The sequence below is a fragment of the Nuphar pumila genome, chromosome 7 (assembly GCF_984573655.1).
Source record: "Nuphar pumila chromosome 7, dmNupPumi1.hap1.1, whole genome shotgun sequence".
NCBI classification, from domain to species: domain Eukaryota; kingdom Viridiplantae; phylum Streptophyta; class Magnoliopsida; order Nymphaeales; family Nymphaeaceae; genus Nuphar; species Nuphar pumila.
This window is the reverse complement of record NC_143255.1, coordinates 31,236,866-31,308,954: the sequence shown is the minus strand read 5'-3', so window position 1 is coordinate 31,308,954 and position 72,089 is coordinate 31,236,866. Positions and strand designations below refer to the sequence as shown.

General features: G+C 36.3%; 2 protein-coding genes across 3 annotated transcripts in view; both read right to left on the bottom strand.

Moving 5' to 3' along the window:
* LOC149831765 (sucrose-phosphatase 1-like) overlaps nucleotides 1-4,832 on the bottom strand; it is a 12,020-nt gene extending 7,188 nt beyond the window's left edge. The window contains exons 1-6 of the mRNA XM_090012221.1: nucleotides 4,734-4,832; nucleotides 4,313-4,612; nucleotides 4,041-4,142; nucleotides 3,618-3,812; nucleotides 2,992-3,276; nucleotides 2,628-2,814 (exon numbers count right to left, since the gene is read on the bottom strand). Coding sequence (XP_089868347.1) covers nucleotides 2,628-2,814; nucleotides 2,992-3,276; nucleotides 3,618-3,812; nucleotides 4,041-4,142; nucleotides 4,313-4,612; nucleotides 4,734-4,793 — 1,129 coding nt within the window. The 5' untranslated portion in view covers nucleotides 4,794-4,832. The remainder of the gene's footprint in view (nucleotides 1-2,627; nucleotides 2,815-2,991; nucleotides 3,277-3,617; nucleotides 3,813-4,040; nucleotides 4,143-4,312; nucleotides 4,613-4,733) is intronic.
* Nucleotides 4,833-32,592: 27,760 nt separating this feature from the next.
* On the bottom strand, nucleotides 32,593-48,991 carry LOC149831764 (ABC transporter G family member 22-like). 2 transcript variants are annotated; one of them, XM_090012219.1, is made up of 10 exons: nucleotides 48,721-48,991; nucleotides 46,763-46,836; nucleotides 46,283-46,521; nucleotides 41,381-41,536; nucleotides 40,863-41,046; nucleotides 38,551-38,868; nucleotides 37,098-37,385; nucleotides 34,665-34,949; nucleotides 33,815-33,922; nucleotides 32,593-32,843 (listed from the first exon to the last, which is right to left on the bottom strand). In XM_090012219.1, exons 1-10 carry the CDS (start codon nucleotides 48,983-48,985, stop codon nucleotides 32,622-32,624), a joined length of 2,139 nt encoding a protein of 712 aa, XP_089868345.1. In that variant the 5' UTR covers nucleotides 48,986-48,991; the 3' UTR covers nucleotides 32,593-32,621. The 2 variants fall into 2 exon arrangements, with proteins under 2 accessions (XP_089868345.1, XP_089868346.1); XM_090012220.1 differs by lacking the exon at nucleotides 33,815-33,922.
* Between the last annotated feature and the right edge of the window lie 23,098 nt (nucleotides 48,992-72,089).

Here is a 72,089-nt window from a genome sequence, read left to right as displayed (position 1 = left end):
TCCAAAATTTGCTCTTTTCTACGACGAGCATCATCAGAAGTATCCCAAATGGGTTCAAACTTGGCCATTTGGTCCCACAGTTTCTTTAGAGAGCTATACTATTCATATACATTTTTATCATTTTGTTTGCAAATATGGACCTTGTTGTGAATCTCCCATTGTGAGCACCATCCTTTTGGGTGTAAGTTTGTTTGATATACCCAAGCTAGGTCCGCTCTCTCAAATTCTAGAATGTTTTCACATTGATCGGTATTCATACTTTCAATAAATAGGGAAAGAACTTTGGCATGACCTACTTCCCATTCTTTTTGCTCCTTCTTGTATTTAAGAAGAGCCTTGTCTTTTTCAAGGCTTTTAAAATTTCTTCTTTAGGCCCACCATCTTCAATAATAATTTGGCAAGAGATGGTTGAGGTTCCAGAGTGGAACCATCAATCAAATGCCATAGCTCCTTTCTCACTAGTGGCCCATACATTATAGTTGGTCCCATCAAATTTGATGGAAACAACGGTTACAACTTCTTTATTGACCAAAGAGGTAAGAAGAAATAGCTAGAAAGAAGGAGGAAACAAAGGTAGAGAGAAGAAGAAAATGGAGAATGTTGATGGCATGTTTTCCAAGGTAAGAAACTAAGTCTCCGTCGTCTTTGAGGTTCTACTATGCACTCTTTCAATGCAACTTCCAATGATGGAGTCTCAAGGCTCAGATACCATATAATGAAATATCCAATACACAAGCAGAAGCATCTTATGGGAAAAAACAATACACATGAACAAGGACCACTTATGGGTCTAAATACAAAACTCAATCACAAATGCCTCTTATGGGCAATAACAACACACAAAAAAATATAGGAATTTATTGGATAATTGCTCGAGAACAAGCATACAACAAGGGGATTTTATATAGAAAAGAGAGGTCATATAGAGTTCTTGGAACCACCCCAACAACTATAAATATAGCCGTTGGGACCTTGGGAACCACACCAACAGCTCTAATGGCTAAGGACCATTATGTCCTTAGCTAAAAATAAAAAGACAAAAACAGAAAATAAAAAGAAAAAAAGTAAAAATACTAAAGTGCCCCTAATGGGCACAACCTATTACATAATGTGAAGTGACAACAATATCCCTAATGGGTATTACCTATTACAAGCACAAGAAAAATATATATACATATTTATATGTATATATATGCATATACAATCGTATTATACACCTATATATGTACAATTTAACAATAAATTGCCCTAGACTCCATGTATTTAAAGAGAGCAATCCACCTTTTGTAAGGTGTGCTGTATCGCAATCTAAATAGAAGATCTCAGTGCAGCCGTGAACGTAACCACATAAAATCCTTGTTCTTCATGTGGTTGATTTCTTTCTCTTCCATTTTTTGTTTGTTTGATTTATTGATAATGCATTGAGTTGTTCCCAACACATGGCAACCCATCTTCAGATCATTCAGCATGCTAAATGAATAGTTTATCATCTTCATGTTCTCCAATTATGTATCTATCAAGCAACTTAGTAGTACATTCTTTTAGACACTGGTTGACCCAATGATTCAAACTGTAACACACACAATGACACAGAGAGGGATATGACAATATAAGTGATATGAGCATGTTAATTTTGTCAAAAGTAGGATAGAGGGATAAGTTTATATATTCAAATTATTTATGCCCACCTCCATAGATGGCATAAGGCATGATGATTATGATTTTACAGACACTATTGATCAAGTCCGACACAAGCTGAACAATGTGTTCTCCTGTGTTCTGAACCTTCTGGTGTTTATGTTTTTTTTTATATTTTACTCAGAGAAACCGCCCCAAGTGCAGAGACCTAGTCGTGCTGGCTCAGCCAGACATACTTACGGTCGCTGTCCTGTCAGCGTAAAACTCCGAAGGTTTAACCCTCGACCCCAGGGAGTCGCCAAGCTTCGGCTTATTCAGGTGTTTATGTTGAATGAAGCATCCATGTGACATAGGAATCGAGCATCATAACAAGACTGTTCACCAGAAAAAAGAAATTAGCCAACTTTCATGCACATCGATTAACTAAACTAACCATTTATATCCTATCCCCCCTTTATGTTCAGATCTTCTTGAATCCATGAAGTAGCTACCCTCAGATAAAAAAAAGAATCCAGTGGCAGACTGTTAGATGGATATGTCACTTAAATAGGACTCTTATGAGGGTCCAATGTGATAGTTAGAAGATTCATTCAGACTATCTTTAACCAAGAGATCTCCAGTTTGAATGCCACAAACAGCCTACATTTCCAAGCAAAGAAAAAGTAGAATCTTTCACCTACATTATGGAAGTCACACAAGTCATTTTCAGCTAAAGGGATATAATAACAGAAAACTCATACTAAATTACAACTTGCTGGTAAAATGCTGGAGACATAATTTTGGGCAAATATATACTGTAACAGTTTGCAAAAGAATGAAAAGTATATACAACATTGAATTTTGTGAATCTCATCATAGTTTGCAAGCTTCATTTTTAAGATACCTTTTTAATGCTTTCTAAATGAACAAAACATACAAGAGATTGCATGTTGCCAACAGTTTCTAAATGGCATAGTAGATTGAGATTTCTTAAGTCTAGTATCACTCACCAAACAACTCCCACTTATTAAACTTCACAAGCCAAGAATCAGACCCAAGTTGTGCAGTTGAAACCCTGTCGATCCATATTCTGAACTGTTTTCCCTGCTTATCGCCATAATGCTGCCTCAATGCGTCTGCAGCTTCATAGAGTGACTGTTCAACACCCCATGGGCAGACGATAATTCCACTTGGATACTGCCAAATAAAAAAAGAATTAGAAACCTATGACTAGAAAAGAAATCAGAAAAACATAAACTTGCATCTTCTTTACAGTTATAGATGGTTAAAACTTAATGACAGTCCTATTCTAAGGGGAAGATATACTTGAAAACAAAAGAAAACAAGTTTAAGAATTAAGAAGGCATGACACACAAAGTTTCTTTTAATATCTTGGAGATGATTCTCTGAATTTCCAATGTCCGCTCGACGCCATCTTTCATACAGTCCATAGAGCTTCACCACTGCATGCCCAAGAGTGAATTCTTCTGTCATGCACTGGGAATAGTCAACAATGTCCCTTGGAGAGGTGTTGGGCCCTAGCTTAAAATGACCAATAGCTTGTATAATTCCTGCTGCACATCGCTCACTTGCATGAATTATTTGAGGATTGTTTTTGGCATTTATTGCATTCACTAGTTCCTGTTGAGCATTGCTGACCTGTACATTGACAGACAAAATAAATTGGAAAAATGCATTCCAAGTAGTGTACCAAGTAAAGATGCATGCAGTGAGCAGGGGCAGTTTCCCTTTATTCTCAATCACTTCAAACAAGTTGGTGCCTTCCATTGTGCTAAATTTTCATTTGTTCGTCACAGGGGCAGTTTCCATTTGGCATCCCTAGGGTCAATAGTAACTCAATGCCTCGTTGGAGACTCCCATAAAAGTAAGATGGGTGTACATATTATTGTAGCTGGTAACATGAGCATATGCCTTATGCCTAATCCACAAGTTCCACCAGACATACAAAGAAAAATACCATCAGATTGCAGGCTACCTACCATAACACCATACACATCTGGAACACTGAACAATTCTTCATCATTACGAGAATCACCACACACAAGAGTCTTCATGGGAAGTCTTCCATCAGCGTTAAACTTTTTCATCAAATATTCTAAAGCTTGACCTTTGCCAGCCCCTTGCGGTAAGATGTCCAGAGCAATGTTGAGACTATAAATGAATTTCACGTCCAGCTGAAAAGGTGAACAAGAATGAAAGTTAGTTATCAAGGTTGGGGTAGCTTCCAATATAACAAACAAATAAGCCAGTCACATTAAGCCAAAAGACACAACATACATGTGGTGGCTGGGAAGAGAAGGGGGGCAGGGGTTGTAGTGCGAGGAGGGATGGTGTCTAAATACATAGAGAGTTTGTTCCTCAGGATTTTAGCATAGGCTTGAGTGTCAGGATTGATATATTACCCCATGATTCTTTAGCTTTGTTGAAAGGGTGGTGATTGCGTCCTGGGAATATTCCTCGTCAACATAGAAACTAACCTTGTAAGGTCGTTGCTCAGATTCTGGCTGTGGTCATCTCATGAAGTCACGAAAGAAGTCAGATTGGGACATCATTAAGAAAACACTTTTACTAAACCTCCATACTTCTTGATCAAATGCAATAGAAAACAAATGTTACTATGATCCTTCACATCATGCCATCTTTACCAAAGTCTAGAAAAGAACAAAACTCATACCTGGAACTGGAGATAGGGAAGGTTGGATGCTTCCGCAACAACTATATTCCTATCCCAATTCTGGTTCAGAAGATGTTCCCACCCATCATCTGGCAACATAGCCTCGCCATAACTTATCTCAGTCCCCACAGACATTACAGTTATATCAGGAGTCAGCAATGGTTTAGTCTCCCTCAATTGTTTGTAAAGTATGGGTGATCTTCCACTAGAAAAAACTAACAGAGAGTCATGCCGGTAATGTGCTTCCCATAAGGCATTAAACCTAAGCAATGACAAATTCTCTGGATCATCATGATCAACCTGCAGATAAAAAAAAAGAGATTGTCTACACTTTAGAAAGCTAAATGACTCTGAATCTAATCTAGATTTAGCACACCCATCTAGACAATATGATAAAAAAGAAAAACGATGAAAGCCATACCATCGTATCATCAAGATCTGAAACCATCATGACACGAGCAGGACCATTCAATCTTTCCATTCTTTTAAATGCAACAACCTCGTATACTGTGAAATGACAGATGAAAGTTCTCCAAATAGAAAACATTATTTAGAGAAGAAACACAAAAATGTATATGCCAAGAATTTTGGTCCTGGTGAAGAATCAAAGAAAACATTGCCACCAATTGTGCAAACATGCAAACAAGTTCATCAAAATATATAAATATAAATATATATTTATACAATAAATATACACACATGAGCACACACACACATATATAGAGAGAGAGGTTACTCCTACCTGGCATAAAGGAATGGACAGTCCTTATTTTAAAATTTTTCTTTTTGGTTCTTTTTTTGGAATCTGACCTTACAGATGTGGTCTACATGGTTTGTTCAATAGGAATCAGCTTTTGGATTATCCCAATATAACATGTGTGTAGGTTTTCGTAAGACTTCAAAAATCAACAATCCAGAATTTTCATCGATTTTAACTCATAAAATCATATTTTTTCATTGAAAAGGCACAATCCAATAACTAATTCTTAGCAAATGGATCATATATATATATATATATATAGGAAAACTGAAATATGTAAACCAACAAAATATGTAAACTAATATGAATCGAGATTTTCAGTGTTTTTTGCAAATCTAACCCTTCAGATGCATTCGGCATGGTCAATGCTTGGATTCGACTATTGGATCATCCTAATCGGATCAAGAAATGTGATCAAGCCTTAAAAGATCATTTTTATACATTGTAATCAGATGATCTAAGAGTCTATTTCTATAAAAATCAAGCATCTAGATCGCACCCGCATGGTAAAATTTTAGAAAAAGTTAAAAAAAAAACTTATGAAAAACTCGGTGTATACCGGTCTACATATTTTCTGGTTTACATATTCCAGTTACCCTATATATAGTAAACCATTTATCTTGCGGATTGTCCCAGACCCTTTTGAAAAATGCACTAACATGTGTTTTTTTGTTTAATCCAAACCTATAGATGTGTTTATCATTACTTATTCACTAAGAACCATGCTTCAGACCCAATCAATTTAACATGAATTCTTGATTTTTAGTTAATTAAGTTTTTGGTGTAATATAAATCATTGATTTTTTTTTGGTAAGCTAAAAGCCCATGAAAACATGAAAAATCTTTAAACTAATACATGTTTTCTACTAAATAAAGCATAGGGATCACATTTATGGGTCTAGATTAAGTAAAAAGGACATGCAAATATGTTTTTTAGGAGAATCTGAGATGGTCTGGAAGATAAATGATTTGGAACTTATACATTACATATATATATGCCCATAGTTACCAGAAGGCTCTTGCTACATGGGGAAGCTTTCTTCGAAAGTGGGAAACTCATTGCTTCCTTGAAAGAAATGAAAGCTTTGGGAAACCTGCCATTGAAATATGGGAAACTCGATACCCTTTAGTGGGAAGATTGCTTCCTCCTTCCCAAATCGATTCTCTTTCAGTTCCTTAATGTTTCCCTCTTTCTTCTTATCACTTTTCAGTTGTCACTCGCTTCCCCCTCACTTATAATTTTCATATTAGAAAAATAAACCTTTTATAACAAGCTTGTGTGTTGGTTTTTGTAACTTTCTATACTTGTGTTCATGTAATTTCTCATTTACTTGCATTTTTTTTTATATTTACACTGAGAAACTGCCTCCAAGAATAGAGACCTAGCCGCGCTGGCTCTGCCTGCCGTAATTACTCACTGTCTTGGCAGCGTAAAACTCTGTGGGCTGACCCCTTGTTCCCAGGGAGTTGCCACGCTTCAGAAAAGTTTAAGAGGCACTATTTTTTTTACTCGGAGAAACCGCCCCAGGTGCAGAGACCTAGCAACGTTGGCTCAGCCTGCCGTACTTACATTTGCTTGTGTTTCCTCTTCAATGTTATACTACTTTTTAACACTAGTTTCACTGCTCCTGCCTCACACATTGCTTCTCGTATTCATTTTGCTTCCTGGTAACTATGACTTTGCCTATTAACAGGAGGTAACCTCAATCTTGAAAGATATTATGTTGGAATTATGCGTGACGAGAAAAAAAAAATGCAGAATTCTTGAGAAATCAGCGTACGATTTACTGAAATTCCGGAACCTAAAGAACTCAACAACTAAATAACCACAGAAACACCTACATCTCAAAATATGGCACGTGCACTTGAAGTATATAATAACCACGCTTAACAGATTGAAGGATGCAAATCACACTGTTCTGATCAGAGAAAACTATAGAAAAAGCAAAAAGAAGAAACACCCACAATACGAATCATGGTGAATCAGCAAACTACGACCCAGAAATCCCGTAATACGAATAAATAAGCGATCAGAACCACCAATCATGGAATTCACCAATCAACAAACTAAAAAACATAGCAAAATATAAAGCCATAATGACAAATTTCAGGATGGAGAAAGCATACCCAGAAGAGAAATCACTCCAAGAGCCTAAAATGATTTCTGAATTCACCCTTAAGCTTTGAGGCAAAATGCTCAAATTTCAGTGGGGAGCAAGGGAACCAACGAAGAGAAAAAAGGGAAAAATATGAAAAGAAGAGAGACAATAGCAACGGAAGGAGACATATATATATATATATACATACAGAGAGAGAGAGAGAGAGAGAGGAATATTACTACGAATGAGAATATAAATGAATAATATCCCTTTCTAGTTTGGTTCCATTCCCACCATTTCTCTCGTTGTCCGTTGGCTTTCGATGTAACGTGAAAGAGGTGTTCTTTCTGTTCTACTATTTTAAAAGGCATTAAATATTTTTCCTTCTTTGATGACGAACAAATATAAAACTGTCGGCGCTTTCAGGTGGGTTTGGTACAATGTTGTCAGAATCGGTTTGGGGTCTGAAACGATTTGGAAAATGATTTAAAATCGAACTGAATCAATCAGAATCAAGAATACCATTTCATGGGGCCATGTTTGCTGCTTTTTTGACAGCGAATTTGGCTATCTTAGGATAGTTAAGAGTTACTGCCGCTGCTTACCGAGGCTTCCATTAAAAACTTATAATCTTCTTTCTAACACAGGGTTGGTGTCAAGCTCACTTTTTTGTGAGTGTAAATTAAAAAGTAAGAAACATTAACAGTCATAAAAAACACTATAAAAGCTCTTAAAAATATTAAACTGAATCGGCCCTTTGTAGAATTGATTTGAGTCGATTCAGTACAATTAGGCAGATTTGGGCCGATCGCACCAATTCTTACAATGGTTTGGTACCCACTTTGGACATGCCCCTTGTTTTGGGAGTAAATCTCCCACCATTAGCTTCCTTGCCCATTTTGGTTCCATCCGGATCCCCTGTTTGGCAGTCAAACCTGCAGTTTTAGCTTCCTTGCCTCTTAGGAAGATGCTTCATTTGACCTCACCATGCTGATACTTACACAAAGAATCCTAGGAGAGATGTTCACTAATTTTCATTTTTTTTAAGGTGCTGGGTGTTGAGTTCTGTACAAAAGTTTAGTCTGACATTGAAAGTTTATGTGAAACCTCTTATCCTTATACAGAAGGGTGGTGCCTTAAAAGGGGAAGGCCCGGAAGGGTATTAAATTTTGAGCTTAGATTTGACCAAGTCCAGCTTGATTTTGACTTCTTTTTTAGTACTTGGGATGAATTTAATCTCTAAGTCTAAAATCAACTTTGACCGACCTATTTATTGACTTTGACTTTGCATTAATCATATTTGGATCTTTTTTTGATATTATTCAGATCTGTTTGGACCAAACACAATGTATTTGGATGAGCATCTATAGTTCAAAACGGTCCAATAGTCGCTCCCTTGTTTGACTGTCGACCTGTTGACTTGATCAAGGTCTGTCCTCAACCTATGAGGATTGTTTCTGTCCATTTTTAACACCCTTCTTCGGCTAGTCGTTTGAGCATTCATGGTTATCCATTATGGGTGGCCGTTTGAACCCATTAAATGCTTCTTTATGGGCTGGGGCTATATAAACCCCAACCATCTCTCTCTCTCTCTCTCTCTCTCTCTCTCTCTCTCTCTCCTTTTTAAGAGCTTTGCTCTTTCACCCTCTCCTCTTTGGGGTTTTCAAGGTTGGTGTTTGAATCCATTTTAAACCCAGATACTATTTGATTCAGATCTAATTGACATCTAGATCTGGTTGTTGTTTGGATCCATTACTAAGATTCAGATTCAGATTCATACCCACTTGTAGTTTGGATCCATACTCATATCTAAACCCAAAATTTATACCCAATTTGAGCCTTCATAATCCCATCCTAGTTAAGAGGTTGTTCAAGGTGGCTCATGTTAAGGTTATCGATCTCACCTAGTGCAGGGTGTAGACTAAATTTTTTGCGAGTAGGTGAAAGCTCAGTTGTATCCTGGGAGCATAGTTGCACAAGTACTCATTGCATCGAGGACTTGATCCTAAGCGGGGGCAACTATCGCTTGAAAGATAGTACATGTATATGTGTGTCTTCGAGCATACCTGGTTTAAGCTCAGTTGCATGCCCCACTAAGTTAAGCAAAATTTTTAAGACATAATTCTGCAAATGACAATTGTGAATGTTGAAAACCAGGAGCTGCCCAAGTTGTCCCAGTTTGATGACACCAATTTCAAACGATGATAACACAAGATGTTCATCTTCCAAACAATTATAAATGTGGTGCATATGCTCATGGAGGACTGTCTTGAAAAACAAGAGGACAAAACAATTGTTGAAAACTTTAAGAGATGAAAGTGGAAGCAGAATGACTTCGTGTGTTGTGGTATTATATTGAATGCACTCTCCAACATTCTGTTTGATCTCTACTATAAAGTCACTATGACAAAGAAGTTGTGGAAAACCCTTGAAAGTAAGTACAAAATAAAAGATGCAGAATATCGTAAGGTTTTAGTTAATAAGTATATGGATTTCAAATTCTTTGATGATAAGTCACTGCTACCTGAAGTCCATAAGATGTAGATCTTGACTAATCAGATTAAGTTTGAGTGCATGAACCTTGATGAATTATTCTAAGTGACTACAATCATTGATATATTCCCCTCATCTTGAAAAGATTATTGAAATAAATTAAAATATAAGAATAAAGAGTCTACCTTAGAACTTCTTCAATATCTTAGAATCAAGGAGAAAGCATGATCTCAAGATAAGAAAAATAAAATTAAATAAGTTCATGCTAAGGTAAACATGGTTGAACGAAAACCAACGTTCAAACAAGGACTTAGGAATAAGAACAAGAAATCCAAATTCATAGCTAAAAAGAGAAATTATGTTTCCCATTATACTTATGAAAAATTGGATCATTATGCGAGAGAATGTTGACACAGAAAGAAATTCCAAAGCAATAAAGCTAATAAAACCGATGATAATATACTGATTGTAGTTAGTGAGATATTTATGATTAATTCAGATAAAGGGTGATACATGGATTTATGCAATTATAGAAGTATGTTTAAAACATACGAAACTATAGAGAAAACCATAAGATCTTTATTGGAGATAAACATAAAGCTAAAATTCATGAAAAATGGAGTGTGAAACTTTATTTCACCTTCAAAAAAAATTTAACTCTCCAAAATGTGTATCACTTACCTACCATCACGAAAAATCTTGTATCTACAACTCATGTTTTCAAAGTTATAATTGAATCTGACAATATTATCTTGTCGAAGAACCACAAGTTTGTAGGCAAAGGCTATGTCGCTAATGGGTTGTTTAAGCTCAATTTGATTAATAAAGTTGATTTTGCTTTTGTTTATATGCTTGACTCATATGATTTATAGCATGCTAGATTAGGACATGTTAATTATAAGTCTTTGAGAAGCATCAGCAACTTAGGTCTTATTCCTAAATACGAAGCCGTACATGTTAGAAAATATGGTGTTTGTATTCAAGCAAAATTAGCAAAAAACCTTTTCTAAGTGTTGAAAGAACTTTCAAACTACTAGACTTAATTCATAGTGATATATGTGATTTAAAAATACTCTAACTCATAGAGGTAACAATTATTTTATAACCTTTATTAATGATTTCTCAAAATTTGCTTATATCTATCTCATGAAAACAAAAGATGAATAATTTAAAAAATTTAAGAATTTCAAAGTTGAGGTTAAAAACTTTTATAATTGTAAAATAACATCCTTTAAATATGATAGAGGTGGTGAATATTTTTTAAATGAGTTCATTGAATTTTGTAAGTTTCATGGAATATATAGACAAAATACCGGACCATATACAACTCAACGTGCATGTTGTTGTATTACGGAGTACCCACGGTATAACTCAATATAAAAATAGGACTCATATTGACATGGTTAATTCAGTGCTTATTAGTTCTAGTATAGATTATAAACTATGGGGTGATGGATTGCTTAGTTTATGTCATATCTTAAATATAATTTCATATTCTAAGTAAAAAATTATACTGTATGAATTTTGAAAAGATAGGAAACTAAATTTAAATTATTTAAAAGTTTGGGGTTGTATTGCTTATGTAAAGCTTATTGAACCAAAATTAACCAAACTTTGTTAAAAAAATTAGAACATTTGTCTTTATTAGATATTATCAAAATAGTAAGACATAGATTTATGAATATTGAAACTAAAGTAATTTTAGAATCTATTCAAGCCGAATTTAGAGAAGATTTAACTTTAAAATCACATAAAACTATATAGACACCAAAATTTCATGATGCCCAATTGCTAATATCTTTTGAAGATAAGTGTTTATAGGTACCCAACGAGAATTGGACACCCCATACTTGGATGAAAAAATTGACTACAGTTTGTTACTAGTCCTACACTTGGATGACAAGATTGAGAAATTTATTTTGACTTTATCTTTCCTTCGGGCAAAAGACAGTCAAAGCTTACAACGACGTCCCCTATAATTTCAAAGAGGATTTCACGAATCCGGGTAAGTCTCATCTTTCTTAACATTCAAATTTTTATCAACAGTTTTTGGCGACCGAGATGAAACGACATACTTGTTTTTTATTTTCATAGCTAGAATTGCATCACGGGAAGGTTTTGAGCTTTAACGAGCCCAAAATCTTTGTTTTCAAGTTTTATCTCTATTCGGATGATAAACCCTATTTTGTCGTCCACTAGCTTTGGTTGTCCCCAAGCTTTGGTCATTTGATGGCTACCGTCCATTGAGGTTTGGTTGTTCGCTGACTGCCATCCATTGGGGTTTGGTCATCTACTGACCATTGTCTAGTTATGTTTGGTCATTTGCAGACCCCTGTGTCTGCACGTTTGGCCATCCGTTGACTAACAATATCGTTTGTAGATCCTCTTATCTACAGGTTCTGCCATCTTCTGACAAGCAGTGTCGTCTGCAGATCCTTGTATCTGCAAGTTTTGTTGTATACTGATAGGCAGTGTCGTTTACAAATTCTCATATCTGCAAGCTTTGTCATTCACTGACAAGCAGTGTCATCTGTAGATCCTCATATCTGCAAGCTCTGTCATCCGTTGACAGACAATATCGTATATAGACCCTCACGTTTGCATGTCCTATTGTTCGCTGAAAAACATTGTCGTTTGCAGACCTTCACATTTGCAGGTATTGTTGTCCACTGACAGGCAATGCCATCCGCAGACCCTCTCATCTGCAGCTTCTTTTGCTTATTTTTGATAGTTTTCCTATTTAATTTGTTTTATCTCATGAATAGGTTATTATGCATTAGATTCATGCATCAACACTAGGTTTTAGGTTATATCATATTCTATAAATCTTTGTTAGAGATTTGCATGTCACATAGAAAATAGAAAAATACAACCTCTAGCTAGTTAGGGCTTATTTTAACACATTTCTTTAATTCATTGTGTGCTCATTAATTTTTTTCTCTTTCTTAGGAAAAGCGCTCCTCTTTTATTTGAGTGTTCAGCTCATGTTAGTACCCTCATCAATCTCGTAAAGTCCCCCACATGAGTTACAAGATGGGTAGTTCTAACACGGATGAGTCTACCAAAAAGCGAATATCCAAGAAATCATATTTTAAAGCTTGGTATGAAGATGACACCCTCACCAGTCTCGTAAAGTCCTCCATGCAGATTACGAGATGAACAACTTTAGCACATGTGAGTTCATCTGAAGACAAACCCTTAGGACATCACATTTTAAATGAGAGCTAGGAAAAAACCTATACTTACTTTTATACCTATGGCAAGGTGGTAGTCTCTAGTCATATGGCCTTTGGAGGCAGATGTTGGATATCTAGAGGCATTCCTCCTAGACTGTGAAGGCATGAGACCCATAGTTGCCAGTCCTTAGGTCAAAGGATGGCAAAAGTTAGGAATAAATCCCTTCCACACTAATGACAAAAACTTCATAAAACTTACATAGGGGCAAGAGATGCACTTGAATGCATTCTCATCAAACTTTAGTCCTTCAGAGTTCAAGCCTTAGTAGGGACCATCAGATCTACCAGGAATGCCTTGAAACTTAATCTCATATCCCTATGACTAGTCACTTAAAAACTAAGGTAGAATTAAAAGGGAAAATTCTTAATGAAGCTGAGTGTCACTATCTTAGATCAACCTAAGAAAAAAAAAAGTCTAAAGTGTAAGAACATGAATCAACTTGTTAGAAAGGTTCTAATTTAAAGAAGAGAGAAAAGAACAAAAATCTCTGACCTTATATAATCAATCATTCATAGTTATCATAGGCTATCAACTCTACTACAAATGCATGAGGCTCACTGCATATCATAAAAGTTCATTGCATGCATCATAATTCACCAAAGAGTCTAGCCATAGGAATTATGAGTCTAAAAAGTACACAGAAAGATGTACCCTCTCTTTGGTACTACCTGACCGAAGTATGCTTGACTCACCTCACTAGGGTAGGAAGTCTCACGTCTAAACTCATTATCTTGGGAAAGATATCTCTACTCTAAGGTTTTATTGGGGCAACTCTACCTTATCCATGAACCCATAAGAGGTGTAGGACTCTTCACTTTTTTCTTATAAATTCTTAAAAGAAAAATTGTTTACAAAAGGCATCAAAAATCAAAACAGGCCTAAAAGGCATGAAAGAGTCATATTTCTCTTGTACTATCGATGCCTAAAGCTTAACATTTTCTTTTCTATTATAAATAAAATATTTTTTTGGCACTGGTACCGACCTCACTCGACAAGACCACCAAATGGTCTTGGAAATCTAGTTGTCCCTGCACTGGCACCAACCTCACTCAGCATGACCATCAATGGTTTTGGCAATCCAATTGTCCCTACACTGGCACCGACGTTGCTCGGCAAGACTACCAAATGGTCTTGACAATTTAGTTGTCCTTGTACTAGCACTGACCTCGCTCAACAAAAACACCAAATGGTCTTGGCAATCCAGTTATCCTCAAACTAATTCGATCATGCTTTGTGAGACCCATAATAGTCTCGAGAGTCTAACTTCCTCCTTTGAATGCTGGCACCAACCTCGTTCGGCGAGACTGATCACGATCTCGATAATCTAGTTTTCTTTCAAACACATCGATTAATGATAGGACTAAATTCAATCTTGATGACCTAGTATTCCAAACCTTGAATGTCTAATTCTGTCATAAACTAAATCACATTGATTAATGACAAAGGCGGGTGTCTGTAGACACCAAAATTTTATAATACCCAATTGTTAATATCTTTTGAAGATAAGTGTTTGCAAGTACCCAACGAGAATTGGACACCCTACACTTGGATAAAAAAAATGATCGTCATTCGTTACTAGACGGCAGAATGGAACATCGTCTACTACTGGACAACAAAAGTCAACGTCGTCCATTTCAGGACGACAAAGCAAAGTGTCATCCACTACAGGACGACATAGCAAAATATCATCTATTGTACCGAATGTGTGGATAAGTCATGACTTATCTCTATCTCATCCATCTGCCTTATACATCTTCTAGGGTGGGAGGATTCTTCTTAGACAAGTCTTCTTTTTGAGAGAAGACTCTCCTAGAACCCTATAAATGGGGGCTCACTCTTATACCTTTAATATCTAAAAAATATCTAGAAATCTCATACCTAAGTGCTAGCCCTAGAGAAGAAGCCTACTCAAGTCCAGCTTGCATTATGCTCAATGTCATTAAAGAGCGCCCATACATACATGAAGGTGCTAATGGATAAAAAAGAGCTTTAAGGATAAAACAGACCATCGAGTTCGAAAAAGGTATTTTTCAAATCCCTAATTTGTGTATTTCAATTTCATATAATCTTTTAATTGGGTGATTATATACGTTTTGTATTTGTTTGCATACCTGAATTCGTGATGGTGTGATTCGAGCTATGAAGATTAAAAAACTTGTTTTAACTTTACCTTTTCTTCGAGCAAAGGATAGTCAGAGCTTCAAACGACGTCCCCTATGATTTCAAAGAGGATTTCACGAATCCAGATAAGTACCATCTTTCTCAACATTCAAATTTTTATCAACAAGCTCCAAAATTTATTGAAAATAATCCAAAAAAAAAAATTTATGAGCCTAAAAATTTTAAAATTCAAAAAAATAAAAGATCAAGAAAAACAAAAAAATTTGGTCTTGATTTTCATCTCTATATGATAGATAGAGACATTGTTTATTTTTCAAAAGCTATGACCTCTCTTAATGCTCATTCTAGAAAGAAAGTTATAAAGAGTGAATTAGATTATATCATAAAAAAACTTAGATTTTGGTTGATTTACCCATTGGTTTTAAACCCTTAGATACAAATGAATTTTCAAAAAAAAGCTTCAAACTGATGGCTTTATTGAAAAATTTAAAGTTAGACTTATAACTAAATGTTTCAAACAAAAAACTGGACTTGATTATTTTGACGTCTATGCCTCTCTAAGTAGGAGGTTGCTTTAACATCAATTTACGACCTTGAAATTTACCAAATGAATGTTAAATCATATTTTTTGAATGAAGTCTTAAAAGAAGAAATTTATATAGAATAACGCGAAGGTTATATCACACAAGGCCAAAAAAAAAGTTTGCAAATTGTTAAGGTCATTGTATGATTTGAAACAATTATTTAAAAAATAATATTAAAAATTTGATGAAGTAATCATTTCATATGGTTTTAGAATTCATGATTTTGATAAATGCATATATAGAAAAGTAAAAAATAGTCATATTATAATTATTTATCATTATGTGAATGATATGTTAATCATGAATAATAATGTAAAATGCATAAATAATACCAAAAGCTTTCTTTTATCTAAATTTAACATAAAATATATGGGTTTTGCTGATGTTATACTTGGCATTAAATTGATTAGACATGAAAATGATTATGCATTAACTCAATCTCACTACATTGAAAAAATATTAAGAAAATATAATCATGATTGTAAGTTTGTTACTACTTTGATTGATCATAGTGTTAAGTTGTCGCCTAACACTGGAAGACGTATATCTCAATTGGAGTATGAAAGTATTATTGGCAGTCTCATGTATGCTATGAATGAAACTCGATCAAACATAATTTTCAGTATGAGCAAGTTGAACCAATATACTAATAATATAGGACAACAGTATTGTGATACAATATATCAAGTTTTGAAGTGAGAGAAACTCTAGAATATAGAATATTCTATGAGAGAGAATCCATTGTACTTGAAGGATGCATTCATACAAACTAGAATTCTGATTAAAATGAATCATTATCCATAAGTGGTTGGATATTTACCTTTGGACTTGGGGCAATTGCTTAGAGATTCAAGAAGCAAATTGTGATAACTCATTCAACAATGGAGACCGAATTGATAGAACTAGTATGGAAGTTGAGTGGCTAAAGAATCTCTTAATGAAAATATCGTTGAGAGATAAGTCAGTACCCTCTATAGCTATGTGTTGCGATACTCAAGCAACTATATGCAAAGAAAGAAATAATATTTATAATGAAAAATCTAGACATATCAGTCTAAAGCACAATTATGTAAATAGTTTACTCAAGTAAGGAGTAATCTCAATTCAATATATGAAATATTGTCAAAACTTAGTGGATCCGTTGACAAAGGGACTTTCTTAAGATATCATTTTTAAGACGTCGAGAAAAATGTAATTAAAATCTATAAAAGCAATCACCATTGATGAAAACCCAATCACATGATAAGGGTCAAACCATGTATAGTGGTTTAATGGAAAAAATAAGTCTCTAAGTGATTGGATAGAGCACTTAATATTTTTTTCATTCCTAGTGTCAAGTACTTGAAACATGTGCAAGGAGGTTGAGTTTGAATTAAACTCTTAATAAGATTCATAGGCCTTATGGCTGGGGTATTTCAAACAAGTTTACACCCATGATGGACTTACCTATGTGAGTGTGAAGGTGGGGGGCACCTTATATGAGACTTAAACTGTCTTTAGAACACTCATGAAATTAGGATACAACACGCGACCTATAATGTATGGCTTCTATATATTGATAGACACACTATGACCACTTAAAGTGAAAGTGTGTGTTATAGTGTCTGAAAGGTCAATTAGGATTCTTAATTCAAAGCTAAAGCTATTAAGGTCTTAGACTGACTAAGTGTAACACCCAAAAAAATTTAACTTATAAAAATTCATGAAAATTTTAAATTTTTGTAGTTAATATTTTTTTAGAGTTTAAACGATAGTATAACAAAATAATTTATTGAAAAGATCAAGTTAACAAACTATGGGCGGATTTCAGACGAAGCATCCAACAAATGGGATGGGTACCCAAATGTCTTGGATTTGGGTCTGCATCTCCATACAAGTCATTCAACCCATAATAATTCAAACCAAAGATTGTTTTATTGAAATAGCTTATACAAAAATCCATGAACAAAGCACCAACATAAGTCAGGAGCAAACAAATAGAGAGAGTGGATTCATGATATTGCCATATCATCACACCATCATCTATAGCAGTTGTCTATTTATCACTTGAATCCCATAAAAATGAGTTAGACTCATGAAAGCCTGATAGGTACAACAATGTCACATAGTTTTAAAGAACTAATATACATATCATAAATAGTCGTATGTATATTGGTCACATTAATAATATCATAACACATGCAACTTGAATGATCTACGAATTCCTATAAGCAAATCATTGTTTCTATTCAAATTAACAGTGTGAATATCAGGACTTTGTTTCGATATTACTCTGTCTGCAGGTACTCACAGGAGGAAAACATAGAGACAAATTGAGACCATTCAAGGGTTTATTATTTCATACATTTTGATACCCCAGATGACTAGCTGAATCCATTCCAAAGGGGATAGTGTAATGACCAAAAAGGAATTCTCCAGAGGCTACTTGTTTGGATACATCCAAACTTCTATAGAAGTTGTGGGATCTATCACTTGGGATAATAATTGGTAGCCATGTCCTCTAACTCCGATGATTGGGGACACATAGTAATTACCACTCGAGGAGCATAGTTATTTATCAACAGTTTCCATCGAAGTTTATACCTTCTATCATTTCCTGATAGGTTATAAGTGTGAATGGGTTAATGAGTCATCTATTATTAAGAAGATTTACCATATTTGTATATGCATCATTTCTTTAGGTATCATCTACCTATACCGGATAGACTCCCACACTTGTATTATTAATTCAATCCATCACTATGTTGTGGTCTTTTAAACTGATCGAGCATATTACCTATGAAGGCGATCTCGAATTTTTACATGTGTTTTTTCATGGAATGCACATTGTTGTACCTCGAAGTTTGCCATAAACCTCAACTCATACATAGCTTAGTGCATTGTTGCACTGCGAGGTTCGCCATAAACCTCAACTCATTCCTTAGTGTAAGGAAATGTCTTGCACGTCTTATAGTACGACAATGATGATAAAATAACCTAGTTTTCAAAAAAAATCAATACCATTATATTTTTGAAAACCAATAAGAGTATACGAGGAAATTATCGCTGGCACATGTGACCGATGTCCATGTCACCAAAGTCTTGTATCTGCTTGATCACAAAAGATTCAGTTGCGTATTTTTGAATTATTTCAACAACTTATTATTTTGAACAACATTTTAAGTTTGAACCACACACGGTTTATTGTTTTGTAAAGTTTGAGATTTGAGAGTGACCGATACATGCAAACATAACTCATTGCACACATGCAGATGTAAAATTGTTGATTATTTTACAAATTATCAAATATGTGCGAGCGTAGGATCTTGCATGCATGCAAACATAAATCTCTTGTTTATTTGTAAATTATTGGATGTGTGCATGCATAGGATCTCGCATGCATGTGAACGTAAATCTTTTGATTATTTTGAAAATCATCGAATGTGTACAAATGTAGGATCTCTCATGCATACGAACATATAACTCTTGATTATTTTGCAAATCATTGAGGATCTTGCACATATGCAAATTATCAGATGTATGCAAGTGTAGGATCTTTCACGCATGCAAACGTAAACCTTTTGATTACTTTGCAAATTATTGAATGTGTGCAAACATAAATCTCTTGTTTATTTTATAAAACATCAGATTCACACGAACATAAATTCTAGCATGCAAACCTTTTGAAATTGAGTACCCAAAACTATGTATCTTAAATAAATGCTCATATAACTTAAATAGAGTAGGAGTATGCAAAACTACATACTCTGAATAAACATATATGTCTATATAGTTACATGTATAACAAAGCATCATATGCCAAACAACCATTGTAAATAAAGCAGAGATACACAAAATTGCATACCTTAAATAAATGCTCACATAATTTAAATAGAGCAAGTGTACGCAAAATTGTGCACTCTTAATATATATATATATATATATATATATATATATATATATATATATATATATATATATATATATATATTACACGTATAACAAAACATCATTCGTCAAAAAATTATCATAAATAAAGCAAAGGTACACAAAATGCATACTTTAAATAAATACTGACATAATTTAAATAGAGCAGAAGTATGCAAAATTGCATACTATATATATATATAGGTATAACAAAGCATCATATGCTAAAAAGCATCGTAAGTAAAGCAAAGGTATGCAAAACTACACACCTTAAATAAATGCAGAATTTAAATAGAATCAAAGTATGTAAAACCATATACTTGAAATAAACATGTACATATATATAATAATAATATGTATATATTTGATGTAAATACAAATATATATATATATTAGAAATGTACAACCACAGTTATCGCATGAATTTTTTCTTAACTAGAAGTATATCTGATTATGAGGTGAATCAAAATATAGGCGAAGGCTCGATAATGCCGCGTAAACTGTGTCTCTTGAATGGAGACACGTACAGTTTTGCTAGTGCCTTTGGTTTTAGTGATACTAGCACAAAAATATGTAAACACGAGGGTGTCACACTGAAATATTTGCCCGACGTCAGAGGCTGCAAAACAACTCATGACGAGAGGAGATAGCAGATTTGTCAAAGCAAGTGACACGATTTCTGATGTGCATGAATCCCAAGATGCACAAATCCTGAGAAGTGGTACCAACTATGAAGGTGCATGGGATGTCAACAAGCGAGTGTTGTGTGTTCTCCCTCGAAGACAAATTTACGTGTTTTGGTGTGTATGGGGGAATATCTTGGGATCCACAATAATTCATATGCCAATGTTACCCATGATAATTTTATAATAAAATAGAATATAAAAAAGGTAGATATGTGTTTAACGGAAATGTCCTCCCATAAAATAGATATTTGTTTGACAAAAATGCCCTCTCATAAATAGCTTTGCACATTCCCACGACTCATGTAGCCCATCGGCTCCTTCAAGGGGACAGTGCCTAAGCTGAAGTTTGTGAAGCAAATTCTCAAGAGTGCACCATTGCTAGAGTCTCTAAGAATCAACCTCAGTTCAAGAAAAATTGTGCAGTGGGTTGCCATTACTAACGAGCTTATTTGCTTAGAGAGGATGTATCCTCAGTTGCACATATAATCGCTTTGCAGTAGGAAATAAACTCGATGATGAACGATATGGATCTCTTTGACAATGCACCATCTACTATAACAGGAGCTCCCTTTGACGATGCACCCTTCATCGTCATCTGTTGCCACTGGAGCACCCTTTGTCGTCGTCTGTTATTGTCAGATCACCCTTTTTCCATTGTCTATTGCCACTGGAGCACCCTTTGTCGTCGTCTACTCATGAGAAATAGTTGAACTACCAGAAGAATCAGCATTCTGTCTATTATTCATCATGATATCAGGGTGCAAGCATCAATTGAGTAGTCAAAGAATAGCGATTTACAACAGAGATAATGGTGACATCGATTCTACAGTAGAGATAATGGTGGCAACATCGAACTGAGTAGATAGAGAGTAATAATTTACAACAACGATCAGATCAGAGAGTAACGATTTATAATAGAAATTAGATCAGAGAGTAGTGATTTACACTAGAAATCAGATCAGAAAATAGTGTTTTACAATAGAAATTAGATCAAAGAATAGCAATTTACAGTAAAAATCAGAATAGAGAGTAGCGATTTATAGTAGAAATTGAATCAAAGAGTAACAATTTACAGTAAAAATTGGATCAGAGAGTAGTGATTTACAGTAGAAATCAGATCAGAGAGTAGCGATTTATAATAGAAATCGGATCAAAGAGTAGCAATTTATAAAAGAAATCGGATCAGAGAGTAGCGATTTACAGTAGAAATCAGATCAAAGAGTAATAATTTATAGTAGAAATTAGATGAGAGAGTAGTGATTTATAGTAGAAATCAAATAAGAAAGTAGTGATTTACAGTAGAAATCAGATCAGAGAGTAACGATTTATAGTAGAAATCATATCAGAGAGTAGCGATTTATAGTAGAAATCAGATCAAAGAGTAACAATTTATAGTAAAAATTGGATAAAAGAGTAGTGATTTACAGTATAAAACAGACTAGAGAGTAGCAGTTTATAGTAGAAATCAGACCAGATACTAGCGATTTAGATTAAAAATTGGATTAGAGAGTAGTGATTTATAGTAGTTAAATAAGTGAGTAGTGATTTATAGTAGAAATCAGATAAGAGGATAACGATTTAAAGTAAAAATTGAATCAAATGGTAGCAATTTACAATAGAAATCAGATCCGAGAGTAGCGATTTATAGTAGAAATGAGATTAGAGAGTAGCAATTTATAGTAAAAATTGGACCAGAGAGTAGTGATTTATAGTAGAAATCGGATCAGAGAGTAGCGATTTACAGTAGAAATCAAATCAGAGAATAATGATTTATAATAGAAATCAGGCCAGAGAGTAGCGATTTACAATAGAAATCAAATCAGAGAGTAACAATTTATAGTTGAAATTGAATCAGAGAGTAGCGATTTACAATAGAAGTCAGATAAGAGAGTAGTGATTTACAGTAGAAATCAAATCAGAGGGTAGCGATTTACAGTAGAAATCAGATCAAAGAGTAGCGATTTATAATAGAAATCAGATCAGAGAGCAACGATTTATAATAAAAATCAGATCAGAGAGTAGCGATTTACATTAGAAATCAGATCAGAGAGTATCAATTTACAGTATAAATCAGATCAATGTTGCCACCATTATCTTTATTGTAAATCGCTATTCTCTATCTACTCAGTTTGATGCTTGCATCCTGGTATCATGTTGAACAATAGACAGAATGCTGATTCCTCTGATAGTCCAACTATTTCTCACGAGCAGACAATGACAAAGGGTGCTCCAACAACAATAGACGATGACAAAGTGTGCTCTGACAGCACAGACGATGACAAAAGGTGCTCCAGCAACAACAAATGACGACAAAGGGTGTGTCGTCAAAGGGCGCCTCTATTACAGCAGATGATGCATTGTTAAAGGGTGATCCAGAATGTTTAGGGCAAAATATTGCAAGGAACTCCTATTACAGCAGAGGAGTTTACTACTTAGGGCAAAAACAAAACGTTTGGACTTTAAAGAAAAATCATCCTCCCTTTTCTAGATGGAGGACATTTTTGTCCTTTTCTAGAATCATTGTTTCATGGCGAGAATGGCAAAAAAGGGTATTTAAGTCTTTGCAACCGCACCAAACTTCGATGCTAACTGATGCCGACACACATGAGGATACGAGCCCCATGTGTTTACATATGTGGTGCTCATTCAAACCCCCGAAGATGCACCTGCGTGTTGGGGGGGGGGGGGGCATATAACCTGCTTTGGATGTCAACCCCTCCTTTCCTTATGGTGGTCCTCCGAGCACCTTCGAAAAGGAGGAGGCAGGTTGGCAGCCTCTAAACAGAGGGAGCGAGAAGGAAGGGGCCGTGAGTGACATTCGACAAGGTGAGCAGGGTGGTTGGCTCGGGGTCTGTAGCAAAGACGAAAGAGAGAGGGTGCGGGTCTGTCGACTGGAGGGCATTGATGGCGATGATGGTGGTAGCAGGAAGGAACTCTGGAGGTGGAGGTTGACAAAAATGGTGGATGGTGGTGGCAAACGGGTGTCCACTAGAGTGGTTGCCAGTGGTGTCTCTCGTAACACCAAGAGAGACAAGTGAGGGAGGAAAGAGGGAAGTCAGATGGAGAAGGAAGAGGGAAAACCACCAGTGGTGGTTTTTGGCGACCACCAAAAGAGAAAGAGAGGAGAGAGAGAACTCTATGAGAGATGAGAGAGTGAGGGGGTAATGTTTTTATCAAAAACCATGGGGGAGAGAGGTTTTAATTAGATGATGAGGCAGTTGTGTCTCGGTGGGTAGGGTCGGGCCAATTTAAGTAGATGGGTTGGGTTTGGGTTGGATTCGGGTGGATCCAACCCCAAACCCAAAGCAATAAGGGGGGGTTTGTATATGGTGTAGGATTGGGTTGAGTCCATTTCGACCCAACTCTATTAATTATGTATGTATATATATATATATATATAGTGTGGTTTGGATTTGGATTTTAAAAATCCAAATTTATTCCAAATCTTCTTTAAAGGTAATATGCATTGGATTGAGATTGGATTGGATCCAATTCCAATTCAATGTAATTATGTTGTATTATGGATTTGGTTGGGTTCGAATGGACCCAAATCCAAAGTTATCCTATGTGAGACCCACTTTGGGTCTTGATCGGATCTTGGATCCAACATATCATTCATATTCCTATTTTGATATATCTATCTATCTATCTATCTATATATATATATATATATATATATATATATATATATATATATATATATATATATATATAGGCCTTTACAAGTTTTGAGAACTGGTCCATATCTCTAGATCCAATTGTAGACCCATAGTGTCTTATCAATACAGATCTTATTTGAGCCCAACTTGTTTTAAGAGTGGATCCTTCTAATAGATCCAGTCTCATATCTTGAAGGTTTTGAGTAATCCATATCTCCTCAGAGACCCAGTTCTAAATTATTATAAAGCCAAATTGGGTCCATTGAATGGATCCGGGTCCTTTTTATGACGTTTCACAAATTTTGAATCATACACTGGATCCAAACTTGTTTAAATAGGGGAATTATGTCAAATGTATGACTTGAACTGGGTTTTATGGAGGGTTGATCCTCGTGAATCCTCCACCAGGATCTATATCCATAGGTAAAGCCCATATAAGTTTAAATAACTTGATAAACATCCAAAAGTTCATCGATTATTATCTATTGCTAAATTTCTCATAAAAGTAATATGATAATCCTTTATATTTTTTGAAAAATTTAGAAAATCCATGAATTTTACACTAAGACTAAGTAACACTAACGTGGAGGTTCAAACCCAAAAGGTACCTTCACTTGTGTGGTGAATCTTTGCATGCAGCCTCTGTAGTAATTTTCTATAATTTTGATTCACGTGGTGATTATTAGATTTTGTCTCAAAACTATCCTTATGGTTTTCTGTTTATTTTTTATTTTTTATTTTTTTCTAAGTTGGTGGGTATTGGGTTCTCTACAAAAGTTTAGTCTCACCTTTAAGGTTTTTGGGAAACCTCTTGTCCTTATATAGAGGGGGTGGTGTCTTAAAAGGCAAGACCCTCAAGGGCATTAGATCTTAGGCTTGTGCATCTCTTTATTCTTGGACCTTGGACCTTGGACCTTGAACATTGGACCTTGACCTTTGACTTTGGATTTATATTTGGATTTGGTTTGGTTCGGTCTGGTTTGACTTTGAGTTTCTTTTTAGTACTTGAGACAGATTTAATCTCTCATTTATTGACTTTGACTTTGCATTAATCATATTTGAATCTTTCTAGATATTATTTGGATTGGATTCATTTGGAACAAGCCCAACATCTTTGTATGAGCATTTATAGTCCAAACGGTCCAGTAGCCACTCTTGTTTGATCGTTGACCTGTTAAGTCGGTCAAGGTCTATCTTGACCCTATTAGGGTCGTTTATGTCTATTTTTTATGTCCTTCTTGGGCTAGCCGTTTGGTCATTCATAGCTAACCATTTTGACCAACCTAGGGTCTCTCTCTCTCTCCTCTTTGGGGTTTTCGAGGTTGGTGTTTGGATCTATTTTGAGATCCAGCTCTTATATCTATTCAAATCCACACCTAAATATTACTCGATTAAGATCCGATTGCTATATAAATATTGTTGTTTGGATCCATTACTAAGATTCAGATCCAATTATTGATTTAAATCCATACTCACTTGCAGTTTGCATATATACCCATATCCAAACCTGGGATGCATACACAATTCAGGCCTAGATCATCCCATCCTAGTCAAGATGCTATTCAAGGTGGCTCGTGTTGAGATTATCGGTCTCACCAAATGCAGGGCGTTGATCGAATTTCCATGAGTACGTGAAAGCTCAATTGTATCTTGGGAGCATAGTTGCACAAGTACCCATTGCACCAAGGACTTGATCTTAAGTGGGGCAACTGTCGCTTGAAAGATAGCATAATTATATGCATGCCTCCGAGCATACTTGGTTCAAGCTCAATGGACTGAACTACGTTAAGCAAAATTTCTAACATACAATTATGCATCACCCTCACTGGGATGCAAATGGGTCAGCCTCGAGATGAAGGTTTTGTGATTTTTGAATGTTCCGGATCCGATTTTAATCTCAGTCTCCATGTATTTAACTGTTTGTGATCAGAACCATTTGCATCCCTACGCAGCGCGGCCCATATCATGGTCATTTCTTAAGAATGAATTGATGTCCGATTTTAAAGCTGTGTTCTGTGGCATTGTTCCCGTGGGTGGGTGGGATGCCTGACCAGATCCGTCCATTAGAAAATTGGCTGGACGTGGGGCTTAGAGATGAGACCATATGTGTAAAAGTGAAGCATATTGGGTCAATCAAGCTAGGTTTTCTCTCCATGAAAATGCTATAAACTTATGTTTCATCCTTGGCTTCGGGTTAGAAATGAATATGGGTTCAGCCATCGTTCTAGAGGGTTCTGGTTTTGAGTGCACAGGGTCTAAACCATTGATAACCTAAAGCAGCCATCTTCATACCCACAGGTAGGGGTGGGCATCGGCCCCGCCCGCTAATAGACCGGGCCATTGACCCGGCCAGCCTGGTTCTTAATGGGCTTTGGTTTGAAGAGAAGCCTATGGCCAGACCCATTGGCTCAACGGGTCAATGTGAAGCGGGTCAGATGGGTTAACGAGAGAATAACAAATTCCCATGCATCTGATTCCTCATTAGTACAACTAATTTGGTAAATAATAATAATTAACAAATAGCAAGGTTCCATGCAACTAATTAGGTAAATAATAATAGTTATTTATTCAAGTTACTATGTAACAGTTAATTTTTAAAAAAATTATATTATTAAAAAAATTAATAAATAACTCAGGTCCATCGGGCTGGTCTGATAGCCCATGAGTCAGCCCGAGCCCGGGCCACGTATATAACGGGCTGGGTTTCGGCCTAGTACCTAAGGGGACCGGGCCTAAAATCATGGCCCAAACCTAGTCCATGACGGGCCGGGTCAGCTTGGCCCATCGGGCTGCTGGGCCGGTTGCTCACCCCTAACCACAGGGTCCAAACCATTGATAATCTAAAACGTGCATGGCCGGTGTCAAACATGTGGCAACTTGGTTCTTCTTATCCCTCATGTCATTCTTATCGTCATGCCATATGCACAAATTGTTATTTTTTTGTCAAATCTAACTCCATTTAGTGAAAATCAGCATTTGAGGCAGCTGAATATATGAGACCTGGGTGTATGTTTTTCTGGGAATTAAAAATTAATAGTTATAAAAATGTCAAAATTTGTTGGTTTAAAAATTCGGTTTTTTTTTTTTTGGGTCATGAAAATGCACCAAGGGTTGATTACTATGAAGCCATACTCTGACCAAATCTATATATAAGGATCAGATTTGATCAATCAAAACAACTTGCATTAGTGAGATTCCAAATGGGGTATGACGATGGGGATGACATAATTAGGGGTGCACACAAGCTGGGCTCTTTCAAGGAAAGTGAAAGGGGTGGGATTCAAAAACCCCACCTCACGCACTAACGTCTAATAACACCCTATACCAACTAGGATAAACCTGTTTTTGTATTTTTTATTAAAAAAAAAACACATATCCTAAAACTAGCCACTATGCAACTCTATTAACCGAGCTCTAGTGCTTGATCAAGCTAGGCTTGTTTATGATAATGAGCCTGAGCTTGTGTTCAAGCTCAGCTTGTTTACTTACCTGGTCAAGTCCGGGCTAGACTTAAACCAGCCAATATTGAGCTAGCTCGGCTCATTGTGTAGACCTAGGAATAAGTGGAACCGAGTCGAATGTCACCACGCCTTGCACTTGCTCCGCTGGCCAAAAGTGCAGCCCCCATGGGGCTTAAATAAGGGGCTAGTTGCATAACAAAAAGATTGACATAACAATGATAAATCATGATCGGGTTAGCATAATTTCTAAAAGCAAAATATTAAGTATTTTTGCCCCAAGGGGTTTGGCTCAGTGAGAGGGGCCCTGGCTACTAGGATGGTGGTCAGGGTTCCATTCTCACTGACATCAGCCCCTTGCATTAAGAGTAATATGCCCCTTTCTTATTCTGAAGCAAGGCCACTCCCTTGAGCAAAGGATGCACCACGGGTTTTCACTGTTGGGACAACCACCGTATGTATAATAGGTATAGACAGCATGACTAGGTCTGATCCTGGGGTGGTTTTTTCGGTTCTCATGAAAAAAAAATATTAAATATTTTATGGGAGTTGTAATTACCTTACAGGTGTCATGGGTTATTGGTAAGGGTGTCAACGGTTCGGGTTTACCCGGACCCAACCCGTACCAAAACCTATAAGGTCCAGGTATGGTGATAAATAAAAAGGCCTGATTAAGACCTGGGTCCAGACCCAAATGTTCGATTAATACATGGACCTGGATATAGTTTGTGATATTTTATACCAGAATAAGACCCACATTTTTTCAATGTAAAAATGATAAAAAATATTATTTTACTGAGTATGGCCTGAGTATGGTTCATGAAGTTCATATCAGGTCTGAATATGGTTTCTCTTATGGTAGATTAGATTATATCCGGGTCCAGACCCGATACTATACCCAAAAATCAGGATTAAGTCTGGTTTCACCTGGGTCCGAACCAAACCCAACCCGTTAACACCCTAGTTATTGGTGATTTGACTTTAGGATGCCAAGGAGATCATTTTCCTCTGCCACGCTTGCTATACTCAACTGAACAGTAGTTATTGCCTTATTGGTGATGCTCCCTTCCTTCGAGAAGCCCTTTACGACTGTAAAAGGCGCTGTTCATATTTGTTTGAAGACAATGCTACTCCATTAAGTGCTATTCCTACTATAGGCAACTAGCTAGGTTGGAGCTTAAAAGCGCATAGAGTATGACTGCAAGTTGCCTGCTAATTAATATCATCTTAGATCTTACTGGTATTGATTGCTGAAATTAAGTTTCTTGAATATTCCATGTTTGAGATACTAGTGAGGTTTGACAGACATTATTAGTCGGGACTGTCAGCATTCATCAGATGAATGATAGTTTTTTTTCAATCCCTTCTGGACGTGGTCACTATACTGCATGCTGTTGCAATATTTCATTCCCTGGTCATTGTAATCTCCTGAATCACTACATGGATGAGGGTCAATAGTGATGACTCTTTAACGGTAAGAACAAAACTCATCGCTATTGATCAAGCAATAATAGCGAGAGTTTTGTCCCCTCTAATTGATAGGTAATGATAACGACAAAAATCTAACTATAGCCATGAATCTTGCCATTATTGCTTTACTAATAACGTTGAGTTGGACCGAGCCTTGAATGTCTTGCACTTGTATATATCTCACCGTTAAAGACATATCTATAATGTCGACATCTGAAAGTCGCCGTTAAAGATATGTTTATAATGATGAGATTATCTGACCGTCAAAACACTTTAACAACTATATTTAATAGGCAAAATATCTCACTGATCAATAACAACAAAAAACTGAATAGCACATTATAGGGTTTTCCTCTATAACGCCGAGAGTTATATCTTCATTAAAGACATATATATAACGGTGAGGTTCTCAACCATTAAATATTAGCGTTAAATACTTTAACGACAATATTTAATGATTATAGAATCTCATTGTTATAGATCCATAACGACGAGATTTGGATTATGCCGTTACAGGGTTTTACCCTATAACGACGACAATTATGTCATCATTATAGAGTCGTATTTAAAAAGAGCTCAACGAACCTTTTTTTATATTTTTCTCTCTCTATGATCACGCCGGACCGCCGCCTACCACCTCCAATACTCCTCCCTCCTCGAGTGACATCGTCGATCTCATTCTCTCTCGATTTTGATCATGGTTAGGGTTTGGATTTCATGTTGATGGTATGATTTATGTTTTTTTGACTGCGATTTATATTTAGAATATCACAGTTAGGGTTTGGATTTCGTGTAGGGTACTTTGATAGAGTGATATACGTTTTTGGTTGTGAATTAGGTTTTGGAAATTGAAATATCAGATTGAGCTTCATAAATCAATTTTTTGACTTTATTCTAAAGTTGTGGATAAGTGGGTGTGTCCGAACATCTCTCTGGATGCTTGGATGTGACTGTTTATTTGGATAAGTGGGTGTGCCTGAACATCTTTTCGGATGTTAGGATGTGATTTTTTATTTGCAAAAGTGGATGTAAATTGGTGTAATGGATTTTGATTCACGATCCCCTTTTTGTTGCATATTCCAAATTTCTAGATAAGTAGTTCTAAACGCCTGAGGATAAAAGGGGAGTTGCGAGACATGATTTTTGAGATTTAAAATTTGCATGAAGTTAGTTACCAATAGAATAAAAACAAGAATTTGAATATGCATATAAACAAGAATTTGATACAAGTTTCACGCATGTCTTGTAACAACAAGAGTGTGATCTATATTGCCAGCAACCGAACATTCCATGAATGCACTAAACATATTGAAATAGATTATCACTATGTCATAGAGGAGTATCTACATGAAACCATTGATCTATCATATGTCACATCAGAATACCAATTAACATATTTCTTCAGCAAACCTGGCGTTGCTCCTAGATATTATTTCCTCTTAAACAAACTTTGCTCATTGTACAGTAAGTTTAAGGGAGAGTATTAAAAAGTGAACTATACATAATATAATATATAATATTCTATATTTATTTATTTTATATTTTTATTTTTATTATTTTCTTTTTCTTTCTTCCTTTTTGTATTTTTATTTTTGTCTAATTCAAATTGAACTAGACCTTAAACTAATCAAGATCCAACTAGATCTTGGCTAGTCAAGGTAGTCGTTGGAGCTAGTCCAACGACTATAATTAGAGTCATTGGACTAGCTCTAACGACTCTATGGAGCTCTTTAGATCTCCTCTTTCTCCCTCTTATTTTGTGTATAAATAAGGGGTGATCCCCCTCTCCATTGTAAGAATGCTTTTATGCATTTCATATGGATGCAATAAAGTTTATTAATTTATCTTTTGTGTTCTTTCATTTATGACCTTTTGTGGATGGGTTATGATTATAGTGTCTTCAATAAACACCTATTACAAGCATTTGTGCTTTCGTGAAAGATCTTCATTTCATTACACCACATTCATTAATTCTATTTTGTATATTATCATTAGTGACTGATAACCAATTATTAACGACGCGCAAATGAAACTGCAATATGTGAAGATTGAAAATTCAACATCTTCTTTACAAGGCTGTCCATGGATGACACATCAAAACGTCTTTGCCAAAGTCCTCGAGGAGCGGTATAGACACGTGAGGGAGGTGGATGCATTTTTTCCTCCATCCAAACCATCCTACTCCAGCTAGGCTCGAATTTCGTAGTTATCTTCTCAGTTGGAGGCAACACAGATGAAGCTCCAACAAATAAGAGAGAAAATTGAGCGAGAGAGAGAGAAAAACAACTCGATCAAAAATAGAGCGAGAGAGAGAAGCAACTAGAAAGCTCAAAGAGGACATGTAACCTTCATGATGCACACAAACAGAACCCCCCAATCATAGATCCAAAATTTTTAAACTCTTTGCTTATTTGAAAAGTGTGTGTGTTTTGATTTTTAAACTCTTTGTTACAATTGCTACAATTAAATTTTGATTTGTATGAATATTAGAAGCGTATATGTTTGTTGCAGGCTTGCAGATGATGTAAGATGTTGTAGGGAGTGTAAGGGGTTTGTATTTGAAGTGTGTTTGTTGCCGACTTAGAGAGGATGTAGTGGACTTGTATTTGAAGTGTGTTTGTTGCAGGCTTGAAAATGATGTAGTTGTATTTTTAAAGTGTAAGTTTGTTTTTTGAAGTGTATTTGAAGATTTTGTTGAATGTATGCTTGAAGTGTATGCCAATAGTTTGAAGCATGTTAAATGTTTGAGGATATATGTTTGAAGCGAATGTTTGAGAATGTATGTTATTCAGTCTCAGTTTGAGGATGCATGTTTGAAGTTGAATATTTGATGATATACGTTTAAAGTGTATATTTGAATTTTTTCTTATGAATGTTATAACCTGTAGGTAGCCTATACCGGAGAGCCATAGATTTTACTGTTATAGGCTACCTATTAGTGTTCCTAGTTCTAATGAGTAATCTCGTTGGTGTTGGGTCACCTTTAACAGCGACCTATAAATGTCACCGTTATTGGTCAACAATGGCCATTTCTTTATAGTGACTTATAGCCGAGAAATATCACCATTACAGGCCAATAACGGCGAGAAAAAACACTATTATTGACCTGCATCCTTGTAGTGAATCATCCACCCACCCAGTCCCAAGGTTGCTAAAAAGAGAAATAGACGTCTTCAGAAATGGAAACAAGAAACAAGTTTTTTCAGGTAACAAAAAAGAATTGAGAAACAAACCAAGAAACAAATTACAAAATGAATGGAAGACATTTAACAAGAAGAAAAATCTTACCAAACATGAGAAACATGTATCCCACAAAAGGGAAATGCTTGGAAGACGCATGAGAAATGCATGAGAAACATGTTTCCCAAATATAAGAAACATGTTTCCCAGTTTAGGGTGGGAAACCCATTTCCCATAAAATTTTTGGCATTTTCTACACGTTACATAAATAAAGTGTTTTCCATTTCAGAAACAGTTTCCCCGAAAACACGTTTCCCATCCTCTGATAACATTTTCCATAACCCCGCTCTAGACTATGGACCTGCTTTACAAAAAACTCATGGCTAATACTAGGCAATGTGGTGTGCAAGGAAACATTTACCTAGTTACTAACAATTCCATCTAAAGGTTAAATCGTAAACACTGGCTGTGCAGTTCTACCACAACAGGAAGAACACTCGTGCTCTTTAAGAGCTGAAAGCAAATAAAAATTTAGGATTCACTGATGCACATTGCTTATTGCCTTCTGCAAATCAAAAACTCTTATAGGATCACATCTGCTTGATGGAAATTTTGAAAATTCCATGGGTTAATCTTTTGTGTTTGATTAGGATATCTTAAGATACACTGTGAAGCTTCATTCTCCTTAGAGAAAGGTAAGCCAAAAGGCGATACACAAATACCATGACAATCATGGCTCCTGCTTCCATTGCGCCACTGTCTATGGTGAAGCCATCCACTGAGGGAAAGGTGCCGCCATACTGAACTTTGAGAAGTAGCCTATATGTATGATAGTTAAAAGAGAGATAGCGGATCCATGATATAAATACTGGAACTTTCTGCAAAAAGCATAACCACCAGTTTTGTTAGGTGATGCTACATGTATAGCAGGAATGCAATTATGGTCTGCCATGAATCTAAAAAAAGTTAGTATAGACTGATGAAAGACAATGAAGAAGTTAATGGCAAGCCCTGACTTCCAAAACTGCATCACTGACTTGCTAAAAGCCTAGTTTTTCAGAAAGAGGGTGGTGACCTGACCGACTTATCAAATATCTGTTTAAGCAAAAGTTCATACTGGTCATTTAAAAGGCTGGAACTTGAGGGCATGACGACACATAGTTTAAATGATATTATTGGTGTTTGATATGACCTTAGCTTCAGGATGTTTTAATTATGGAAAACTAGCTCATTATCACTGAACAGAGGGATGACCCTGGATATCAAGGTGCAGATATTTTCAAATGGAAAATAATTGCACGAATACATAGTCATGTTGGTGAAATTTTTTAGATATGATTGGCAGTCATTATATCTCTGCTATTTTCAAATTGAACCTAAAGTTTGGAACTTCATACAAAACTTTGGAAATTTAAATTCTTTCGAAGGTATTTCATTTTCTTGACCATCTGTATTATTACATTTTGCAAAACACATTTTGGAAAAGTCCAATGTCTTCTGTTCTTCTAAAGAACAGGGTATCTTTTTTCCTGAAGCACTGCACCTTCCCATCTAAACTCTTCTAGCATCAGTATTACTCAGTCATTCTAAATGGACTTCCCACTTTTACTTAATTAGAAGAAAATAGGCCCAGATTTCCTTTAGTCAAATCATACACACAACTGAAACTGGTTGGACTTAGCTCTAGTCCAACCAACCAAAGTAACCATGCATGTATGCAAATATTGCACAAATGCACAAATAAGGATGTTGAGATTGCTTGTTTGCATGTGCATATGTGCGGACAGCAAAATGTAGGGATGAGCACTGTTCCATTTTCTGAGTGGAATTTGTAAGAGCTACAGCTTACCTTTACAAAGAACCCTCCAGCCAACATAAATGCCATAATAGTTACGGAGGCCAGGGTTGTTGCCTTCTTAATGTCCATCAGAGTTGCACCAATTGCCATCCCTAGACCCTGTAAATTGCACCATCAACTTGGCCATAGTTTTTTCCTTTTTTTAACTATATATTGAAGTAGATCTTGCTTCTCACAAAAAAATTATCAGGTGACAAATTGATTCTCTTGTTCTGTCTAATGATGGCTGACAGTGTTATAAAAGATGGCAAACCTTGTCAAAACCAATTGCCATCTGTATGATTCAAAACCCAAGTTGTTTACTTGGTTTTGGTTTCTTCAATGAAATTCAGGATTGAAGGCAGTGCAAATTTGATTTGGGTCTCTAATTGTTCAGCTTTCAAAGGAAATTTTTAAAGACAGCCTACCATTTTAAGAATAAATAATCCATTGCTTATTATAAGGTTTGTGAAGCACTAGGCTAAATACTTGAGATTTTATAAATGGTAGATATTCTGTAACTGTACTTGACACTGATAAAAAATAGGCCTTTCAACTACTTAAGATAATACTAAGAGCCCAAAGCTTTGATGTATTTCTTAATTTAGTAATTTAGATAACTTTAGTTTGATCATTGTAAGAGTCACCATGAAGAATTGTTGACTGTAGTATATTACCATGTCCTGTTCTATGAAATCAGGAGTTATTTTTATAATGCTTTGTGATCCATAATTAACACAATTCAAGTATCCCTGTCAGAATATATAATTGTGAGGAAGGGTGGATTAATTTTTGGAAATGTTGTATGCCTCAAAAATATTCAGCAGCAATAAGAAAAATGTGTGCTTTATATTAAACATACCTGAGCTGCAACAATGCTAAGAAACACAGTCACCATGCTCAGGAAGAATGCAGTTACACTGAGTTTCAAACCCGCCATGAAGTATACAATGAGTAAAAATATTATAGGAAGGATAAGATCCAGTGGCAGATCACTCGAGGTCCTTGCCATGAAATATGCACTTAGCCTATACATGTCAGCTGATCTCTCCTTTGTTAGCATGGCTCTTTCTTGAGGAAATGTGAAAATTGCTGTGAAAACAGGAAAGAAGCCCCAGAATACTGCAATAAAGAACAATAGCCCTGCCTGAAGACATGTTAAGTTAATTTAGAGCATAGTCACAGATATAGGCGATATTTGACGAATATAGAGACAATACAGCTGAAAATTCATAAAATGGTGTGAAAGGAAACATCTCACAATATTTAAAAATATCAGAAATTTATATATCATAATATCATCAGCTACTTTTACTTTTTTTTTACTTCTTTTCTACATCTTAACTATGTTTTTTCTCTTTTCTTTTATATTTTTTTCCTTGTCCCTTTTATTGTATGTGTACCTTATTATCTAGAAATGTCATTTTCTTACTTATTTATACTATTTTTATATATTTTAAAAATCTTAAGCATCGGGATTTTCTTAATATTTCCCAAGATATATCAACTAAATCTATATTATTGTGAGAAATTGCCTTGCCGAGATATAGCCGAGACAAATATTTGTGAATACAATTTAGAGATATTTTTCAACATATAATAAGAATGTGAAGAACATATTTCTTTACGACCTATGTCACATGGGTGCAGGTGCGGGTGCGACACGGGTGCGGCGCAATTTCAAAAATTTTGGACACGGGGACTCGGCTATATATATATATATATAAAAGACTCGGTCAAAGTTGTGCCCATTAGGGGACAGGTGATGAGTTGTGAAGGCATTCTGTACACTTTCTTCATACAGGAATAATTCACTTTTGGGCACTTTCTTCATACACTGTAATAATTCACTTTCTTCGTACAGGAAAAAACCACAAAAACTTGAGTTGTGCCCATTCTGTACTTAAAACTTGAAAGTGTAGAGGTTTTTTGGTTGTGATGGGTTTTTTTCCTTACAGCTGTAGCCCAGAAAATTTCAAAAAAAAAAATCAAAAAAAAAAAATCCAAAAAATGGACCAAAATGACCCTGGGTGCGTTGACCACACCCAGGGTCGGGTTGACCGAGTCCGAGCCGCACCCGTGTCCGCACCCGTGTCGGTGCGTGTCGACGCGGGTGCGGCGACCTTGGAGCCGAGTCCGTGTGACATAGTTTACGACACTGAAGGAAAGTCAGGGTCTTGAAAATTTTGCTGTAGTTGTATGCAGTGTTCTGGCCATGGTACTAGGAAAGACTGACCAGTTTCTTATCTGCAATTTGAACTCTAATGTGAGAGACATGTCATCAAGATCATCACTCTGTGAATGTGGACATATTTTGGGGTTTAGAGTGGGATGAGTACAATAGACATAAATTACTTCTCACTTCCAATATGACAACTCTTTTATTCTTTTTGAAACAAATGAAACTTGATTAGCTTTTTCATAAATCAAGGATGTTTTTTTCAAGTAGAAGTATGCTGTTTGTACTAGCATCTCCATGTCCTGAAGTATGTTTCCATTAAATTGGCAAGCAACTGAGTGGCCATGTGAAGTTAACATGTTTCCTTCTTGGTGAAGTACTTCATTTAGCATTTCACAAAATCAACAGACTTCTTAGGTTCAGTTATTTAAAGGCAAATTATAGAGTCGTCTATGCAACTTAATTTTCTCTTGTAATGATGAGAACTCATGTTTAATTGGTCTTTTGGATTTTGGCATTTTCTATTTGGCATCCAAGTTTAACTATCAAGGTAAAGGGGGAGGAGTAAAACCTCTCACAATGGGAAACCATGATCATTATCCTGGGAATCAGCTTTGATATTGCCATATTTCCAAGTAAAATTTGACATCTTTTTATTAGTAGTTTTGGGCTCATCTGAAACAAATGACAAAGAGACAAAGCCTAACATTTTCATGCCAGCTGAACAACTTTGAGTATACAGTTGCTGCACTGGCCTTCAGGCAATTCTCATTTCCCCACTTTACATTTGTTTTTTGCCTTCATAATTTATGTGCATTTTATTTCTCAATGAAAGCCTGTTGTTGAGAAAACAAAATAAAACTTCTTGCAACTTATTTTTATCAGTGAAGATCTGCTTTTAGGAAATCACTACTAATTTTACAAGAAGTATTCATGGCATCAACCAGGACTCTGTGGTTCCTTATACTAAACATCTCAGTGAGTAAAATGTCCCTTGTCAATTAAGAACTGATTTTAGTCTCTGTCCCATACAGGGAGATGGCCATACAACTAGTACATAAGTGGATACAATACAGGAGCAAAAATGAAGTATCCGTGAGACATAGATTTTAGTACCTGATCTTGCAGATCTTTAGGAGCAGTAATATCAGAGTGCCACCATAGCAAGCCCAGGATAATCGAAGTAGAGAGAACTTGGGTCACTCTCATCCAGCTCAAGTATTCATGTCGTCTTTCCTTTAAGCCTCTCCAGAACAAAATGGAGTACTGTTCCGACCAGCTAGTTCCCCATTCTCTCCGGTGATTTGACACCTTAGACTTCAACTCATCATCAATGGGGATTGGCACGAGCAACTTCTTCTTTTCCTCTTCTGCAACTCTTGTCTCATAAGCCTCAACCAAATACTGCTTGGAAAGTCGAAGTCAGTAAGTAAAGCATACTTCAATAACCTCTCAGAAATTTAAAACCTGAAAAAATTCTCTTCAGCTTTGGTGAATTTCCAAGGCATTAGTTCCTTACATGGCCTAGTGGTTCTTGATATGGCAGAGTGACACATGCATGGAATAAAGTGGAAGCTTATCTTATTATTGCTTAATAAGATACAGGTAGGCAACAGTTAGAAACTCCAATTATATTTCATTCCTATAACTTTTTTGTTCACTAGGTTTCTTTTTCCTAGTACTGTAGAAGTGTAGTATCTGTAAAACTGGTACAAGAAAATTTGTCATATGGTGGGTGCCCTGAAATCTAGCTTCTTGAGAGATACGTAATGGAACCTGGAATTCAAGGAAGTGTAATGAAACAAGCGGAAGTACAATAGAGAACCCAATAAGGGCAAACAAGAAACAAAAGAGTGCACAAGCACTAGTCCACCAAGGGGCAATACAACATCCAAGTGAGAGACAAACAATAGTACAAGAGCCACTATGGACTTGGCACAACACACATAAAAAATATAACTTTCACTTAGAAAATGCTTTAGAAAGCCTTGACAAAATACAAGAGACTCCAAGACACAAGCGGGCTGGCCCAACAAGCCATTGGACCAGCCCCAACGGCTAGTTGGACCAGCCCAAAAGCTATCAACAACAACAACAACTACGCCTTCATCCCAAAACAATTGGGGTCGGCGATATGAACCAACAAAGAAAATCATTCTGGGTCTTCCACATGAATCCTTCTCCTCCATTCATTTCTATCTAATGCCATGTCCTCGGTGAGGTTCAAAGCATTCATATCCTTTCCTATCACCTCCATCCATGTCTTCCTAGGCCTACCCCGACCTCTTTTAACTAATATATTTTCCCATTTCTCCATCCTTCTAACTGGAGCATCATTAGGCCTTCGTCGAATATGTCCAAACCACCGTAAACGATTCTCTCTCAAACCAGCCCAAAAGCTATAATGTACAAAAAACAACATAGTGAAATGATGGGTATTTCAGTTTACATACACAGAAGACAAATATATATATATGTACATTGACACTTATAATTTAACAGTAAGTGTAGTTGAATGCTCCCTAAGAGTATAATTCATATTCTCCAAACAAAAAGAAAATGAGCTTACCTCGTGAACATCTGATGGAGATGGCTTTCCATTTCGTCCATTTCGTATTTCCTTTTGTGGACTTCCAGTGTTCACCTTATCCTCTAGTTCAGACGGAACTGTTATATCATTTATATTTCCATTTGCAAGGTCAATCAAGAATTCTGCTGGATTCATGGCAATGAGAGGAGAACACTCAATGGATGAAAAGTATACTGTTGCATCTATTGCCTTGCCAAAGTATAGCAAGTTTCCCTTTCCAAGAAGAATTAACTTGTCAAACTTGCGAAACAATCTGCTAGAAGGTTGGTGAATTGTAGTTATCACAGTTTTACCAGCCTGGAGCAAAAGTATTCAGAAGAATTGCATAGTTTCAGTAGTTCAGATGATGGACACTGTCCTAGAAATCTATTGTGCATCATAAAAGCATCAAACAGTTTTTCAAATTAAAAAATTTGGTATCAAAGAGGGTAATACTAGTGGGACACACACTGAAATTATGACAATCTTTACACAATTTCATTACCTGTGGATTCTCTTACCTTTATCAGGAGTCAAGGTGACCCCTAATATGAATTAAGACAAGAAAATGCTTTCTTTCAATGAAATGAAGAATTGTTCAGTAAAAAACCCCTGACAGATACTAATAAAATTGGCATCATGAAACAGGGAAATTTTTGAAACTATCACCTTCAAACTAAAGATTATGGGTCAACCATGAATAATTCTTGAGTAAACAAAGTGCTTATATAAATCAGTCTTTTATAGATATTTGCATTTTATTTGAAAATAGGAAATCTAGATGATGTTACAGTTACACTTTGCAAGCGACAGGCTTATTTACTTGCTCAATGGAGTCCATACCTTTAGTGGAAGCAAACAGACTTGTGAGATGTGGAACTGTAAGTGATTTATACTCCTTACTATTGAGCAAAATGTGATTTATACTCATACTCCTTGCATATTTATCTATGATGATCGTCAACCTTTCCATAGATCCCTCCAAACTGCCTGAAGCACATTATGATGGCAGTAAAGAAAAAAAAAAGGCGCAAGTTCGGATGGTAAATGGTTCATCTGCACAAATAGTGAACAGGATGTCGAATTATCTGTCAATTAAAACGTGTGGTTGCAAGATCCAAGCCAGTCACTCTTCTTGATATCCATAAATACAACTAAGAGGAATGTGAATCATTCTCAAGTCTCAGATCTTGAAAGTGGTTCCATACTTAAGTCGGATATATTTGGAACAGTGGTAGGTATGGTTAGCTTAGCCACAGAATGGAGCCTACTTTGGGTAGAAGACGGAGCTAAAGTGCTCATTGGTCCAGTTGTAATCAGTAATTCTGCACTACTGTGTTTGAGTTTGCTAATGAACCTTCACAAAAATTTATAATCTTGGCGGCACATTTCTGTGCAATAAAGTTCAGGAGACTAAAGGTTCTGCTGGTTTGGTTCTGACAATAGTTCTGTTTAAAGAATTGATGATTGTAACCCATGTCATCATTAAAGAAAATGATTGTAACAAATCATAGCAGTAAATTTCATTTTACTTCCATGACATATGATGTTTTAAATGTGATAAGGATTCTCTCTCTCTCTCTCACCGTCTCCAGCAATGAAATTGACTGTACCTGGTAGAGTACAGACTTCTAAGTTTGAGCTGGTTTACATTAAGTACCTGCAGCTCAATCGTCTCACTGGGCAATTTGTGCTGTCTCAAGTTATCCTGTGCCACGATTGAGGTCAATGTTTTTGAGATTTGGATTTGATTGTCGTAGTTGATGAAAGTACAACTAGGAAATTAGAGGATCGAGGAAGATAATTTCTCATAAGCTGGGTTTGGATTACTTGAAAGGTTCTACTCCTAGCACATATATGGCGCGCAACATCTAATAATCAGAAATGATTTAGGAGGAAGGTATTCATGAAGCAAGAAACGGTTCATGGAGCAACTTATGAACAGAATTGAAAGAGTGGCAGTGATAGAGTGAGCAGAGAAAATCTCCAAATCAAGTTATCTACGAACTTTGTGGACAAAAATCATGTTTATTTTGGAGATTGAGAAAAGATGGAGGCTGTCATCCTCCTCAAAGGAGAAACTCTTCCATCCTATGCATGTACTCTCCAGAATTGACAGGATGCTTCCATTGGTGATCTACTAATAGAAGAAGGTACGCTAAGTAAAGGCAACAATGCAAACAGTAACGAAAGACTGGTCTGTACAACAACGCAAACAGAGGAAACAAAAGGCAGTATGTGCAAATTCATGTATATGTGAGTTTTTCTGTTTTGAAAATGAAAGACTGGTCTGAATGAGCTCATTGATATACCTCAGCTATGTCACGCAACATCTGAACTGTCCTCAGTGCTGTTGTTGAATCCAAGCCAGATGTGGGCTCATCCAGAAAGAGAAGAGAAGGGTTGATCAGAATTTCATTTCCTATGCACACCCTCTTTCTTTCCCCACCAGAAACACCACGTATAAATGATCCACCAATGATTGTATCCAGGCACCTGGAAAAGAGATGAAATAACCAATTAAAACTCTGAATGATGAAATCCAGTAACTTAACATTTGTATATAAACTAACTAAAGCTGGCCCATAGGTAACACAGAGTTGAATCAAGACCTTGTGGCCTGGCCTTAGCACAGAATCCACCAACACAAAGACTTTGGCATGTACTGTGCTTAACTTAACCACATGAACCACCCAAGTCTTCAGGCATTGTTTAGCCAGAAACTCCATGTGTCAGCAACTAAAAAATCACTTGTGAGTCTCCTGACCAGGAAATGAATCAATGGCACCCTCAAAGAGAGAAAAAAGGGAATCAAGTAACATAGAATAACCTCTCTAGACCGAGCTCATATATCACATCTAGAGCTCTTTCTTCCTTCTGCTGCTTAGTGAGGTTTTTGGGGAGCCGAAGGAGAGCAGAGTATGTCAGTGTCTCCCTTACTGTGAGGTGAGGAAACAAAACGTCGTCCTGCGTGACAAACCCAATCCTGCATGCCACAACCAGTATAGACGTTACATATATAGCCGAACGAACAGAACAGGGGTTGTTCAAGATTGGCTCATTTCGCGTGTCGAGCCTAGCGTTGCTTGAGCTCATGAAAAGCCCGAGCTAAATGAGACGAGCAGTAGTAAGTTCATTTATAAAAAAATATATCTTTTTAAAAAAATTGAAAATAATAAAATTTGAACCTTAAACCTACTGAGCCAAGCTCAAATTAGTTCATTTTACAAAATAAATAATTGTTTCAAACTTATAAGCAATAGGATTTGAACTCTAAACTTAATTGCTTGTAGGACAAACACTTCAATCATCTTCATTCTATAATATAAAATATATGCGAATTGTATAAACTAAGCTATATGAGTCGAACCGAACATTGGTTGTTCGTGTTGAGGTTGTCGAGCATATTTTACGAGTTTGAACGAGATCTTTATGAGTCAAACCCCGACTGGCTCACCTCGTTTCCCAGCCCTAGTTACATACACTTATCCGCCCAACCTAACTACTGTCATTGACTGGGAAGGATGGGTTCACAAATTGAATTTGGACCAACTTTGTGGTCAAAGCTGAGTAATAATTAGGCCAAGTCCCTCCACGACCCAAGACCAACATAATCGAGGCCAAATTAAGTCTTGTTTATCACATTAAGGGATGGCAGTGGACCGGGGGAAAGCGGGGCCCCACCCCGCCTCACCCCGTTTGGACCGGGGATGAAGGGTATGAAACAGGGATGGAGGCGGGGACGAAGGTTAAAATCCATCCCCGTCCGGGGGTGGAGGCGGGGATGGACGTGCACTTTTCCCCAGCCCGCCCCATCCCCGCCACAATCCCCACCCCAACCCCGCCCCGACCCCACCCCAACCCCGCCCCGACCACTTTTCCCCACAATATCCCCGCCCCGCCCCTCCTCATCCCCGTTTGAACCGGGGATGGAGGACATGAAACGGGGATGAAGGCAGGGATTGGAGGATAAAATCCATTCCCTGCCGGGGATGGAGGCGGGGGTGGAGGATAAAATCTTGAGGCGGGGCGGGGGTGGAGACCTTGTCCCCCTGCCCCGCCCCGCCCCGCCCCACTGCCATCCCTAATCACATTTCAGACTTTGAGGAATAGTTAAAGCAGGAATTGGAAGCAGTATAAAAAAATCGGAACCAATAAGTGGAAATTTCAAATTTGAGTAAAGGGTTGGGAAGGGGGAAACGGGGTAGAAAATAGTATGGAGATCGTTTAGAAGTGATGAGAATTGGGATTCCCATGTCAAGAAAATCGAGATGCCTCAACACAAACATCTGGAGGAGGGCAGATCAGGTGTAATCACGTTGCACACATTGAGTGTACCGCTGCATCTGATTGCCCTCTATCTCTGGGGTTACAGCCGGTCATCTGTGGGTGTCAGCGTAAGATGGAGGGCAGATTAGGTGCAGGGCTACACTAAAGTGTGCAATGTAATTGCACCTGATCTGCCGTCCATTTGGAGTCCTGAGAAAATCTGGATTTTCAATTGTAAAAAGTGAGATTCCCATGTCATGTGAATTGACATTCACGAACCATATGATTCGGGATTCTGAAGGCATGGGACTTGGGAATTTTCGTATTGAGAAATCTGATTTCTTACACAAAGGAATCACGATTCTCAACTACTTTTACTTCATGTTTCTTAGGAAGCACGATTCCTACTGATTATAAGAGTTTCTAGTAATTATGCTTTGTAGTCTGGGCTCGTTTCAGGTCAAACCAATGTTGTCAGTATGGTGCGTATCGGCCTGTTTCGGCGCCCGATAGGTATCGTATCAGCAGAAAATCAATACACTTCACCTCTGAATTGACTATTTTTTAATAATAAAAAAATACTTAAAAATAATTTTTAATATTATTTTAATAGCTTTAACACGTGTACATTCTAATTAACATATAATATTTTTTAATTATTTTTTGGCCGATTCAGAACAATTCACTTAAGTACCGGTATAGGCCGATTCACCTGAATTGTTGGCCAAACGATACAGAGCCGATACTGATACCGACAACAATGGGTCAAACTATTCAAAGGTTTTGAGAAATCTATCGCACCACATTATAACGCAATGTCCTAAACTCTCGGGGGTCATTTGAGACAAATGCCAAGCAGGAAAGAGCGAGTGGTGGTCACACATTTTTACATCGGACCAGCCCGATTAGGGCCCGACAGGACTGACATATATTGAGGCCCAAGCCCGGCCCGACTCAGTTACAATAGGGGGCTTGGGCTGGGCTCAAGCTCGGGTCAGGCCTGGCCTTTAAGCCCGACCCAGTTAATGGTTCAGGCTTGTCGGGCCCTGTTACTTTTGCAGATGAGCAATTGGCCCATTGTTGGCTAACGAACATGATCCGCATCAATTCAAAAAAACAAATGAGTTCTAACCACCACATGATCATTCGGAGGTGAAGGTGAATTGTAAGCCCCAACGACAAACAAATAAGTTCGGGCCTGAGCTGCAAAGTGCAGCCGGAGCCGCCACCGCCGATTCGGGCCGACTACCCTAAGCCCGATCCAATGGCCACCTCTACTCCATTATATAATGAATGCTGATACCGTGAGGATCCTGTTAGATATCTTCCCTGAGCTTTTCACCTTTCTTCTTTTCTGACCATCTGTGGCCTGAAGAAAAGGGACGTGGCACTCACTTTTAACCTGCCATGGACATGGACTTGGACTTGGACTCTCTCTCTCTCTCATGCACACATGAACCACATATAAAGCTAGCCTGATTTCTACGAAAACGTTGGGTGATGGGACTCTGGAACCAATTTGGGTCGTTTTGGACCACACCTGACTAAGCTATATTTGGATAGAGCTCATGCAAGGACAAATAGTATAGTAAAAAGGGGAAGCAGATCAGGTCATGCTGAACATGAGCGTTTTTGCTCATGCCGACATCGTGGCCGTCTGTTTGCATTATGGATGAATGCCACGTGGTTTTGTTGACTTTCGACCTTTTTAAAATGCAAATCGGATGGCCACGATGTCAGCATGAGATAAAACGCTCATGTTCCTTCCGTAAAAAGGGGGGGCATTAGGTCGCATTGGTAAAATATCCCCGGGACAATCTAAAATAAGACTAAGATGAGAGTACTCTAAGGAACCATAGTCAAGCTGAAGTACTCATCCGATGCAGTACTTTTGGCCCTAGACACATATGCGGACAAAGAAAAGTGATGAAAAAGGTGACACATGACATGGATTGCAAAGCAAAGAAGCCCTATAAAGCCACAAGGGCTCTACCTCCCTACCTGCCTTGCCTAAAGGCTTTTAAGCTAAAAGAAAGTTGAGAGTGATGCTCGGGGTTACGGGTGGCAAAACCTGACACGACCCGCCAACCCGCCTCTTAGGTGGGTTCGGGTTTGGAAAAAACGAACCCGTTTAATAAATGGGTCGACCCGTTTAACCCGTTTATTAAACGGGTCGGGTTCGTGTTAGGGGTATGCCAACCCCCCAACCCGGCTGACCCGTTTAATAAACGGGTTAGGCAGGTGGGTCAACCCGCCAACCCGTCTGCCAACCCACCAACCCGATCCGTCAACCCACCAACCCGACCCGCAAACCTGAGAACCTGTTTACCCGACCCAACCCATTTATTAAATGGGTTGGCGGGTCGTGTAGGGTTACCCATTTGTTAAACTGGCCGGGTTCGTGTTTGCCACAGCCGACCCGTTTAATAAACGGGTCGGGTTCGGGTTGAAGTATGCTGACCCGCCAACCCGTCGGGTCGACCCGCCAACCCTACACGATTGCCACCCCTACTCGGGGTGTGTGTTCTTTGCCTAGGGGCATAAGCCAAATGAAAAAACTATTCTCGGTGAGCAGGAAGAGTTCTTATATATAGAGTATTACACTGCAGACATTGACTCCGGTCCACTGTCAATTTTGCACCACCTGCTCCTTGTGACGTGTCCTAACCATAACAATGGTTTCTCTATATTCTATACAAAAAAATTATTTTTTTAATACTTGCACTGAAGAAACCACCTTTAAAATCAGAGACCTAATTAACTGCGCTGGTTTGATCACTCTCTTGACAGCATAAAACTCATGTGGGTTTACCCCTTGCCACCAATGTGTGCCCCCATCACTCTGTTTGACACGTGTTCAGTGACAAAACTTTTAAATTTTGTGTGACCCACATTTGAACCGGACACGTCATGCAAAGAGATGGTGCGGCACACTTTTTTTTTTTTTTTTGGTGTAATCACGTTTTACCGGATCCCTTCAATCTTTTAGGAAAGGCTCCCGTGAAGTGAGGCATTAAAGTTCACATGACTCAGTCCACCCAATTAAGACGGGTATTCTCATCGTAGCCTCTCATCAAGCATCATGCATGACCAAGTTGGCTTTTAGCACCATCCATTCTGTACGTGGACACCCCCCAATTCACCTGCTGGTTCCCCATCACACACACTCTCTCTCTCATTTTAGTTTTTTTGTGTGATGATGAAAGAAAACCCTCATCAAGAACAGGATTATATTTGAGAACACGACCACCCAGCCTTACGTGATCTAACCATTATAAAACATCAGCCCCCATGCGCCAGCGTGACTCTCTCTCTCTCTCTCTCTCTCTCACTCTCTCACACACACACACACACACAAACACACATTTTACTGTTTAAGAAGGCATCTTTCAACATAATTATGACGACTAGGACATCAAACCATAAAGTGTGTTGTACCAACCAGTGGGGTTTAAGGCAATACCTGCTTTTAAGGGACTTGGAATAGGGGAGGTCATTGTAGGTAACTGCACCACCGCATATGTTACTCTGCTTTACTCTGCCACTCAGCACATTGAGGAGGGTAGTTTTCCCACTGCCTGATGGCCCCATGAGTGCCAAAACTTCACCAGGGTTAGCTGATCCAGTAATCCCTTTGAGGATTTCCTTCTCTGTTGCTGCTTTTGCACCCTTGACAACCACTTTGTATTTTACCTCAGAGAACTGAAGAAAAATAAAAAGTGAAAAGTTGGTCCCAAGTTTTCATGTATTCTCAAACAAAGTTTAAAGCAGTACAAAGTACTAAACTTTGATCTTATCCATATGCATCTTGTAGGATGCAACATTACTATAAAGAAGTCGTACTTACGATTTATTATGGCAATGAAAGCTTCTTAAAGATAACATTTTGGAAAAAAAAGGACTATTCTTAGAAGTTTAGAACCAATACCAACAATAGTAGTACCTTGAGAAAAATTGGCAAGGTTGGCTCCGATGTCGTTGTGGCCCTTTTAATGGTAGCCGCTTCAAGGTCATCTACTGCAACCAGATTACACGAAAAATTAGTTCTGTTTCTGGTTAACCCAAAAAATTGATATATATATATATATATATATATATATATATATATATATATATATATATATCACACGATTATCTCAGTCATGAAATTGCCTTAAAAAAAATCTGTTTATATGATGCAATAGGAAGATTTAATAACATGTTTTTGACCAAACAAGCCATATAGATCAGGACTTGACTACAACTCCAAAAAAATCAAGAAAATGCTGTGGAATGGGCTGTTTCTAAGGGTATGATATGCTGGATATATATATGGGAAATGAAAACTTACAAAATACAAAACCTACTAAATGAAACATGCTATTGGATTTTCATGAATTTTTGGTGTTTTTTTTTCAAAATTTTGACCATACAGATGTGATCTATATGCATGTTTTTATAGGAATCATTTCTTGAAACATTTGATTCCGATGCATGGATAGGTTTTTATAAGGTTTTAAAAATCAACAGCCTACAAATTTCATAAACTTTTGATGTTTCAAATACCATTTTTTTCATCCAAAATGCATGATCCAAGTACCAATTTCTAGTAAATCAATCATGCTGAACACATCTATGGGGGGACAGAATTTCGAAAAAAATATCTAAAATCTACTATCATGTTTCATTTAGTAGGTTTTGTATTTTGTATATATATTTTCATTTTCCTATATATATATATATATATATATACGAGTAATGTGCTGGTGTTTCCCCTTTTCTCGTTTTGCCCCATCAAAAATCATATTTTTTTTGTGATTTTTCTCACATCTAACACCGTAGATGTGATTTATAGGTTTTGTTTAGTGAAAATCGGCTTTTGGATCACTAGAATCTAACCTATATACAGGGTTTTTTGGTGATCCAAAACCAATGGGTATGAAGGCATCAGGTTTTCCCGGCTCATAAAATCACATTTTTTCATCAAAAAAACAGGATCCAAGAGTTGATTCTCACTAAATCGATCATGCTAAAAATCTAACGGTTCAGATTTATCATAAAACACTTCAAACTATGGGGCCTAACTGGTCAGAATAAGAAAAGTGGGCCTAATATGTTCAGTTCTCTCTCTCTCTCAGAGGGAGAGAGTAATGTGCTCCTCCTGCCCACCTTCTCGTTCTGCCCCTTCAAAAAATATAATTTTTGAGTTTTTTTCACATCTAACACCATAGATGTGATCTATAGGTTTAATTTAGTGGAGACCGGCTTTTGGATCACCAGAAAAACCTGTTTATATGTGATCTATATAGGTTTTTCCGGTGATCCAAAATCAATGGCTATGAAGGTACTAGTTTTTCCTGGATCATAAAATCATATTTTTTTTGTTGAAAAAACGTGATTCAAAAGTCGATTCCCACTAAATCGAGCATGCTAAACACATCTAATAGTTCAGATCTATCATAAAACACTTCAAACCTATGGGGGACCTAATATATATTGGTGCGTGTGCATGTGCGTACACAAACACAAGCTGCAGTCTTTCAAGTGGAGTTGCATGGTGACAAAAACCATAGTTGCGTGGAAAGCATTGCGTAAGGCAGGAAACAAGAAGTGAACATTCCAAAAATGTCTTAATGGGTGAACCGTTAATCATTTAGGAGAGGAAGCAATAATAGATAGTGACATAAAAAAACATAGAACTTGTGCTTTTTCTTAAACATATATTTAAGCTTTTGGTAAAAATCTATCATATGTATGTAGGTTTTACAACAAAAACTTATGTAAAGCGCATTTCCAGCATCACCGAAAACTACGATTTTATATTGGAAGAGAGAGAGAGAGCTAAGTAATGAAGTAAACATGTGAACATGCATATATGTAACCAACTTATGCAAGATGTATTAAATATTTGATTGAACAAACCATTGTTGTTGTCTTGGGCAAAGCCATTAAGATCAATAATGGCCTCGGGCGGCATGGTGAAGCCCGCCAATGAGAAGGAGAAGCCCATGCTGGCGCTCGACGCCCGGCTAAGCACCGCGTTCGACGCCTCCTCCACCAGCTCACCGATTCCCAGCTCCTCCAATTCATCCCTGAATTGCTCGCTCCTTGCCTTCTTGATGTGAACTTTGCGCCCAAAACTTGATTTCCTTCCCCCGGCATGAATTACCGGGTTCTCGGCGTCCATCGACTTCCTCACCGTCTTCGATTCCAGCTGCTCAGATCTGGTTCTTTCGATTCCGGACCTCGACTCCATCTGCAATTCTGGAACAAATTAAGAAGTAGAAGACCGAGCTCTCAGAAACCGATCAGAGAGACCTTAACTCGATATCATATATATGAAACTGATCCTTACCTTCTCTGAAGAAGAAGAAGAAGAGAGGCAACTGATCTCTGAAGGACTGGGGATGGAATTAAGATAGATTTCTTGCTGAAAGCCTTTTATAACCTGATCACATTATGGAATTACGAAACTAGCCTCAGACAGTTAATGAAATTGCAAAATAATTCTGCAGTTGACCATTTCCTTTGGGGGAGAAAAGTGATGGAAAAGCAAATATAGTTGCAGGACAGCTGTTGTATTTTAAAAACAAGCCCTATGAGATCGTCACGATGGACGTTAATTTTGACAAAAATATCAGTGTTTTTTTTTTCAAAAAAGAGAGTGAAATTTCCTAGCTGATATTTTCTGATAAAAATGGCAGAAATTAGTTTTGATTTTTGATTTCTTTTTTTTTTTTTAAATTTGTTGTTATTTTAATTTAATTTTCTACCTTTTTTGCAGAAATTGGGAGAACAATAAAAGTTAGCAACTTAATTATCACGAGAATTTAACTGCTCCTATTTACCCAAAATCCCCTTAAAATTTTTATTCAACTCCCAAAACTCATATCTGATTGTATGCGTGGTTGTACTTCATTAGGGGTTTGATTTTCTCTCGAATGAAAAAAAATTAAAAATTGAAGTTGATCGTATGTGTTTTGTTTTCATGAAGTTCTCTAAAAATCTTGAGAAAATTTAAACTAGAAATACTTAGGAAATTAAATATCAAACTAGACAAAGAAAAAAAAAATGGTGATGACAAATATAATTTGCTGTGATTTTTAGAAATATATGGATGCCATTTCCTATGACGAAATTTATGAAAATCAGCAATGTGTGTCACCAATTAATGTACATCATAAAAACCCGAGTTGACCCCCTCCACTGGGCAGATAGGGACGGAGCATTTAGGTCCAGGTTTTGTGGAATTGGCACCGGGAAGGCTGGGCCCATTTGGCTATGTTGGATTAGGGCTTGGACCTACATAGTAAGGCGTACTTGCACCTACAAGATGAGAAAGGGACGCCTACGATTAAAAGGAGAGCCCTACAAATTTGGGGACCTGCATAGGTAATTGACCTGTTGAATCAGGCTAGGCTTCAGATGCTGCACTAAGCTGGCCCTAGCTAGCCTACTTGGTGAGTTGGTTTGGCAGGTTGGTTTGTTATGCCGTTAACTCTATCTACCATACATGGGTTATTTTTCAATCAAAAAAATGGTGAGCTACGTGGATCGCATTTTTTTCGACCTAAGGAACCCCCCAGTTAAAACTCATAGTGGGAGGTTGTTTTGACTAAATCTAATCTCATAGATGAATTCAACATGGTCAAAATAACAAGAATTGTCTCTTGGATATCATTTTTTGACATAAGGAACCCCTTAATTGGGTAGGAAACTCCATCATGGGTAAGGAGCTAGCCCCTTGGAAACTCTTAGTGAAAGGTTGTTTTGATGTATTCAACATGATCAAAATAGCAGGAATCAATTCATTGAAAGAATTTTTTATAAAAAATATGATTTTTTGAGAGTTGAAATTTTGGTGCATTATAGGCCGTTGGTTTTTCAAACTCTGCACAATCTTACATAAACATTGGAATAACATGATCCAAGCACCTATTTTTACTATACCAACCATGTAGATCTGGTGGATCATACGTGCAAAAAACATTAAAATATGTAAAAAATATCACAGTTTTTTACTAAGAGGTTCTTAACCCATGAGGATAACAAAGTCATGACTCATTCTAACCTCACAGAAGTGTTTTGTATGGTTGAGTTTTAGGGGAAAACGATTCTTGGATCATGTTTTTTAACCAAAAAAAATATGTTTTTTTTAGTTGAGAAAAAGTTATTGCAAATAGACGTTGATTTTTTCATCACCAAAAAATCTAATACATAGATTGGATTTCAGTGATTCAAATGTCAATTCTCATTAATAGGAAGATTTAGATCACAACCCTGGAGTTAGTCTACAAATAAAAAAAAAATGTACAAAAAAATGAAGTTTGCTAAGTTGTTTGTACATACAAAGATTGTAGCAAACTATAAATATATATGGTGGCACATACTCTTGTTTGTATGGATATAACCCTACTAATGTGTTAACATCTTTTATATTAATATGTCAGAAGGTTTTATCATGTCTAATACACTACAAGATGGGCAAAGCTAAGTATGGGTCAGGGTGTGGGCAATGCCCACCCTCACCCAAATTTTGTAACACACACCTATGCTTACCATAATTTAGATTTTTGGCTCCACCATTATATATATGTGTGTGTGGTGCATACTCTTGTTTGTATGGTTATTTGTTTAATATGGTTTATTTACTATGTTAGAAGCTTTTATCTGTTTAATACACCACAAGATTTTGAGATGGTGAACAATCAATGGATGATAATTCATGAAAAATAAGGGTGGTCTAAAAATGGTTTAAAACATCATATATGAATCAACTTTAAAACATGAAAATGGTAAATAGAACGTGATACACATGATCTAAAAGTTAGATTTTGCATTTGGAGCTTAGATCCACATAAATCAAGTGTGTATATATAAAGAAAAAATATATGGTAGTTTTGTACCATGATATTATACGGTAATACACATTCATGTTTGCATAGATCTAGCTGCTAAATGATGTATATTTAGCATGATTTATTTACTATAAAAGAAGGTTTTATCACCTTTATTTATCACTCATGTTGAAAGGTTGTTTTAACCAAATCTTAGCTAATAGATATATTCAACTAATCAAAATAGTAAGAATTATCTTGGATCACATTTTTTCGATGGAAGGAACCCCTTGTGGGGAAGGAACCTCCTAGTTGGAAGTCATAGTGGGATGTTATTTTGACTAAATATAACCTTTTAAATATGTTCAACATGGTCAAAATAGTAGAAATTATCTATTGGATTGCATTTTTTTTAACGTAAGGAACCCCTAATGGGTAAAAAAAAACCTCTATGTGGAACTCACAGGGGGCAGGTTTGGAAAGATAGGAAAAGTGATGCAAAATGAAAAATCCATACCCTTCCAAATGAGAGCCTTTTCTACTGAGAGTTTTTCTAAAAAGTACACTTTTTGATAGGGGGGAGAAATGTTTCCTACCAAGAAAAAATTTATTTTTACACTCCCCACCACTCATCTCACCACATATGACCACCACCACGTACCCACCATCTCACCAACACCAACACCATCCATTTCACCACCACCCTTCTCCTCCTCTCTCATTTTCCACATTTTTCACTATATTTTTCTCATGCTAGACAAATAAGCAAAAACTTTCAATTGAAAACTTCATAAAAAACTCTCACGAGAAAAACTTTCTTTTCTTATGAGAGTTTTTCTCCCTTCCAAACGTGCCCATAGTGAGATTGTTTTGACTGAAATGAACCTCATAGCTAGATGTGTTCGGTCAAAATAGTAGGAATCACCTCTTAATTACATTTTCTTGATGTAAAAATATGGTTTTATAAAGGTTGACAATTTGGTTCATTATAGGCCGATGTTTTTTTAACCCATGCAAAATCTTAAATATATGTTGGAGTAACATGATCAAAGCACCAATTTCTGTTTTCCCAAAAATGCAGATTACATTTGGTGGTTTAGACGTACAAAAAACATCAAAAAATATAAAATATTATAGTTTTTTACTAAGAGATTCTTGATCCAAGAAGGTATCAAAGTTTAGATGTGTTCAGCATGATTGAATTTTAAAGAGAAACGACTCTTGGAGCATGTTTTTTGGACAAAAAAAATATATTTTTTTAGTTGAAAAAAATCAATACTTTTATAGCTGTTGATTTTTTCATTGTCAAGAAATTCTGTACATAGAATGAATTTAATGAATTTTAATGATACAAATGTCACTTTTCATTAAAAAGAGAATTTAGATCTACTAAGAAGAAAATTTGAAAGATAAAGTTTGCTAAGTTGTTTGTACCTACAAATGATTGTAATAAACTTTAACTTATATATATATATATATATATATATATATATATATATATATATATATATATATATATATATATATAGTAGAGGATAGGTGCTTGAACATTAGGTTGTTTTTCTGCTCTTTCTGTATTTTTTCTGCAGTTCCGACCCCCATCAATGTGTTGGGCATATGGTCGATTTATGAGGAATCCAGATCATGTGTTTTAGATGAAAAAAATGATATTCAGACCCTAAAAATTTTACAAAGATTTTGGACCATTGATCTTTCCAACCTTATAAAAACCCACACGTGTTGGAATCGAACACTTCAAGAGTTGATCCTTATAAAATCAAGTACATAGATCACATCTGTACGGTCAAAATTTAAAAATAAACCGAAAAAAAACCTGAAAACTCCATCAAGCACGTATCACCTAATGTTCAATCACCTCGGCTCTGCTATATACATATCAAGAGTAATGCATTCCTTAGGCCCCCTTTTTCGTTAGGTCTTGTTACACTCCAAAAATTATAGTTTTAAGTATTTTTCTCACATCTAACACCGTAGGTGTGATCTTTAGGGTTTTGTTTAGTGGGAACAGACTTTTGGATCGCCCGAATCTGGCCTGTATACAGGTTTTCCAGGTGATCCAAAATCAATAGCTATGAAGGTACTAGTTTTTCCCGGCTCATAAAAATATATTTTTTGTCAAAAAAATATGATCCAAGAATCAATTTTCACTAAATCAAGCATGCTAAACACATTTAACAGTTTAGATCTATCATAAAATACTGAAAATCTATGGGGGCAGAATGAGAAATGGGGCCTAATATGTTCTATATATGTGAGAAGGTGGTATATTCTAACCACTTAGCTAAGCGAAGATTTTGAAATGTTTCTCTCATGTTTTACACAAATCTGATTGTATGAATGTGTTTGGCACGATCGATTTACAAGAAAACAAATACTTGGATCATGTTTTTTTGATAAAAAAGTGACTTTTTAAGCCTTAAATATTTAGAAAAATCTTACACTGTCCATTTTTTTAAACATTATAAAAACCTACCTATGTATCAGAATTGGAAGATCCAAGAGTCTATTCCTATATAATCAACCATGTAGAACACATCTAAACAGTCAGATCTAAGAAAAACACGGAAAAGCCCTTTGAAAGACTAGTTAGCTGGGTGGTTAGCTAGAAAAGTGATTAGTAACTACCACATTTTCTCTCTATATATAATCAACAGTTCATAATCTTTATAAATATTTAAGCATTAAAAAATCACATTTTTTCATTGAAAATACATTATTCAACAGCTGATTCCTAACAAATTCACCATGCCTAACACATCTACACGGTTGGATTTGCAAAAAAAAAAGTGTTCGAAATGCCTATTTCACATAGTAGTTCTCATATTCTCTCTCTCTCTCTCTCTCTCTCTCTCTCTCTCTCTCTATATATATATATATATATATATATATATATATAGAGAGAGAGAGAGAGAGAGAGAGAGAGAGAGAGAGAGAGAGTCGATCATGCACTTGGTTCCTGTGATTTTTTTCTGTTGATGGAGAATCTAGAGATTTTTTTCATTTATGTTTTAGATATTACCTTATATATAAATACAATCTACATGCTCGGTTTTATGGTAATCAAGTCTCGGATCAACTGATTATAACATAGATTAGACTTTTTAGGGCTTAAAAATTAACGACTCAAATTTTTTAATAAATGATTTAAGTATAAAAAGGCCATATCCGACAATTAATCTCTAACAAATAGACAGCCACACGTATCTATCGATCGGGTCAGTTACAAAATAGCTGAAACAAATACCTTGTCTACGCCAAAGTTAACAGAAAGTGACTCACACAAAACATGGCACGCAGATGCCCATGCCAAAGCATGAAGCATGCATGATTATTTTTTCATGCCATTTCGTTTCCTTTATTAATTTTAAGAAGGGAAAAGGTAGGGCTGCAAACGGGTCAGTTTCAGGCAGGATTTTTCGCAAATTTTGGATGTCCAGATCCGACATGATCCGATTTTCCAAAGTATATTTTCTGGTCCGAAATCCGAACCGTTCGATTCCTAGGAAGAGGGGGATGAAGAATTGAAGATGTGATTAGTTCCATTTTCTTTTCTTTTTTCCATATTTATTGAAAAACCCATGAAATATTTGTTCCATGCAGACACAAACCTTGGGGGGCAGTCCAGTCCAGTCCAGTCCAGTGGCTGGGGTGGGAAAAGGCACTTCTGCTGAGCCACAACAGCGAAATGCTTGCGTAGTTATCATCAGCTCATCAATCTGATTTCCGTGACTGTGGACCCACCAGCCTAGTTTTGGGACAGAAAGAAAGTGTGGTGGTCAAGGACGGGTGTCCGTGTGGTCCTTCAAATTTTCATTTTATTTTAATGAAAATTTTGGTCAAGGACAGGCATGGCGCTTATCTTTTTTATTTTCTACCTTCAATTTTCTTCTTAAAGATAGACAAAATGGAGGACAAGGCTGACCGTTGAGGGGATCACTGACTCCCTGCTCCTTCCTATGATTTTGAGAGGGGACCGTAGTTAGGGGTGGCAATTTCTGACACGACCCGCCAACCCGCCTCTTAGGCGGGTTCGGGTTGGGCTTAAGCCAACCCGTTTAATAAACGGGTCGACCCGCATAACCCGTTTATTAAACAGGTCGGGTTCGGGTTGGGGGTATGCCAACCCGCCAACCCGGCTGATCCGTTTAATAAACGGGTTAGGCGGGTGGGTCAACCCGCCAACCCGTCTGCCAACCTGCCAACCCGCCAACCCGACCTGTCAACCCGACCCGCCAACCTGACTACCTGCCAACCCGATCCGTCAACCCGCCAACCCAACCCGCGAACCTGAAAACCCGTTTACCCGACCCAACCCATTTATTAAATGGGTTGGCGGGTCGTGTCGGGTTACCCGTTTATTAAACGGGTCGGGTTCGTGTTTGCCACAGCTGACCCGTTTAATAAACGGGTCGGGTTCGGGTTGAGGTATGCTGACACGCCAACCCGACCCGATTGCCACCCCTAACCGTAGTTATCTTGAAGCAAAATGGATACCAAAGGCAATCCGTGAAGCTAAAGTGGGGAAGAGAGTGCGAAAGTGTGAAGAGGAATTCGTTATTGGAACCGATTGTGGAAGTGTGTGGTAAACTAAAAAAGAAATGTGAAGGAAACTAGAGTGAATCAAGTAGGGAGGGAGGAAAGAGCAATGAGAAAGTAAAATATAATATTAATAACATGAAAAACACACAAAAAAAAAGAAACAAACAAGGAAAAAATAAGAGGAAAGTAAAGGTGAAAAGAACAGGTGCAATATGACTGCACAAGTGCATCAACCACCTGATAACCCTCCATCTTGGAGACAGGCCTGTCAGGTGTGGGACCCAAGACCTGATGGAGGGTGATGGGGTGCTTAATGCACAATTTTTTGTGCAATCATATTGCACCCGATTCCGACTCGAAACAAAGGAGAAGCGAATGGCAAGCACGTGAGTTTTCCCCACGTTGAGAAGCACACTTTTCCTATATGGGAAGTGAGTTTCCTCCACACTTTCTGCAAGAGGGAGGGAGGGAAGTGTGCTTCTAGAGAAGCATGCTTTCCCACTTAGGGAGGCGTTTCCAGTAACTATGGAGGGGACACAGACACTTGGTTTGACACTAAATTCTCGCACATTTTGAAGACATTAAATGCCCAAAAATGGCCTTTATCTAGGAGGAGCTTGTCTTATAGGGGATGTTTGTTTCGCGCTGTGGAAAGAGGAATCAAACAGAAACATGAATCCCCCTAAAGGCCCTCCTTGGGTGGAAATGTTTTCTCAAGGGGAGGTGTGATGCAGGTTTCCATGAAAAACTTTTATTTGGGAGGAAAATGTGTGGGTTCTACTCGCTCTTTCTCGCCAGTCATTTGTTTAAACCCAAGCAGAAAAGCACGCCACTTTCATGTGAAAGATCCAGTGGGGGCATAAAACAAAATGGCTCCATAGGGTTACGACAAGTCCATTGGTGGAAAAGTGAGGCTAAATCTAAAAGAGCTTGAATGCACACCATACAACACAATACCCAACAAAAGGAGAAGATAAACAACACTTAACGTGGTTCGGTGAAGAATCACCTATGTCCACGGTTTTCAGATCTCAAACGCTCAAATTGTCCTGCGTGTGAGGTAACCACTATTTATTACTTTTGTTTACAAGATCTTGTAGATCTAAAAAGATCTTTTTCACCATACCATTTTTCACTTTTGAAAATTATGTCTTTGATAGGTGCATAGTTGGAGATAGCATCTTTATCAGCTAAGTAGGGTAAGCGGTCACATTTGAGATCCTCAGTTGTTGCCACTTCTGGAGGTTTATCATTATCAACAATCTTTATCATATATGGGTCCTTGATCACGTCTGGTTGAGTCTGGACCATTTTAGATTGAATGCATAGCTTTAATATCACCCCACAAACTCAACGGGTCATGGATTACATTGAGTTTAGAGCGGAGCATATTAAAAGGCTGAATGGGAAGCGGTTTGATAAGAATATCTGCAATCTGATTTTGAGAGTCAATATGTTGAGCCACAAGTTGTCTTTTATGAACCTGATCTCAAACAAAATAAACATCGATCTCCACCTGTTTTCTTTGTTTTGTTCGTGTTTTGTAATTTTGTTTTGCAGGGAAGCGGTTGGCTGTACGGTGAGCCCTCAAAAGTACCCACGAAGAGTCCTCTCAGGTCTCCAAGAGGTTCCCTCAAAAGGTCCCTTCAAGCTTTTCAGAGAGCCCCTCAAGGGTTCTCAAAAATCCAAATAAACAAGAAAAAATATCAATCAAATTCAAGGAAGGGACTAGAAGCTCAGAGCACCAAAATCTTTTTTTGCTAAATATTTCTATTGTGATTTTAACTAGATTTTTGCTAAATATTTCTAAAATTAAGTTTGATTTGATCTTGAATATTTATATTTTAGGATTTAGTATGGTAATGATGTATATTACTTCTCTCTTTTCTCTTCTTCTTGGTTAGCATTTTTTTTTTGTAATTTTTTTTATCAGTAGTTGATTTGATTGAGGTTTCAAATTATCTACTTAAGCTGAGTTAGTTTTTATTACATTGATATGGTTGATTTGTAAGACATTAGTTAGATTTTCATTTTTGTGCATTTAGGGTACCATGATAGCTCTATGTTATCATATGAGATTTTATGATATGAATGTTGATTATGATGCTATTCGGTTTTACTTATTTTGGGCTTTGAAACTAATACTGGTATTTTTCTTTCACTTTATACTAATATAATGTTATTGAATGTTGTTAAACATATAGATGTTGCTTTCTTGTTTTAAATGTTTGTGAATGTGTTTGTAGTCACGCTTCTATGGTCATACTCTCATAATAGTGTTTGTAAATGTGATTAGCTTAGTAAGAACATAATTTCATTACTACACAACTTGTGTGAGCACAATATTGCAACATAGAGCAAAAAATAAAAAACATAAAAGAAAGAAGTCTTTCAAAGCAGTATCCAACAATCAACTTTATCATGAGATGAAACTGTATAATTAAAATTATCATAATTTTCAAACAACTAAACAACTGTAGTTATGAAAAGCCACTATTTTTAGGGATCCTATTTGAAAATATAACACATACTAAATTTTCTTGACAAGTACTGGAGTTTGTCATCCAACAATTAATTTTTTCTTTCATAGTGTTAAGTTAAGCAATCAAATCAATTTATTTTATTGTTCTATATAAACTAGTTAAAAAAAAAACTCAATCACCATAAAAAAGAAGAAAGCTACCTAAATTTATGAGATTTTATCAATTACAATGTCTAAAATCTATGACAATAAAGGAAAATAAATATAGTGTAATAAACTTTTGTTGTTAGGAGACAAGTCTCCTATAATTCTATTAATAAGGAGACTACAAAAACATTAATAAAGAAATGTAAGTTAAAAAGGGACAAAGATTGTAAGTGTTTTATATGCAAGGGAGTTGAAGACACAAGGATCCAACTAATCCTTCAGTCTTCTTATATTATCTCTCTCTAGCTTATGAGGTCATATCATTGCACGTGATTTGAGGTCATATGATTGTAAATCACACAAGGTAGAATATATCATAGGTACTATTATAATGAATATCGATAAAGTATCACACAATAAACTTAAATTGGTTTATAAAGAAAAAAATGATACATTTAAATAAAAGTATTTTATTTTCAAAACAACTCAATTAATAACATATAATATATGCAATGCTTATATTAATTTGTCATATTTTTAATATTTTTTATGTGATTCATTTAATTTTATATAGAATAGATGGTTGTTAAAAACCACATGGAGAATTAGAATTTAGAATGAATTGAGTAAAAATAAAATGCATGAAAGAATGAAACCTTGACCACCTAAAGGTATATCAGTTACTACAACATGTCTATATCACAAGTGGAGAAAGAAGACCCTATGTTGCCATAAAGTCCTAATTGATTGGTGAACTCATAGTTATACCCAGAATTTGATATAAATGCAATTTAACATCTACTTATTAAAGTGTTGACAAAGCATATAGGGTCATAAAGAAAGCGTATTGTAAGTGCATGTATTATTGTTGTGTCTTCTATCTTTGTATTCTTTTTTTCTATTGAAAACAAGTTCAAAAATGTATATTGTTTCTTCATAATATACATCAAATTTAATGTTGTTCTTATATGATAGTGAATATTCTTATATGATTCAATTTTGTACAGTGTGGTATGATATAATATTATTTACATGAAATTAACATGTAGATATATAGTCATTCATGATGAGGACATGCACATTCTTTCTTTTCGTAGAACAGTTTACTACCTGCCAGCCAAGGTGAACACGTAGACCATATGCACTTCATATCGCATGTGGGTGATACTTTAAGGGAAGAAGAGATGCCCCCCAAACACTACAGGCCACTGCAGCTCCAGAGTTGTCCACAACGGACTTAGGTAAATATTAATTAATCAAGTATTTCTTTTGTACAATTAAATTTTTATTACTGTCATTCTTATTAATATATATGTGTTTCATACAATAAATTAGCAACTATAGAATCTTCTCAGTGCAAACATGAGAAGAACAAATGTTTAGCTTACCAGAAGTAAGTCAAGCAACAAAAAGCTTCAGTAAGTATCAAGCCTATAGGATATAAGGAGTCGTGGTGGAGGGCGCCTCTATATTCTATAGGAGGCTTTTATGCATCGTCAGGGAGCAGGCCAACATAACTCACAAATGGTGGATAAAGTCCTTAGAGGACGAGAATAAAGTATTGCTTGACGTAATTTATATAAGTATATTGCTTAACTATGTTTTGATAAACAGATTAATGCACAAAAAAATGTTACTAACTATATTATGATAATTTGGTGTCGATGGAGTTTGATTTAGACAAGAATATAATTGAACATCATGCTACCGTGGATAAGCAGCTTCAACTATCATACTCATGGGTGTGAGAAAGTTTTTACAAGCATTACAAGTGGTTTAAAAACCATGACGAAGTAGCAAAATATCATTCCTAGGGAGTCTACTATAAAGTGTTAAAAGAGATTTGCAACTTTTTCATCGAAGATTATTGGACGATAAATATTGGATATATATTTGTAAGTAAATAAATGTTCAAATTTTTATATTTTCATGAACTAATTGATCTTTCTTTAGTTAACTGTAGACATCAGACAAAAATAAATGGTCCAACATATTAGTGGATTATCTTCATATATCCATAAGTTTCATACGAGGGTAAGTTTCTTATTCTCTAACTTTTTTTTATATAGTAGTATAGTGGTAAATATGTTTGATTTAATAGATTCTAAATTTTTTATTTGCAAACTGAAATAAATGGACAAAAAATGACGATAAGTGCACTCATCAAAGAGATGCACACTCATTCAGATTGCATGACATTCATCTGCAGCAAAGCAGAAGACACATTTATAAGTAACTTATATTTTATAGCAGTGAAGCAGAATCCACATTCATTCATTATATTTTATACATTATCATTAGTTACTGATAACCAATTATTAACATTGTACATAACGAGTTGCACTCTGTGAAGATTAAAAGTGATGAAACATATTCTTCACAAGGAGGTCCTTCGATGTCGCAGCGAGATGTCTTTGCCAAATTCTTCGTGGAGCGGTCTGGACATGTTATCTTTATACTTTTCCAAATTCTCATGTAAGTGCAGGAAAAGGTGAAAGCATTATTGAGCTTTTAATCGTACAACAACGCCTTCATCCCAAACAATTGGGGTCGGCGATATGAACCAAAAAGAAAATCATTTTGGGTCCTCCACATGAATCTTTCTCCTCCAATTATTTCTATCCAATGTCATGTCCTCGGTGATGTTCAAAGCATTCATATCCTTTCTTATCATCTCCATCCAAGTCTTCTTAGGCCTACCCTGACCTCTTTTAGCTAATAGATTTTTCCATTTCTCCATCCTTCTAAACGAAGCATCATTAGGCCTTCGCCGAATATGCCCAAACCATCGTAAATGATTCTTCCTCATCTTATTTTCAATGGATGCAACGCCTACCTTCTTACGTAATGTGATTAAAATATTTATAAGTTATTTAGACTGAATTCTTATACTTCTATCATCATCATTAACATTGTTAGAATATAGTCATTCTTGAAGTGTGTTTGTTGCAGGTTTGGAGAGGATGTAAAAAAAGAATTTAAAGATGATGCATATTTTTTTTGAAGTGTATGTTTTTATTTGAATGTATATATGAAGTTGAATGTTTGAGGGGGTTAGAGAGGATGAATGTTTGAGGAAATTGGAGAAGTGTTTTTGTTTTTTGAAGTATATGTTTATATTTGAATGTATGTTTGAAGTTGAATGATTGAGGGGGTTGGAGAGGATGAATGTTTGAGGAAGTTGGAAATGTGTGTTTGTTTTTTGAAGTGTATATTTATATTTGAATATATATTTGAAGTTGAATGTTTGAGAAGGTTGGAGAAGTGTATATTTGTATTTGAATGGATGTATATTTGAGGATGTTTGAAGTGTATATCTGAATTATATTTCTCATTTTGTTTAATGTAATGTAAAAAAAAATAAAACTAGTGTAAAATTTTATTTTTGCAGGTTTAAGGCCCATAACGGCGATATTTATCATCGTTATAGGCCTTAACAATATGACATTGTTACAACTTATAATGGCGACATAATTGTTGTTATCATAACATAAAATAACGACTTATTTCTCATCATTATAGACTATAACAATAAGTTAATTCTCTCCATTATAGCCTAAAACGATGACACAAAAATGTCACCATTATAGATATGTCATTGTTATAGGGTGGGTCATCGCTAGTGGTGTTTCCAGTTCCGATGAGATTCATCATCAGTGTTGGGTCACATTAATGGCAACCTATAAATGTTACCGTATTACTCAGCTAAGGCCAAAAATTGATGGCCATTATTTGTCATCGTTATAGACCTATAGCGGCGATAAATAGGCCAATAATAGCAAACGTCGCTGCTATCAACTCTCATCCTTGTAGTGTATAAACTTCATTAAAAAATAACCTATAAATGGGTTTGGGTTGAATTGGACCGACCCGTTAAACATTGGCTCATTGGGCTAATGGGTCGGGTTCATGGGCTGCTCTTCAAACCTGAGCCCGTTAAGAACCGGGTCATCTCCGGTGTGGGCCACACTTAAAACCCGATGGGCCGAGCTCTAAACAGGTCAGGCCAGCCGGATGCCCACCCCTATCATCAACCGAACATTTGCTGACATCTGGTTTGTACTCCTCCCTCCCGACTTTGACCTTGCCTCAAGGGACATCCCCTCGTGAGTTTATAACTTGTGATGTCCCTTCAACTTGGTGACTTTTACAAGTCGCCCCTACCTCATGGGCCTTTGGCAGGATGAGTCCCCACTATTGAAGTATGTAAATCGCACGATCTAAGCCTGAAGATATGATGATAATACTTAATGAAAGGACTTGACTTTCTAAGAGATCTAATGTATAATGCAAATATATAAATTTGTTTTCACATGAAATTCACATATGTATGTATCTCTCTGACTCATATTTATGATATGATGAATAAAACATTCAATTTCAAGCAACCACTTTTAATTAGGTTAGAGAGTTGGTGCTTGAACTCAACAAGTATGAGCTCTTTGCGCAATGTCATGGACAAATCTTATACACAATTATCCTTTTTTTGATGTCATTCGATCATTAAGGGGGTGTTTGAATACATGGACAAATAGTCCTCTGGGATCAATTTTGTCATACAGCCCACGTTGCAATGCAAACATGACATTTTCTCGAGATTTTTTGTACATTGCAGGACTATTTGTTCCAGAAAATGGGGTATAAATAAACTCCGAGAGGTTTGACTATTTATCACAGATTGTGAGTGACAAATAATCAAGGGCTTTTGTTCGAGCACTCGAGTAAGCCTTAAAATACATCTACTCTATGACACAAGGACACGGGATACAGCATTTTCATGTACTCTCTTGTCTTGTAGGAGCAGGCAGTGCACATCACCTTGGGACGTTGCAAGTTCGAACCCAATGCTATCACTGTATAATTGGTAGGGTCTGCCTAACCTCAGTTTGCCTATATATATATATATATGTGTGTGTGTGTGTGTGTGTGTGTGTGTGAAAACCACCTCAATCGAAACCCTCCCAAACCTTCTCAATGAATTATTTTTTGTTTTTTTCAAAATCAAAATGTGTTCATGCATGATTGATTTACTATAAACCGACACTTGGATCATGAATTTTGGATAGAAAAAATAGGGAGCCTAAAAAATTTATAAAAAAATTATGCTGTTGATTTTAAAACTTATAAAAACCTATCCATGCATCATAATCAAACTCCAAGAACTGATTCCTATAAAAACTAGCACATAGATCGCATATGTACAATCCAAATTTTGAAAAAAATACAAAAAATGGAATAAAACATCCACTGAACAGGTTTGGGTGGGTTTTCCATTGGGGAGGGTTTTATTTCCCTATATATATATATATATATATATATATAGAGAGAGAGAGAGAGAGAGAGAGAGAGACGCAACACAAGTGTAGGGGTAGACATCGGGCTGGCACAGCCCAAAACCGTTTAGAGCTCGGCCCACCGGGCTTTAAGTATGGCCCAGCCCGTTTACTAACAGGGCAGGTTTTAGTCCGGTTCTTAACGGGCTCGAGTTTGAAGAGCAGTCCATGGCCCGAACCTGACCCGACCCAAATCTATTTGTAAGTAGTAATAATTAACAAGTTCCCAACTTCTCATGAGCATAATTAATTATCAAGTTACTATGTAATAATTACTTTTATAATTTTTATATTATTAAAAAATTAATAAATAACTCAAATTCATCGACTCGGCCACTTATATAATGGGCCCGGAATACTCCAACACGACGGTAAGTTGAAGTATCCCTATGACATAACAATTAACAACTAATACAATGGCCAATGATGGTAAAACAGAAAATAACTGATTTGAACGCGTTAAAAGTGATAAAATAATGATGAGGCCACCAATTGGTTACCTGTCTATTGTTTGGTAAGATAGACAACCAATCCGTGATCAATCAATGAGGGAGAAACGCTGCATTTTGAAAGTGATTCAAACTAGTGCCAAACTTTTGAAAGACTACTACCTTTCCTGTCCCTTGATGAGTAAAAATAAAGACACACTTCTCTTTTAGTGTAATAATGAGATGGGGATGCATGTTGAAGGGTGCAGGACAGGACTGGCTGAGGTGGGTGCCGTCTGGTGCAGGGCACCCTAGAAAGCGATGTCCCTACTGCATGCCAATCAGGCACCCTTTCAGCACGTGTACGGTGCACATAGGGCTGTGGGTATTGACACGTAGATGCTTCTGGGTGTCTCTGCCAACGTTGATATTACCCGAAGGGGATGGCAGATCGGGTGCAATCACATTGCACACTTTTTAGCACCAATGTTGTCAGTATCGGTATCGGCCTTGTATCGTTTGGCCAACGATTCGGTTGATTCAGCCGATACTCAAGTGAATCGTTCTGAATAGGCTAAAAACAATTAAAAAATAGTACGTGTTAACCAAAACGTGACGTGTTAAAGCCATTAAAGTAATATTAGAAAATAATTTTAACTAATTTTTTTTATTTATTAAAAATAATCAATTCAGGAGTGAAGCGTATCGATTTTCTGCCGTTACGCACTGATAGGTACAACATTGTGTTGCACCAGATTCACCCTCTATCTTCTGTAGGGCTCTCCGTTGTATCCCAAAGATGGAGGGCCGTCAAGAGTGTGTAATGTGATTGTATCTGATCCTCCCTCCTTGAACGATAGAGATCTCATCACGGTGGTATCTCTACAAATGGTTGGTATTTTTTCTGCATTTTATTTTTGAAAACTGCTTTAGGTGACTTATAAGAGCTTAGCTTAATTATAAGCATATTTGTTACGAAAAGCAAGCAAACTAAATAAAACATAGAGATATTTAGAGGAGAAAGGAATAAAAGAAGAATAGGTGAGATTACATAGCAAGTGTATATATATATATATATATATATATATATATATATATATATATATATATATATATATATATATATATATATATATATATATATATTATCGGTGGTAGCAAAGAAATGGGCATAGCCAGATTCTTGGCAAAGTGACCAGAGGACCACTGAGGGAGCCACATATTCTTGGCAGTGGGGGTTGTATCCATGCGGTGAAGCAGGCGTAGAGAACCACCAAGATGGCCGAAACAAATCAGCTTTGTCCTATCGGGATTGCAAAGAAGCATACCAAATTAGATGGTGGGTATAGAGAGAGAGGGATTAGGGTCGGGGGGAGCCAAAAGCCCAAAGGCCGTCGGGCACGAGTGCCCACCTTGACGCAGGTCAAGGTGGGCACTACCCACATAAAATAGAGGTTAGAGTGAGCACCGTAGCCCTTTTGGAAACTTTTGTGGGTCACGGTAGGCACTTGCCACCCTCCCCACAGTCTGGCTGAGTGCCAGCACGGCTAGGTCTCTGATCCTGAGGAAGTTTCTCCGTGTAAATATAAAAAAAGGTTGTGAAGTGGATAGGACTAAGATTAGTTGTCATAGGTTTATGTTCAGCTGTCTTAGGTTTCAAATATAAATGCCTTAAATGTTAAGAAATTGATCACACTGCCGACCTAGGTTACTTTTTATCTAATTATCACTATGAAAATATAATTTTACCCTAAAGAAAACCGTGGGACAATTTTTGTTTTGGTGAGAGCGAGACGTCTCACCCGGTCCCCAGTCCTCGGAGTTAGGAGGCCAGGACTACCAATTTGTCCTAGGTGGTAGATCCAAGTCTTCTGCACAAGTACAGGGTGCATCCTAATTCTAGTTCTAGTCATTGGGGAGTACTCTCTCGGTCGTGAACCGTCCTCCTTTGGATATCCGTACGGCTAGTCATACGAGTTATAAAATAATAAGCCCCCATGTGGTCTCGGTTCGCTACGATGTCGAATGCCTGTGCGTACCCACAGGGTAATTAACAAGATAAAACCTAAAGTTAGTGCATTAAGAAAAATCGTCAAGTAGTTGCATACTGCTTGATGTTGAAATTGTAGGAGTAAGCTGTAACTCCTGCAGGGCATGATTCAAATTGGTTTTCCTTTACATGAAAATTGTGATAACTTATGAATGATGTGTTGAACATTGATGTTTGTGTTTTATGCACACTTTACATGAAATGCTTTAGTTAAATCGGGTGTACATCCACATTAGTTTCAAAGTTGTTATTACTTATATGAATATGGTTTATGCATATGATGGATCATGCTTTGATGTTGATGAAATACGTCATGAAATGCTTGACTTTAGTGACATGTACATTTATCGATTGTTAAATGGTGATTAGTTCTATCTAAACTTGTTGCCCATATACTTGTACACATGACACTATGCACACTCATATGGATATTATGCTTCTTACTTGGACATGGTAGTCTGACTCCTTTTGATTTAATATTTTCAGAAAACGGTATGGCGAGCAATTGCGGTCGTCGCTACGGACAGTGCTATGTGACCATATCTTCTTCGGATGTCCTGAGGATTTCTGACTTGTAATAAATCTTCAAGTTGTAAATGATAACTTGTAGTATTTCAATGCAAGAATTTATTTTACTTAAATGCCTTGAGTCTGTGCTATTACTTGTAACCCGCCCAAATTATTTGACTAAGGATTTAATAAAGTTTTTCCGCTGTTGTTTAGAAAAAAAAATTATTCCAAAATTTTAAAGCTAAAAAAATTTGGGGCGTTACAATTCGAATGAGTCATCTTGTGTCAGACTGAGAAGATCCTATATCTTGTGTTGGCTCCTGACTTGTATGATCAACTGGTGTAGGTGGGTCATGTACAGGCGAAACATCATCTATAAAAAAAATATGTTAGAAATTCTCAGAATGCACATTTCAACTAAACAAGCATTCAATTAGTTAAATGATATACCTATCAAAGGAGCTCGTGAAGATGAAGGCTGAGACTGGCTACTACTGGATGAACGACCACTGTAAGCTCCACGAACCATATTTCAACAAATAAAAAATGTTATGCAATACATTCAAATTGTTTCAAATCATTCGCATCAAGTATTTCAATACATTCAAATAATTCAAATCAAGTATTGCAATACACTCAAATCATTCAAATCATTGGAATACCTGCAAATCATTCAAATCATTGCAATACATTTCAATACATTCAAATAATTCAAATCAAGTATTGCAATACATTCAAATCATTGGAATACCTACAAATCATTCAAATCATTGCAATATATTTCAATACATTCAAATAATTCAAATCAAGTATTGCAATACATTCAAAGCATTCAAATCATTGGAATACTTGCAAATCATTCAAATCATTGGAATACATTCAAATCATTCACACAATTCACATCAAGTATTGCAATACATTCAAATCATTCACATCAAATATTGCAATACATTCAAATAATTTAAATCATTCGCATCAAGTATTACAATATATTCAAATCATTGTCACACATTTCTATACATTCAAATAATCCAAATCATTCACATCAAGTATTGCAATACATTCAAAACATTGGAATACATTCAAATAGAGGTTTGTATAACAAGATTTTGCTTACTAGCTCGAGAATTGTTCTTCATCACTTGTTTGACTTTCATATTCTTCTTCTTTTTCTTCATCTTCTTCATCATCTTCTTCTTCATCTTCTTCTTCATTGTTGTAAACACCACAAATTTTTACTCTTATCCAGTGCTTACATTTCATGTGTCATTGCATATCATTGCATGCATTCAGCATGCCATTTCATTGCATTGCATGTCATTGCATCTCATTTTCGGGATTCAGCACTCCTGCTTTTAAACTATTTAATCCATATTCGAGTTTTAAAACTTTTTTTTTTAAATCAATGTTAAAACCTGGGTTTTTAATCAACATTCTGTCATTTGCCAACCCCCAGGACCTTATATTTTGAAATGTTTTTTTAGAAAACAATCTGGATTCGTTTTAAACTCAATTTTCAACTGATTTCAATTCTCAGATGTGACCCATTTAGGTGGTGTCGCTTCTGGATTCCTTCATTTATCAAATTTCTCAAAAAATTTAGAGTCCTAGTTGGATCATGACTCTCTTTCCAGAGTCTCAGTCGGATCAGAACTCTACCTTTTACTATCTTTTCTACCTGTTTTGGAGAAAACCTTTCAAAATCTTTCATTTTGGCCAAAATCCCATAGTCCCAGTTGGATTAGGACTCTTCTTCAAGAATCCCAGTCGGATTAGGACTCTTCTTTAGAGTTCCAGTGGGACTAGGACTCTGTCTTTTGTCACTATTTTTACATGTTTTTAACCAAATCTTTCAAAATGAGTCAAAACTCAGAGTTTTAGTAAAAAATAGGACTCTGTTCAGAGAGTCCTAGTTGGATCAGGACTCTGATCCTGATTTCAATTTTGAGAAAATCTTTCAAAATTCTTTCCATCTATCAAAGTTGTTACACTTTTATTAAAGAATTTCAAAATTCTGAGGTTTTATCCTAGAGTCCTGATCAAATCAGGACTCTACCCCAGAGTCCTGATCGAATCAGGACTCTATCCAAAATTGGTTTTCATACTTCATTTTCACTGGTTTTCAAAAGCTTTGCCCAAATTTTATCATTTGCCTAGCAGAAAACCAAAATTCTTAGAGTTCTAATCGAATCATGACTCTTTCTTAGAGTCCTAATCAGATCAGGATTCTGAACCAAAACTTCAATTTCATCCTATTTTTAACTGTTTCTCAAAATTCTCTTATTTGTTTTCTCAGAAAATCCAAAAATCCGAGAGTCTTAGTTCAATTACGACTCTGTCCCCAAAGTCTCAGTTGAATCAGAACTCTGGTTTATTTCAATATTTGTTATTATTTTCGCTGCTTTCACAAGTTCTTTCATCTGTTTTTCAGAAAAATACCAAAAAAAAAATCTAGAGTTTTAGTCCGATCAGGACTTTGTCCCGGAGTCCTAATTCAGTCAGGAGTCTGTTTTAAAGTTCGTTTTTACTTCCATTTTCATTTATTTTCACTTGTTTTAAAACATTAGGCCATTTTGTAGAGTCTGGTTAATCCAGGACTCTATTTCAGAGTTCTGATTGAGTTAGGAGTTTAACCTTGACTGTATTTTCTGATTTATTTCACCTTTTTTGATAAATTTTTTTCAAAAACTCCTTCATTTGACCTTTAAAATCCAAAATCTCAGAGTCCTAAAACTTCAGGACTCTAACCCGGAGTTCTAGTTCGCCTGAGACTCTATTTTCAAAGATTTTGAATTTCAATTATCGATTTTAAATTCTTTTTAAAGTTATTTTGAGTGTTTATTTCAAATTTCTCAAAACCTGATGTGGGCCCACTTAGTTGGCGCCACATCCATAGGAGATCTAACCCAATTGGAACTCTATGCCATTTCAAAACTTTGAATTTCAAGCTTACTTTTGAAAATCTTTTGAAAATTCTCTCAATTTCAAGTTTTAAAATCGTTTTGAAAAACTCAAGTAGGGCCCACTTGAGGTGGCGCCACATTTGAGAAAGTCAGGGCTAGACTAAAGTTAGTCAGTGTCTTGGTTAGTTTTAGAAGTTTAAAAGAGTCAAAATCCATTTTGAAAAACCCATTTGAAAATTTAGTTTTAAATTATTGTTTTTAAAAGTTTTAGTTAAAACTTTAAAAACCCAATGTGGGAAAATGCCACGAGGTGCCACATTTGGGGATTTTTTAGGTTTAGCTAGGGGCTAATTAGGACTTAATTAGGATAATCTAGGCTAGGGGTAATTAGGTAACTCCACCCAAAAATCGCCCCCCCCCCCCTTAAAGAGTCCAAAATTTTCAAAAGTGTTAATTTTAAAACCTAATTTTTTATTATAAATAGAGGCATAAGGGGGGACGATTTTCCCATCTCTCTCCTATTGGATTCTTGGAGCTTCTCTCTCCTCTCCCGCACTTCCTTCATTGCTGCAACTCCAAGGTAATTATTTTTTTTAATTTCTTTAGTTTATTTAATGCTTTTATTGATTTAAACATCAATTTAGCCATTGGCGCCTACCCTTGCATGGATTAAACCATGGATTCAAGTTCAAGAACCTCAAGAATGGTTCAAAAAAGTGATCTAACTCTGTTTAATTGTGTTTACATGGATTCTAATCCGTTATAATCGAGTATTGCATCGATTTTCATGTTATTAACCAATAAAACATGAGATTTACCCTTTTAATGGGTTAAATCCGTGGTTTTAAAGTTAAAATCGAATTCCAGCCAATGATTCCCTGTGTTTATTTATTTTTTTTACTTCTTTATGTTTATTACATGTGTTTTAGCATAGAAATTAATTTCGTTTTACTATTTAGTAATTTTTATTATTATTTTCATTAGTTAAAGCATGATTTATTAGGTTTCATTAGATTTCTGTGTGTTTTAAGCTTGAATCAGCAAAGAACATGTTGTTTCGTATTGAAGTACGCACTGTAAATTTCTGATTTTTTAATATGTGATACATGGATATGTCAGTGAACTACTGTAAAAATTTCGGATGTTTTGGGATTCAAGAATTTTGTCAAAAAAATCAAAGATTAAACTGTGATTTTCAGTCGTTTAGAATTGATATTGAAATTCATAGGTAACTTGCAGTTGTGATATTTTGCTCATCTGATATCTGATTCAAGATCCGTAAAGTGCAGTGGATTCCTATTGATATGAACTATTTACTGTGAAATTTTGATAATTTTTATTTTCTGTTTAGTATTTTTCCTCTGTCAGAGAATCAAATTTAAAATTTAAAACTTGTTAGGGTTTACCAAAACCCTAATCTGACTTGTGTTGATCATAGATATCAGAACGTATTTCTGATTCATGATCTGTAAAAAAAAAAGTTTCATTATTTTTAGGTCTACTGTTCACTGGTGAAATTTCAGAAATTTATGATTAAGTTTGCTATTTATGTTTGTATTTTTAACCCAAAGTGTTTGTTTTAGCCCTTGCTAGATTCGTTGTATTTTAGCTCAGATTGCCGGAAGGGTTTCTCCCTAACCATAGATGCTTTTCCCTATCTGTAAAAAGAGAAGTTTTTTTTTGTCTATTTTACCTCTGTGAAATTTCAAAAAATTTCGTGGTGATTTGACCCCTTATGCGGGTCTAACATTAGAACTGGTCTGTGAACATAGGTAAAAATAGCTTATTTTAGGGTTTTAATGTAATTCTTGAATTAAAATAATGTCAAAAATATATTTTTATGATTCCAATCTAATTTTAGGGTTATAATAAGTGCAGGTGTTGATTTTTAGTAAATTTGAAATTCATTTGATGTTGGAATAGATCAAATTGCAAAACAGGGTCCCTGAAAGATCCAAAAACACTGCCAAAATCGTGATATTGGTGATATTTCTTGATTTTTGTGTGAAAGGTCATAGTTTTAGGGTTTTTTCATGTTTAG

What these genes read in the sequence shown, in the direction of transcription:
- LOC149831764 (XM_090012219.1), bottom strand. Translation starts at nt 48,985, where the DNA reads ATGGACGCCGAGAACCCGGTAATTCATGCCGGGGGAAGGAAATCAAGT. An exon ending in CCTTGCCAATTTTTCTCAAG is followed by an intron (nt 46,522 to 46,762) that starts GTACTACTATTG and finishes ATTTTTCTTCAG; the next exon opens with TTCTCTGAGGTAAAATACAA. An exon ending in TATGAGCTCGGTCTAGAGAG is followed by an intron (nt 41,047 to 41,380) that starts GTTATTCTATGT and finishes TCTCTTTTCCAG; the next exon opens with GTGCCTGGATACAATCATTG.